Genomic DNA, 72,089 nt, shown 5'->3' on the forward strand with positions numbered 1-72,089 from the left:
ACTTTACATTATTCTCAGAAGAAAAGTTTTAAACTAACAGTTATAAAGATATCCGTAGATATGAGGGAGTTAACAGAGGTAGGAAATTAGCTGAAACTTGGCCTCATACCAATCAGTGGGGCCTAAAATACTTTAAGCACTTTCCAAACACACAGAAAGAGAAATGAACCAGAGGGGCCTCCAGTCACAGAAAAGCCATCTCATTGGAGGCTGACAAACAGCCCTGGGACAGAAATCAAAATGGCTTCCCTGCAGACACAGTGGAGGAGCTGGTGGGGTCTAATAGGTGCCAATTCCAGAGTAGTGAATGGGTGCACTGATGCAAAGCTACCCTGACAGTTTGAAACAACCCAAGCGAACAATACATTATAGATGCAAGAGGAAAACTTTTTATTTATTTCTTGTCTCTCTTTTTTCCCTCTTTCAGTTTTAGCATTGTCTGCCATATTACCCATGGAGTCAAATGGAAAGTGACAACATACTTCAAATTCTTTCAGACAGTGCCGAGTGTGCTGCTGTCCAGGGGAAGAGTGTAGTCAGTATTGACCAGTCCCCTTTCCAGTGTGCTGAATCAAGGGGTCTGGCTCAGGAGAAGAGAAGGAGGGCCTCAATCCTTCATTGTTGCGAGCTGATAAAGAGATTAAGGCACTGTGAAAAGAGGCAGGACTGAATATCCCAGCATCTGAGATGCCTGTATGAAAGGGCCATTGTGGCCCTTGTACACATCCTGCCTTCCCTGAACACTTGACAACCAAAACAGTGGACAAGAGAATTCCTGTGTCAGACAAAACACTCCTTTTCCGCACCAAAGGTTTATCAGCCTCACTTACAAATGTATGCCTTTGTGACCAAATAATTCCCCATTAGCAAAGCTACTAGAAGCAAAACTAAATCAATTATTCACAGATTCGCTGGTCTAATGGTTAAAAAAAGAAATAAAACCGTTTTCAAGACCACACGACTGAGTGCAGAAAAATACGCTGATCAAAAAGTGCCACAGCATCAGTATGAAAACATGTGGTGGCAAGGTTTTTTCCTCTAGCCTTTGTGTGTCACTGTGTTTGACTGGTTTGTGTGGTTAGAATCTGCACGTCAAAAGCAGAAAAAACATTTGAGTGGGCCACCAGATGTTCCATCGCAATGGGATTCACATGCATACAGCCTCTTCCCTCTTCCCTCTTCATTCCCGTACAATTTCCCCTGGAGGAAATTAGAACGTTAGATGTGCAAAATTAAATAAACAAATGTAATCAATGATACTCCATTTCCTATTATAATGACAAAAAAAAAAAAAAAAGAGAAACGGGAGAAAATAATTTGTATACCTATACAATTTTAATGCATCCAGGATGGAAGCGAAGACCACATTATACCAGAGTACATAGCCTGCATCCTTCTTCCACAAGAAGTAAACAAACTACTGATGATCATCCGCGGGGGATATTTTTGTTTCATAATTCATATGAGACAGATTTCGTTCCATGGATAATTCTGAAGCTCAGAAGATCGCTGGAACAAAGCTGTGAATGCCAAAGACCACATAAAGGTTTTCAATGAGTCAACAGACAATGAGTGCATCTGGTCTCCTTGTTTCACCCCAGTATGCTAAGGCGTATAATGCCCTAACAGCTGCTACAGTATGTGTTGACTGCACTTCCCCTTACATGTGTGGAAACTTTCCGATGAATTCAAAAACCTTTGTCTCACCAACTCCCTTTCCTCTGAAATACATGCTCACTCTTGGAACATATGCAGCTAGTCCAAGGTTTACTTCTGTTTTTTTTCTTTTATATCAGTAACACTATATTACATTCTCCAGACAATTCCTAATTGGCCTCTGGTTAGAGCCTTTTATTTCAACTTGTCGAGCTGATCCCTTTGTGTAACCTTCTGCTGACATTGTGACCCCTTCTGAGGCAGAGGGTGACCAAAGGACTGAGACAACTGGGAGCAGACCCTGATTATTCACACTCCATGGAATTGTCTGAAGGCAGAATTGAAAGTATTAGTATACATTGCCAAAGCTTTTAAGACCACATATATCCCAGTTATAGCATGGAGGCCTTAGGGCTCTGTTTTGTCTACTGTTCTCCAGCTGTGACTGATAAGATGACGCCTGGTCAAAGTGATCCTGGATTCCCCAAGGAAGACAGGCCTACATCACACAGACACATTAAATCCAGTATTTTTTTATTACATTTTTTGGTGAAAGGTGCTGAGAGGAGAGCCTGGCTGACTGGCGGGGTGCTAACAGACTGATGAGGGCTAATACCAAGTGAAGGAGCCTCAGCTCAGACAGAAGAGACTGATAGGGCTGCTGCTAAGCTCTGAGAGGAGGGGGAGGCCTGAGATGAAGAGGGAAGGAAAAACAAACAACAAGTGCTCAGCATGTGTGGGAACTCCTTCAAGACTGTTGGAAAAGCATTCCAGGTGAAGCTGGATGAGAGAATGCCAAGCGTGTCCAAAGCTGTCATCAGGACAAATGGTGGCTACTTTGAAGAATATAAAATATATTTTGATTTGTTTAACCCTTTTTTGGTTACTACATGATTCCATATGTGTTATTTCCTAGTTTTGGTGTCTTCACTATTATTCTACAATGTAGAAAAGAGTAACAAATTCAGAAAAACCCTTGAATGGGTAGGTGTGTCCAAACTTTTGACTGGTTCTGTACTCCCCCAGCGTAAGATGAACCATTTTTATGTTTCTGCGTGCAGTTTGAAGGAAGTTGCTAACTAGTGCAATGACTGGAAGTCTATGGTAACTCCAAGCATGCTAGTAGATACCATGTACTTCCAGTCATTGTGCTAATCCTAGTTAGCATTGGCTCGCAAAACTACAGTATCTTTAACTTTCTTCATACTGGAAGCAGAGAAATAAAAATGGTATCCAGGAGTTTATTTGACTCTGGGGAAGTAGACGGCCAAAATCCCAAAGTATCCCTTTAATGGACACCTACCCCTGGGCCACCCACAATGTCAGCCACTTAACCCATGTAGTAATAATGGCTGCCCTGCTGTAAAACTCATCCCAAGAAACAAAGGCCATGGAAAGATTGCCAAACTGCTTTCAATTACCTACAATATAATTGCAAGTCTTTACATTTTTCTCAGAAGAAAAGTTTTAAACTAACAGTTATAAAGAAATCTCTAGAATTCTGACTGAAGTTTGCAGAGAGGTAGAGGTAGTGAGGTAGCAGGTGGACAACACTAAGAAAGGCCAGGCAGCCTGAGATAAATAGGGAGAAGTTTCACAATCCTTTATTACAGACAGTGTGACATTTACAGTCCCTACTCTGAGGGGAGAAGAAGCCGGACACAGCTTTTGGCCTTCACTTAATTACAAGCAGCACCTCCACAATATACACTCACCGGAGACTTTATTAGGTACACCACCCCGTTCACGAAAATGGATCTCTCCTACAGACAGTGAGTCACGTGGCCGCGGCTTGCTATACAGTATAAAGCAGGCAGACAGGCATCGAGGCATTCAGTTACTCTTCGATTTGAAAATTGGAATGGGCAAAACGAGTGACCTAAGTGACTTTGAGAGTGGTATGATCGTCGGTGCCAGGCGTGCAAGGATCCAGTATCTCAGAAACAACCGCCCTCCTGGGTTTTTCATGCAAGACAGTGTCTAGGATTTACAGAGAATGGTGCGACAAACTAAAAACATCCAGGCAGCGGCAGTCCAGTGGGCGAAAACAGCTCGTTGATGAGAGAGGTCGTAGAAGAATGGCAAGAAATGTGCAAGCGGGCTACAAACAGACCAATAACAGCACAGTACAACAGTGGTGTGCAAAAGGGCATCTCGAAACGCACAACTCGTCGGTCCTTGTCACGGATGGACTATTGCAGCTGACGACCACACCACGTTCCACTCCTATCAGCTTTAAAACAAGAAGAAGAGGCTCCAGTGGGCAAGCGATCACCAACACTGGGCTATTGAGGAGTGGAAAAACATTGCCTGGAACATGACAGTGAGTTCGGTTTACTTGAGTGGCCTGCGCAGGACCCAGACCTCGACCCAATAGAGTATCTTTGGGATGAGATGGAACGGGCTGTTTGCAGCATGAATGTAGCGCCATCAAATCTGCAGCAACTGCGTGATGCCATCACGTCAGCATGGACCAACATCCCTGCGGAACGTTTCCGACACCTTGTGGAATGCCAATTCTGGAGGCAAAGGGTGGTCCAGCCCGGTACAATGGGTGTACCTAATAAACAGACACAATGAAGAAAATAAGGACAGTGAAAATGAAAAGGCCTATTGAAATATGTGTTGCCTCTTACAGTCTCGATCTATCAAGCTTCCAATCCAATTTCATACGTTGTATTGCGTTTCCAATGTTACTATCAAAACCCTGCTTTCCCCAGAGAAACACATTATCAATCCTAGCTACAGTACCTCCCACGGAGTAGCCCAAAAAGTTGGTGAAAATAAGACCCTTTTCAAAGTGTCTTCAGACAGTATGGGAGGACTTTTCCAAATATAAGCCAGCATCTCATTCAAAATGACATACAAACGAATGCAAAAGAACCAGACACTGTGAAACACTGTTATTTCCACCTGCCATTCTCTGTTACTTTGCTAAATTCAGCTAATTTCACAGGCTGCTGAAGCAACTGATACACATTCAAAGATGGAATATGCATCCGTGATTAACATGGTCTCTTTTCATATCTACAGACACAACTTTCAAATAGCTACACATCAACAAAAATTTGAACAACAAGCAGGTTGTGATTCTCAGTTCGCTTTCATTCATTCTTTCATAATCCTCCAAGACTTATAATTAGATCATATAACGATGAGTGCACATCTCTGCAAAGTTAAATTGCCCTGAATCTCACACTGCCAATAGGCAGAGCAAAGGATAAAAAAAAGAAAGCTAGAGTAAGCATTAGCTGATTATGCAAATGTCTCACCATATGCCAGCAAATAATGAATGAACCCGGTGCACTTAGCACTCTGATTGCAGACTACGGGTGATTTATAAATCAAAAATATGTTATCTTAGCATTAGAGTACGGGGGAGGATGGGCTGCACAGTTAGTGACTGTGTTACATCTTAGTGGTTCCTTTAAACAGAAACACTTTCCCCTTTGTGCTCTTTTTGTTTAGGTGCTTTCTATAGTTGACTGGGCTGGTGTAGGGGCCACCAACAATTAGGGTTATTGCAGATGTAGAGTGGGTGTAATGGAGCCTGTCATTGCTAATCAATTCCTCCTCCACCCCTTACAAGGCTAAAAAGGAAAGTAAGTGTTGAGGTTGATTACAAGGTGCACCTCCGAGATCCTTAAGATTATTGTTTTCAACCAGGGGTCTGCATTTATACTTCGGTCTTAGGTCAATGCAACAGTGTTTTCTGTATATTTTTACCTGTCAGCATTTCCATAGTAAACCAACACCGTAATGACATACTACATAGCTGTGCTGAATGAATGGAATCCTCTGTGTAATAGTATCTTATTAAAAATGTCAAAAGCACCATTGTTCAGCTAGATCATTTATTTGGCCCTTCCCTCGCTCCCCTCAGCGCCCTTGCTTATTTAACCTACAGTACAATGGCATTAGATGTCAAGTGCAAAGTCCTATCACAATTATGCATGACACGTCTGCTAATGAATTGGAGCAACAGTGCAGAAAAGCGCCATGCAGTGACTGTCAGTTGTCAGTGAAAAACAAACCAACTATACCCAACAAACAGCATATACACTTTTATAATCTTTGAAATGGAAAAGCTATGATAGTCACCTCTGCTCTCAGGAAAGTAAGTAAGAAGGTATCCTAAGGCCTGGGAGAGAACTCAGCCATATTACCATACAGTGTATTGAAGCTAAATCCCGTATGGACTGTGTTTTATTTTTAAAGGTCAGCTTGGCCATGGCTCTTATCAAAGCAGTTTCTTTCCATTATGCCATGAGAAAATAGATTTGGGAATCAAGTTTGAACTGAAAATACAGGATGTATTGCATACATTCATACCTTAGATGTTTTTATTCATGGACTAGTGGTGGGATGCAAGCATAATATATCAGAGAATATTGTCAATGCCTATTGTCTTTTTCTTGGAAGACAAAAAATAGTGGTAGTGACTTCAGCTGTGGTACAGATATGTACATACAGTGCATTCGGAAAGTATTCAGACTCCTTCCCTTTTTCCACATTTTGTTACGTTACAGCCTATTCTAAAATTGATTAAATAAAAAAAATCCTCATCGATCTGCACACAATACGCCATAATGAAAAAGGCTTTTAGATGTTTTTGCACATGAAAAAAAAGAAAAAAAGAAATACCTTATATACAGAACTATTCAGCCCCTTTGCTATGAGACTCAAAATTGAACTCAGGTGCATCCTGTTTCCATTGATCATTCTTGAGATGTTTCTACAACTTGATTGGAGTCCACCTACTGTAAATTCAATTGATTGGACTTGATTTGGAAAGGCACACAACTGTCTATATAAGGTCCCACAGTTGACAGTGCATGTAAGAGCAAAAACCAAGCCATGAGGTCGAAGGAATTGTCCATAGAGCTCCGAGACAAGATTGTGTCGAGGCACAGATCTGGGGAAGGGTACCAAAACATTTCTGCAGTATTGAAGGTCTCAAGAACACAGTGGCCTCCATCATTCTTAAATGGAAGAAGTTTGGAACCACCAAGACTCTTCCTAGAGCTGGCCACCCTCCCAAACTGAGTATTTGGTGGATGGTCACTCTGATAGAGCTCCAGAGTTCCAGAGACGGGAGAACCTTCCAGAGATGGGAGAACCTTCCAGAAATACAACCATCTCTGCAGCACTACAACAATCAGGCCTATACGGTAGAGTGGCCAGATGGAAGCCACTCCTCAGTAAAAGGCACATGACAGTGGAGTTGCAAAGTTAAGACCGGGAATTTGGGGAATTTTACTTACATTCATCAAAAAAGTTAGCTTATAACAGTGAACCTTTTTTTGTGGGATACACATAAGGCAATTCTGGTCTTGTGGCATATTTTGGTTAAACTATGCCCAATTCAATGGAATTGCAACCCTCTGCATGCACAGTGCATTCTTCCATCACATGTGCAGTGCACTCTTCCAGCTGATTCTCAAGATCTTGTGCACACTAATGAGATGCTACTGAGCCCACACTACTACACTGTCTGAGCCAAGGACTACATGCATTCTGGTAAGTTTTGATTACAATACTGGGTGGGCTGAATATATTTTATAGGACATACTGTACATTATTTTTTGTTAACTAGTAAATAGTAGCCTACAGCAAAGTGCATTTAAATAATTTCTAACTTGATAACAATTTCTGCTAATTCGTTTTTGCTACCATTTGGGTTTTAGCTTGCTTGAGCCTGCTAACTGAGGAGTGTTACTTCACCTGTTTCCATTCATGTTTCATTTTAAAACATTTATCTTACAAAGGAGTTGTTTAATCTAACCGCTTAACTATTTATCTGTACATGGAAATGTATTTATTGTTGTTTTTTTTACTCATTTTTTTCTCATCTTTACTGGAAAATGCCACAGGCACTATCTGATCTGTGGAGACATTTCACTGCAGCTAATGTAGAAGGAAAAACTGTGTACATTTGCAAATACTGTGCCAAATCATATGTGAAGAATGCAAAAAAAGATGCAGAATCATCTGGCCAAGTGCATAAAGTTCCTCAGTGCTCACAACAAGCAACATCTGACAAAAGTCCCTCTTTTTCTATTATAGGTGAAAATCATGAATCAGACACCTAATCGATAGCAACAGCTCATGTTCCTCCTGGAATCAGACGTTTTTTTTACTCAATGGAGGAATGTAGTCTGAGAAATGCTGATGAATGTCTTGCTTGAGCAGTGTATGCAACTGGTTTACCTCTGATGCTCACAGGCAATGTGTATTGGAAAAGATTTCTGAATGTTCTTCACCCAACATACACCCCTCCAACCAGATGTGCTTCATCTACTTATTTGCTGGATGCAGAGTTCAACAGAGTTCAAGTAAAGGTCAAGCAAATCATAGAGAAAGCAGACTGTATTGCAATCATCTCTGATGGGTGGTCGAATGTTCGTGGGCAAGGAACACTTAACTACATCTCCACCCCTCAACCAATATTCTACAAGAGCACAGACACAATGGGCAACATACACACCGGTTTCTATATTGCGGATGATCTGAAGGCAGTCATCAATGACCTTGGACCACTGAAGATATTTGCACTGGTGACAGACAATGCTGTGAACATGAAGGCTGCTTGGTCTAAAGTGGAGGAGTCCTACTCTCACATCATACCCATTGGCTGTGCTGCTCATGCATTGAATCTGCTCCTCAAGGACATCATGGCACTGAAATCAATGGATACACTCTACAAGAGAGCCAAGGAAATGGTTACATATGTGAAGCGTCATCAAGTTATAGCAGCAACCTACCTCACCAAGCAAAGTGAGAAGAATAAGAGCACCCCATTGAAGCTGCCCAGCAACACCCATTGGGGTGGTGTTTTATCATGTTTGACAGTCTTCTGGAGGGCAGGAAGTCTCTCCAAGAAATGGCCATATCACAGTCTGCCAATATGGACAGCCCCATCAACAGGATCCTCCTGGATGATGTATTTTGGGAGAGAGTGGTAAGCAGCCTGAAACGACTGAAACCTATAGCAGTAGCCATTGCTCGGATTGAGGGAGACAATGCCATCCTGTCTGATGTTCAGACTCTGCTTGCAGATGTAAGAGAAGAAATCCGTACTGCCCTGCCCACTTCACTGTTGCACCAAGCAGAGGAAACCGCAGTTCTGAAATACATCAAAAAGTGTGAAGACTTCTGCCTGAAGCCCATACACGCATCCTGTCTGGTGCAGAGATCGACAAGGCCTATGGTGTCATCACTACCGTGTCTCACCACCTTGGCCTGGATGAGGCCAAGGTTCTTGGCAGTCTGGCGAAGTACACTTCCAAGAAAAGGCTTTGGGATGGAGATGGGATATGGCAGTCATGCCAACATATCTCATCAGCCACCTGGTGGAAGGGACTGTGGATCTGAGGCTCTTTCCCCTGTTGCCTCCATCATCCTCCAAATCCCACCAACATCAGCCGCCTCAGAGTGCAACTGGTCCTTGTTTGGGAACACACATACCAAAGCACGCAACAGGCTGACCAATACAAGGGTTGAAAAATTGGTGGCCATCCATGGCAAATTTGAGGCTTTTTGAGCCTGACAGGAGCCATCTGGCGGCTCCTGACTGACGGACGGCTCTGGCGGCTCCTGACTGACGGGCGGCTCTAGCGGCTCAGGACAGACGGGCGGCTCAGACGGCGCTGGACAGACGGCGCTGGACAGACGGGCGGCTCAGACAGCGCTGGACAGACGGGCGGCTCAGACGGCGCTGGACAGACGGGTGGCTCAGACGGCGCTGGACAGACGGGAGACTCTGGCGGCGCTGGACAGACAGGCGCACCTGTAGGGAGGAGACGGAGAGACAGCCTGGTGCGTGGGGCTGCCACAGGACCCACCAGACTGGGGAGACCTACAGGAGGCCTGGTGTTTGGAGGAGGCACCGGAAGGACCGGGCTGTGGGGGAGCACTGGAGCTCTGGTGCGCAGCCTTGGCACCACTCCCCCAGGCTGGATAACTACGCTAGCCCGGACCCTCCAGAGTGCAGGCACAGGTTGAACCGGGCTGTGGGTGAGCACTGGAGATCTAGTGCCTACTACGCGCACCTCTCCCTTGGGCTCCACTCCCCCATTCGCCCGGCACGAGCGGAGCGCAGGCATAGGACGCACTGCACCCTCCCAGCGCCCCAGAGACACAGCACGCAGAGCCAGCGCAGGATACCCTGGACCGAAACGGCGTACCGGAGACCAGACACGCTGAGCAGGCACTATACGCCCTGGCTGGATGCCCACATTCGCATGACACTTTCGGGGGGATGCCCTATAGCGCACCGGGCTATGGGCATGTACTGGCAACACCGTGCGCTTAACCGCATAACACGGTGCCTGACCAGTAACGCGCTGCTTATAATAAGCACGAGGAGTGAGCTCAGATCTCCAACCTGACTCTGCCACCCCCCCCAAAAAAATTTGGGGGCTGCCTCTCGTACCTGTCGCGCTGCTGTACTGCCTCCTCATATCGCCGCTGCTCAGCTTTCACTGCCTCCAGCTCTGCCTTGGGGCGGCGATATTCCCCAGCCTGTGCCCAGGGTCCTTTACCATTCAAAATCTCCTCCCATGTCCAGGAGTCCAGAACTCGCTGCTGCCCGATACCACGCTGCTTGGTCCGGTTGTGGTGGGTGATTCTGTCACGCTCGTCGTCCTCCTCATATGAGGAGGAGAAGTTTGAAGGATCGGAGGACCAATATGCAGCGTGGTAAGTGTTCATCTTGAATTTAATAAACACAGAAAACACTTAACGAAACTATACAAAACAATAAACGACGAACGTGAAGCTAATGAATAATAGTGCTGACACAAAACACTACACTTAGACAATCACCCACAACCCACAATGACAAAACAGGCTACCTAAATATGGTTCCCAATCAGAGACAATGACTAACACCTGCCTCTGATTGAGAACCATATCAGGCCAAACACAGAAACAGACAAACTAGACATACAACATAGAATGCCCACTCAGATCACACCCTGACCAAACAAAACATATAAACATACAAAGCAAACTATGGTCAGGGCGTGACAACTTGCCAGTTGGTCAGCGCACGCTCACAGTACACGTCCTGGTAATCCATCTGGCCCTGCAGCCTTGTGAATGTTGACCTGTTTAGTAGAGATCGACCGATTATGATTTTTCAACGCTGATACCGATACCGATTATTGGAGGACCAAAAAAGGCCGATACCGATTAATCGGACAATTTTTTTTTTTTTTTTAATAATGACAATTACAACAATACTGAATGAACACTTATTTTAACTTAATATAATACATCAATGAAATCAATTTAGCCTCAAATAAATAATGAAATGTTCAATTTGGTTTAAATAATGCAAAAACAAAGTGTTGGAGAAGAAAGTAAAAGTGCAATATGTGAGAAGGCTAACGTTTAAGTTCCTTGCTCAGAACATGAGAACATATGAAAGCTGGTGGCTCCTTTTAACATGAGTCTTCAATATTCCCAGGTAAGAAGTTTTAGGTTGTAGTTATTATAGGAATTATAGGACTATTTCTCTCTATACCATTTGTATTTCATTAACCTTTGACTATTGAATGTCCTTATAGGCACTTTAGTATTGCCAGTGTAACAGTATAGCTTCCATCCCTCTCCTCGCTCCTACCTGGGCTCGAACCAGGAACACAACGACAACAGCCACCCTCGAAGCAGCGTTACCCATGCAGAGCAAGGGGAATAACTACTCCAAGTCTCAGAGCGAGTGACGTTTGAAACGCTATTAGCGCGCACCCCGCTAACTAGCTAGCCATTTCACATCGGTTACACCAGCCTAATCTCGGGAGTTGATAGGCTTGAAGCACAGCGAAGAGCTTCTGGCAAAACGCAGGAAAGTGCTGTTTGAATGAATGCTTACGAGCCTGCTGCTGCTTACCACCGCTCAGTCAGACTGCTCTATATAAACATAGACTTAGTTATAACATAATAACACACAGAAATACGAGCCTTAGGTCATTAATATGGTCGAATCCGGAAACTATCGTCTCGAAAACAAGACGTTTATTCTTTCAGTGAAATACGGAACCGTTCCGTATTTTATCTAACGGGTAGCATCCATAAGTCTAAATATTCCTGTTACATTGCACAACCTTCAATGTTATGTCATAATTACGTAAAATTCTGGCAAATTAGGCGGCCCAAACTGTTGCATATACACTGACTCTGCGTGCAATGAATGCAAGAGAAGTGACACAATTTCACCTTGTTAATATTGCCTGCTAACCTGGATTTCTTTTAGCTAAATATGCAGGTTTAAAAATATATACTTCTGTGTATTACATTTTATGAAAGGCATTGATGTTTATGGTTAGGTACACATTGGAGCAACGATACGCACCGCATCGATTATATGCAACGCAGGACACGCTAGATAAACTAGTAATATCATCAACCATGTGTAGTTAACTAGTGATTATGATTGATTGATTGATTGTTTTTTATAAGATAAGTTTAATGCTAGCTAGCCACTTACCTTGGCTTCTACTGCATTCGCGTAACAGGCAGGCTCCTTGTGGAGTGCAATGTAATCAGGTGGTTAGAGCGTTGGACTAGTTAACTGTAAGGTTGCAAGATTGAATCCCCCGAGCTGACAAGGTAAAAATCTGTCGTTCTGCCCCTGAACGAGGCAGTTAACCCACCGTTCCTACGCCGTCATTGAAAATAAGAATGTCTTCTTAACTGACTTGCCTAGTTAAATAAAGATTAAATAAAGGTGAAAAAAATAAATAATAATAACTGGCCAAATCGGTGTCCAGAAATATCGATTTCCAATTGTTATGAAAACTTGAAATCGGCCCTAATTAATCGGCCATTCCGATTAATCGGTCGACCTCTACTGTTTATAGGTCTTACTCACATCGGCTGCGGAGAGCGTGAACACACAGTCTTCTGGAACAGCTTATGCTCTCATGCATGTTTCAGTGTTACTTGCCTCGAAGTGAGCATAGAAGTAATTTTGCTCGTCTGGTAGGCTTGTGTCACTAGGCAGCTCTCGACTGTACTACCCTTTGTAGTCTGTAATAGTTTGCAAGCCCTGCCACATCCGACCTGCATCCGAGCCGGTGTAGTACGATTCGATTTTAGTCCTGTATTGACGCTTTGCCTGTTTGATGGTTCGTCGGAGGGCATAGTGGGATTTCTTATAAGCTTCCGGGTTAGAGTCCCGCTCTTTGAAAGCGGCTGCTCTACCCTTTAGCTCAGTGTGGATGTTGCCTGCTGTGCAGTGACGCTACCCATCCAACCTGACAGAGCTTGAAAGGATCTGCAGAGAAGAATGGGAGAAACTCCTCAAATACAGGTTTGCCAACCTTGTAGCGTCATACCCAAGACTCGAGGCTGTAATCACTGCCAAAGGTGCTTCAACAAAGTGAGGGTCTGAATACTTAAGGGTCTGAATACTTATGTAAATGTGATATTTTTTTATTTTATTTTTATAATTTCTTAAAACCTGTTTTTGCTTTGTCCTTATGGGGTATTGTGTGTAGATTCATGAGGGAAACAACAATTTAATCAATTTTAGAATAAGGCTGTAACGTAACAAATCTTGGAAAAAGTCAAGGGGTCTGAATACTTTCCAAATGCACTGTATATCCATCCCATTACAGTTTCTCCATGAGCAGGCTCATTCTTATGCAACAAAGAGCCTGCCCTGAATTCACATTAATTGTGTCCTTACATGAAAGAAGGAAGATAGATGAAGCTTCAAAGAATGTTGAAAGAATGCAGATATGTTGTGCAGCAAAAGCTGATTGCAATAGAGTTATATGTTAGTAGCCTTAGCCTACCAACCGATAGGATGTTAAAGATATATACTGTCTCCACTATGTATATTAAGATGAATGCACTAACTGTAAGTCGCTCTGGATAAAATAGTCTTCTAAATGACAAGAATGCAAATGTAATAGGAAAGTCTGTTATTAGGTTTTCGAAAGTCAGGGAGAAATTCAGCCAAAACCTCTCATGACAAAAAGCTTTCCAGTTCACAAAAGATACTCAGAGCAAATGTACAGTACAAAACTTGCCATTCTCAAAAAATTATGGAATTGTATAATTTTGTGTGACTTTTACCCCCTTTTCCCAAGTGCATGTGATCCAAAAATGTATAGACACAGAAGTTATGAGGGGACATTTGTTAGAACATCATGACAAGCATCAAGCTTAAAGAAAAGCAATATGATAATATGTCATTTGATCAAAGTGTGAATGGTACATCAGAGAAAGACTATGCATGCTTCTGCCAGACATTAAATCCAGTTCAGCCAACATGTCCCCTCCGGGAAACAGGAAGGCTAATAAAGGCATTAGAATGTTCCTGAGAGGCCAGTTTTAATGAGTGGATCATTCAGACTGCAACACTGGTAGTGTAAATGAGGCCCTACCTAAATCAACCCCATAATCAGTTAAGCTTGCATGCAGCTTTTGGCATGTTGGCCTTCAGTATGTTAAGCTTGTGCTTTTGACACGCATATGGACACAGTTTGAGCATGTGTCCACATATCCACACTCACATAGATGCTGATGCTCATATCATACACACAGCTTGTGCACAGCTTGAGAGTTGATCACCAGCAATAAGGTATGACCCGTGCACTTTCAAAGCTACCCTTCTATACACAAGCTCTAGAGAGTATTATAAACTGGGTGGTTTGAGCCCTGAATTCTGATTGGCTGGTATGACAAAAAGTTTAGTTTTACTGCTCTAATTATGTTAGAGCAGTAAATTATCTAATTACGGACTTAATAAAGGTATCACTAGTCATTTTAAATAACGCCACTTTAATAATGTTTACATAGAGGTATCACTTGTTTATGTGATCATGTTTACATATCCTACATTACTCATCTCATATGTATATACTGTATTCTACACCATCTACTGCATCTTGCCTATGCCGCACACCATCGCTCATCCATATGTTTATTTGTACATATTCTTATTCATCCCTTTACATGTGTGTGTACTTGTGTGTATATAAGGTAGTTGTTGTGAATTTGTTAGATTACTTGTTAGATTTTACTGCGTAGTCGGAACTAGAAGCACAAGCATTTCGCTACACTCGCATTAACATCTGCTAACCATGTGTATGTGACCAATAGAATGTGATTTGATTTGGTAACCAGTTTATAATAGCAATAAGGCTCCTCAGGGGTTTGTGATATATGGCCAATATACCACGGCTAAGGGCTGTGTCCAGGCACTCTGCGTTGCATCGTGCTTAAGAACAGCGTATATTGGTATATTGGCCATATTCCCCACCTCCTCGGGCCTTATTGCTTAATTAGAACTCCTCCAGTATGTTAATCAGAAGCATTGCATTAAAATACAATGTTAGAAAGCAAAACATATTTCTACACAAGTTACTGTCATGAAAAGGCACCCCAAGGAGAAGGTGGCTATATGGCCTCCATGTTGACACCCTTGAAATAGACATTGGCTCACACATAGCCTTGCACTTAAGGGTGAAGATAGAAACAAAATACTTGATATGGCCTTACGAAGAGTCCTTTCAGATTACAATGTTGTACACTAAAGGTGGCATGGAAGGAACATGGTGTTCTGGTCTTGTAGTAAGTATCTTTACACACTCAGGGTCAAGTCTACCAGCCCAAGTGCTCCTGTTTCTCTTGTATAAAGGTGTCGTTTTCAGACTGAAGAAAAGGCATGTAATTTACTTGGACATTCCTACATGTGTTATGATTGTCTTATTCAGCAACACAACAAGTATGTTAATATCGCTTGAACATGAAATCATTATCAATGATGCTCTTGAGGGTAAGTGACAGTGTCCTGTGTGCCCACATAGTGATTTACCCAGCAATATGCGGAGTGCAACGACAAGGGCAGCTTTGAATAAACTTAGGTCCTACTTTCATCAGTGTCAAGCAATATTAGTACTGCATAATTCTGTAACTATTAATTCAATCTCTAATTTGTCCACCCACTATCAATGCTGTAATTAGTTAACGAAAATAGATATAAACACTATTCAAGATTATTTTTGTCCAGAATGCTTCATTAAATGAGACTTGGTGGTTATTCTATTACTTGACTATTACCATCTTAATTCGTCCTCAAAGTCACCGTAAATATCCATCTAAAAAAAGGCCAAGGCTAATGTTCAACCAGCAATGCTGTAATACCTTGCTTTCATGTCCCGTTGCTTGTGCGATAGATGGCGTGGGCATCTCACGACTGCCTAAGAGCCACGTGGCCTGACCTTAATGTCTGTCACATGACCTGAATGACATGTAAACAACAGAAACGCACAGGGAATGAAAAGAAGCCCAGTAGACACCGGATATCTACTGTCTTGGATGGTGAAATGGTGGGGTACCCTAATCTAGGTCCCACGACATGAGGATAATGATTCAATCCATTCTGTCACCCTACTAGCTGCTGATGGAGGGACACAGACGTCCCGTATTAGCATACTATTGAACAGTAACGGGGAAGCAGGGTTAAGAAGAAGTGTCACATATTCAGATACCTTGATGTCGTAATTAGGCTGCCATGCACCCCCAGGAGGTACAAGGTCTAGGTGACATCCACTAATAATTATCCAGGTACTGTGTGTTTAAAAATTGTCATATTGTCATGTCAAGTAATTTGTAGACTACCTTGTGATTAGAATCCATACTAAAAGACACATGGCCAAACAAGACTTTGTGCTTTACTGCCAAAATATATGACAATATTCAAATATTTTTTCAGCTCAAGGTTGGCAAACTGAGAGCTGTTTATTTCTATTTAGCTGATGGCTGTGCATGGAGTCTACATTTTAAAAAGGGCAAGCTTTTGAGTCTTTCCTTTTTTTTTTCGAAGTAGAAAAATAACTCATTGAAAAGCTCCAGTTGGCAGTCAAAATAACAAATGCCTTTATTTGTTGAAAATGATGGAGTCTCTTCCTCTATCGACCCACAGTAATGTGGAATTGGAATAGCACGGCGTGGAGCAGAGCAGGAAACCGGTGCCTCATTTTTCTCCCCTCCCCAGAACTCCAAGGTGGTAACGTGACACCGAAGGTAACAGAAGCCACTGACTAGAAAGATGTTAATCCTGACAAAGTGCCACAGCATTAGCCAGAGCCTCTGTTAGATTGAATTCACCGTCCCCTGGGACCATGGGCAACACCGGCAATGGCGCTCCATCTTTTTGAGTGGCCCTCAGAGACTAGTGCCGAGGTACTGTAAGCAAACCGGGCCAGCTGTCCACAGAACAACAGCACCCTCTATTGATTCCTTGAAAACATTTATTTTCTTCTTCTGGAGGTTTCAAGACTGTTGCCTGTACCTGTAGTTATAGAGGTCTATTCAGTTTTGTCATTCAACTATTTAAGTCTGGTTAGTCAGAAACTAAACCGATCATTCAGAGAATTGTACAGTTAACAGGTAGGCTAACTATGATTCTGAAATGTTTTTTTGTTGTTGTTGTTGTTCAAAACTGATTTTAAAACGTTTTAGTGAATTTGAAATAGGCTATAGAATAAGCGATGAAGCAATCTATGCGATTCTTTGGTTCTATGTATATCTCAACTATTTTCAGCAGTCATGTCACACACCATTGCCTCTGAGTTGTGATTGGAGCTAAGCCTCCTCTGATGTGACTCGTTCACTTCTGGTTGTGCTGCTCAAAAGATTTCACCATCAAGCATATTATTACACTTTAATTTTGAATTAATTCATTATTGTTTCATCAAATTAAGCATTGGGAATTTGTTTGAGGGGTAAAATCACCATTAAATACGATGAATGAAATTATAAACCCTATGATGTGCGTTCTTTCTTTTCAATGCCTTGTTAGGGCGTAACACAGATCAATAATATCAGTAAAAGCATGTTCAATAAGGAGAACGTTAAATTAGTATGGTTCCTACAGGAGCACATGAAGGGAAGCAGAGCAGACATTTCGCTGAGCAACAGTGCGGTGGGGGTATAGAGGGGTAGCGGGTGGAGGGGAGATTATTTTCATCTTGAAAGCAGCAATCTTGAGCTGTGGACATGAATACTGAGGGTTCTGTGAATACATTCAGTCGATGCAATGGACCAGCTACGCACGCTGTTTTCTTTAGGCTACCTTCTCCCTATGAATAAAACATATTGAAAATATTTTAGAATGCCTGTGAATTCTGAAATTCACATGAATTGCTGAGTAGTTGAGCCTAATAAGATGTCCACGATCAATGCAACAAAAATGTGCACTAGGCTATATCGCCTTGGTTAGAGACGCAACAAGGGGAAAATAGTTTTTGCCCCATTCAGTTTGTATTCAGTTGTAAATTATACACCAACCTGTTATCACTGTAAAACTGTGACTCAGAAGTAGGCTGAACTAAAGATTCAAACGACTGCTATCAAATGGCAATAAATACAAAAAATACCCAATTTAAGAAATTCAACTGACTTTAAAATATAACTTAATAAATTACGAAAAACAAAAACCGTATTATGAATGGAGGCAGGAGAGAAAGTGGAATATCGTCCCGCATTACAATGAATAGAATAGAAATTATATTTGGCTATCCATCCAATTCAGGTTAATTAGCTATTTAACTACAAACTCTTGATAGGAAATGTATCCCCGTATACCCTACACTTCCAGAGAAAGTTACCGTGTACGCTATTCGTCACAAAAACCTGAAAATGGATTTGTGGGGCGCAAATATGTACCGGTGTCAAACTAGCCGTGAATAGTCAATGTGTCATTGGACCGACAGGTTTCCGATTAGAAACGGAGGATATATGAAAAAGTGAACGACATGAGATAATTCGATATAGGCTATGTTTACAGTCCTGATGAAAATCAAAATACTCCCCAAAATAAATCGCCTATAACCCTAATTTACTGCATTTAAAGTGCCGGACATACAATGGACACAGTCCACTCAGATTACGTATTAAATGTATAAAAATGTCGCATCTGAGGGGTAGGTTTTATAATTTGGAAAAGCAATTTCGGTCCAATCGCAGGACTATCACAATTTCCAGTTGAAATGACTCCAGAAATTCCACAACACAACTGTACTAAAATACATGGATAGCGCGAAAACTATGGGCTAAATCCCTTACCTTGCTTGGAGTGAAACCAGACTCAATGTTGTCAGTCCACTGCTTGTCCCATTAGCAGCTCCAGACTATGACCACTTCTTTATGGCTATGAACATCCAACTCGACCCGTCCTTGCGTTATCACTCCTGGTCCAAGCGCCTCTCCTCTAGTGAGTTCCGCTGGATAAGAGAAATACCGTGGACCATTTGAGAAGACAGTGGAACTAGACGCCTAGGGCGAGTATAGTATCAAGAGAAAAGGAATAAAACCGTAGCATCCCCAACGAACAATCCGGTGCAGCCGCTTAGGAACGCACGTCCTCTCCAGCTTTCTAGTGAAACGAAATGAAGCTCGCAGATCTTAGTAGCAATGCAAGCAGGATGTCTTGCCGTAGATTAAGTAGATTCACCCCTCTTTTCCACTTCCTTGCGATACCAGATGGAAGCAGTTTCGCATCTGTCGCAAGTTTCCAGACCCAAACAGTGCAAGAGAACAGCGAGAATGGTTACACTAGGTTAAGAAATCTTCGTCCAATCAAAACAGGCGGATGGAAGTAAAGCCCTCCCTGGGAACCGAGAACACTCAAGGGAGATGGAGAGAAAACTCATCTTCAAAATAAATGTACATCAAATGAAAATAAAAACTTTCCGGATGAATAAAGTGAAATAGTTACAATGCAAAACAGTTTTGCTTCCAATTACAGGTTAGCTTCCCTTCATTATTACCCCTACTAACCTTAACAGTCTACTGTACTACGGCCTATGTTGCAATGGTTGAGCCACTGTTTAATTAGGCTGTAGGGAAATAAAACATTTTTTAAGGAAAACCTACAGCTGTAGCTTATGGTAGCACATAACATTACGTTGCTATTAGTTAATAAAACTGTAAGCAGATACCATTTTAGTATTAGCTTTATAACTGCATAGAAACATTGGGAGCTGTGGTAAGGTAGCTAACATGGTGTCTCACGGCCAAGAGAGGCGGTATGTATGCGCTGGACAAGTCTTTCAGGTGAAGTCAGGTGTTTTACTTAAAGCCAGGTGATCTGTGTTTAGCAGTCAAATTGAATATATACAAATGGATCCAGAAAATATTTGTAAAAAATTTGCTGTCTACCTCCTAACTCTAACCCTAAGGTCTGAAACAGACTGTCATAAATAGGCTGCCAGTTGACAACCCTTGTAACTGGATTCGGTCATACCGACTCACTTCTCAAGAGAGGTGATGTAACATGTAACTCTCTAAAATCAAATGAAATCAAATTGTATTTGTCACATGCTTCGGAGACAACAGGTGTAGACTAACAGTGAAATGCTGGGTCCTTTTACAACAATGCAAAGTTAAAAAGGTAATATAAGAAAAATAAAATACAATTTTGAAATAGTGACACGAAAGACATCACAGTAGACCTATTACACTCATAACCATGGCATGACATTCCTAGATGAATCAGCATAGAACAAATTGTGTATACATCAAAGCAGAAATAATGAAGAGCTCATACATTTATATTCTCAGAATAACAAAAAGGGAGAAATTAAACCCCCGCTGGAAACATTGTAACAACTGGTAGAAACATTGGTAAAGTGAGTAATATATTACTTTTACTTACTGCAAAATGTATAATAATTAGCGTACCATGTACACTAAGTGCTGACTATGTTTCATAAACCGAATGCTTGTCTGAAAGTTGGCCAAGGTCTGGCTACCACCGAAACAAGGTGAATGAAGCTGTGCATATCTCCAACCACAATAGGCCTATGACTGAAAGTGGTTAGAATGACTTTAATTGTGTTGCAAATAGCTACTGGCATAGCTGTGGGAAGTAGAGGTGCTGAGGGTTGTGCAGCACCCCCTGTAAAATAAAAAATGAATACATATTAATACTAAGTGACTTTCAACGTGGCACCATCATAGGATGCCACCTTTCCAACAAGTCAGTTCGTCAAATGTATGCCCTGTTCGAGCTGCCCTGGTCAACTGTAAGTGCTCTTATTGTGAAGTGGAAATGTCTAGGAGCAACAATGACTCAGCCGCGAAGTGATATGCCACACAAGCTCACAGAATGGGACCGCCGAGTGCTGAAGATCATCTGTCCTCAGTTGCAACACTCAACGGATTTGGGTTTCCATGGCTGAGCAGCCACATACAAGCCTAAGATCACCATGTGCAATGCCAAGTGTTGGCTGAAACGGTGTAAAGCTCGCTGTCATTGGACTCTGGGGCAGTGGAAACTCGTTCTCTGGAGTGATGAATCACGCTTCACCATCTGGCAGTCCGAACGTTATCTGCCAGAATGCATAGTGTCAACTGTAAAGTTTGTTAGAGGAGGAATAATGGTCTGGGGCAGTTTTTCATAGTTTGGCTCCTTAGTTCCACTGAAGGGAAATCTTAATGCTACAGCATACAGTCGTGGCCAAAAGTTTTGAGAATGACACAAATATTAATTTTCACAAAGTCTGCTGCCTCAGTTTGTATGATGGCAATTTGCATATACTCCAGAATGTTATGAAGAGTGATCAGATGAATTGCAATTAATTGCAAAGTCCCTCTTTGCCATGCAAATTAACTGAATCCCCAAAAAACATGTCCACTGCATTTCAGCCCTGCCACAAAAGGACCAGTTGACATCATGTCAGTGATTCTCTCGTTAACACAGGTGTGAGTGTTGACGAGGACAAGGCTGGAGATCACTCTGTCATGCTGATTGAGTTCGAATAACAGACTGGAAGCTTCAAAAGGAGGGTGGTGCTTGGAATCATTGTTCTTCCTCTGTCAAACATGGTTACCTGCAAGGAAACATGTGCCGTCAGCATTGCTTTGCACAAAAAGGGCTTCACAGGCAAGGCTATTGCTGCCAGTAAGATTGCACCTAAATCAACCATTTATCATATCATCAAGAACTTCAAGGAGAGTGGTTCAATTGTTGTGAAGAAGGCTTCAGGGCACCCAAGAAAGTCCAGCAAGCGCCAGGACCTTCTCCTAAAGTTGATTCAGCTGCGGGATCAGGGCACCACCAGTACAGAGCTTGCTCAGGAATGGCAGCAGGCAGATGTGAGTGCATATGCATGCACAGTGAGGCAAAGATTTTGGAGGATGGCCTGGTGTCAAGAAGGGCAGCAAAGAAGCCACTTCCCTTCAGGAAAAACATCAGGGACAGACTGATATTCTGCAAAAGGTACAGGGATTGGACTGCTGAGGACTGGGGTAAGGTCATTTTCTCTGATGAATCCCCTTTCCGATTGTTTGGGGCATCCGGAAAAAAAGCTTGTCCGGAGAAGACAAGGTGAGCGCTACCATCAGTCCTGTGTCATGCCAACAGTAAAGCATCCTGAGACCATTCATGTGTGGGGTTGCTTCTCAGCCAAGGAAGTGGGCTCACTCACAATTTTACCTAAGAACACAGCCATGAATAAAGAATGGTACCAACACATCCTCCGAGAGCATCTTCTCCCAACCATCCAGGAACAGTTCGGTGACGAACATTGCCTTTTCCAGCATGATGGAGAACCTTGCCATAAGGCAAAAGTGATAACTAAGTGGCCCGGGGAACAAAACATCGATATTTTGGGTCCATGGCCAGGAAACTCCCCAGACCATAATCCCATTGAGAACTTGTGGTCAAACCTCAAGAGGTGGGTGGACAAACAAAAACCCACAAATTCTGACAAACTCCAAGCATTGATTATGCAAGAATGGGCTGCCATCAGTCAGGATGTGGCCCAGAAGTTAATTGACAGCATGCCAGGGCGGATTGCAGAGGTCTTGAAAAAGAAGGGTCAACACTGCAAATATTGACTCTTTGCATCAACTTCATGTAATTGTCAATAAAAGCCTTTGACATTTATGAAATGCTTGTAATTATACTTCAGTATTCCATAGTAACATCTGACAAAAATATCTAAAGACACTGAAGCAGCAAACTTTGTGGAAAATAATATTTGTGTCATTCTCAAAACTTTTGTCCACGACTGTACAACGACATTCTAGGATGATTCTGTTCTTCCAACTTTGAGGCAACAGTTTGGGGAATGCCCTATTCTGTTTCAGCTTGATAATGCCCCCTTGCACAAAGCGAGGTCCATACAGAAATGGTTTGTCGAGATCGGTGTGAAAGAGATTGACTGGCTTGCACAGAGCAAGTATCCACATACTAATATATAGTTTTAGTATGTACTATTAGTACTAATATATATATTAATATGTGTACACTTGCTTGACGAACATCTCATTCCAAAATCATGGGCATTAATATGGAGTTGATCCCCCCCTGTGCAGCAACGCTCCCCATCCAACCTGACAGAGCTTGAGAGGATCTGCAGAGAAGAATAGGATAAACTCCTCAAGTACAGGAGTGCCAAGCTTGTAGCGTCATACCCAAGACGACTTGAGGCTGTAATCGCTACATAAAGGTGCTTCAATAAAGTACTGAGTAAAGGGTCTGAATACTTATGTAAATGTGATATTTCTAAAAAACAGTTTTTACTTTGTCATTATGTATTGTGTGTAGATTGATGAGGAAACAAAATAATTTAATACATTTTAGAATAAGGATGTAACGTAACAAAATGTGGAAAAAATCAAGGGGTCTGCATACTTTCTGAATGCACCGTACATATATGATATGTTTCTTCATTTGTAGCATTATGTTGTGATTTCCATCTATCCACGTTGAGATTAGCACAGCTGGGCCGTCGGCAAACGTGTGGGGAGCTTGCATTTGTCTCAACACCTTTGATTCGGTGTAATACAAATATTGACACAAAAGCGTTGAAAAGAGGCTCAAAGTATAGTTCTTTAGACTGACTTTCGTCATGACTTGTCAACTCGTGTAGCCTACTGATTACAACCACAGCTGCAGGTAGCCTAAAGAAGCCTATGCACTCTGATCCCCTCTGGGCAGGGGAAACGAGGCGGTAACGTCATGCATTTATAGGTTAAGCTATATATTTATAGCCTAAAATAGGCCTATTTATTTGTGTTAAGCAAAAATGTGAATGTGATCTAATTTGGTATACAGTACCATTCAAAAGATTGGACACACCTACTCATTCCAAGGTTTTTCTTTATATTTACTTTTTTCTACATTGTAGAATTATAGTGAAGACATCAAAACTATGAAATAACACATATGAAATCATGTAGCAACCAAAAAAGTGTTAAACAAATCAAAATAGATTTTATGTTTGAGATTCTTGAAGCCACCCTTTGCCTAGATGACAGCTTTGCACACTCTTGGCATTCTCTCAACCAACTTCATCCAGGCTGTATCACAACCGGCCGTGATTGGGAGTCCCATAGGGTGGCGCACAATTGGCCCAGTGTCGTCCAGTTTTGGCCGGAGTTGGCAGTCATTGTAAATAAGAATTTGTTCTTAACTGACTTGCTTAGTTAAATAAAGGTTACAGTTGTCACCTGGAATGCAAGTCAATTAACATGTGTGCCTTGCTAAAAGTTAATTTGTGGAATATCTTTCCTTCTTAATGCGTTTGAGCCAATCGGTTGTGTAGTGACAAGGTATGGGTGGTCTACAAAAGATAGCCCTATTTGGTAAAAGACCAAGTCCATATTATGGTAAGAACAGCTCAAATAAGCAGGTAGGCTAGTTGAGAACAAGTTCTCATTTACAACTGTGACCTGGCCAAGAATAAAGTAAAGCAGTTTGACACATACAACAACACAGAGTTACACATGGAATAAACAAACATACAGTAAATAATACAGTAGAAAAAAGTCTATATACAGTGGGTGCAAATGAGGTAAGATAAGGGAGGTAAGGCAATAAATAGGCCATGGTGGCGAAGTAATTACAATATACCAATTAAACACTAGAGTGAATGATGTGCAGAAGATGAATGTGCAAGTAGAGATACTGGGGTGCAAAGGAGCACGATAAATAAATAAATAAATACAGTATGGGGATGAGGTAGTTGGGTGGACTATTTACAGATGGGCTATGTACAGGTACAGTGATCTGTGAGCTGCTCTGACAGCTGGTGCGTAAAGCTAGTGAGGGAGATATGAGTCTCCAGCTTCAGTATTGAAGGCTATTTTGTAAATGACATCTTCGAAGTCGAGGATCGGTAGGATGGTCAGTTTTACGAGGGTATGTGTGGCAGCATGAGTGAAGGATGCTTTGTTGTGAAATAGGAAGCAGATTCTAGATTTAATTTTGGATTGGAGATGCTTAATGTGAGTCTGGAAGGAGAGTTTACAGTCTAACCAGACACCTAGGTATTTGTAGTTGTCCACATTCTCAGTCAGAACCGTCCAGAGTAGTGATGCTGGACGGGCGGGCAGGTGCGGACAGCGATCGGTTGAAGAGCATGCATTTAGTTTTACTTGCATTTAAGAGCGGTTGGAGGCAACGGAAGGAGAGTTGTATGGCATTGAAGCTCGTCTGGAGGTTAGTTAACACAGAAGTCCAAAGAAGGGCCAGAAGTATACAGAATGGTGTCGTCTGCGTAGAGGTGGATCAGAGAATCACCAGCAGCAAGAGCAATATCATTGATGTATACAGAGAAGAGAGTCGGCCCGAGAATTGAACCCTGTGGCACCACCATAGAGACTGCCAGAGGTCCAGACAACAGGCCCTCCGATTTGACACACTGAACTCTATCAGAGAAGTAGTTGGTGAACCAGGCAAGGCAGTCATTTTAAAAACCAAGGCTGTTTAGTCTGCCGATAAGAATGTGGTTATTGACAGAGTCGAAAGCCTTGGCCAGGTCGATGAATACGGCTGCACAGTAATGTCTCTTATCGATGGCGGTTATGATATCGTTTAGGACCTTGAGCGTGGCTGAGGTGCACCCATGACCAGCTCTGAAACCAGATTGCATAGCAGAGAAGGTACGGTGGAATTCGAAATGGTCGGTAATCTGTTTGTTAACTTGGCTTTCGAGGACCTTTGATAGGCAGGGTAGGATATATGTAGGTCTGTAGCAGTTTGGGTCTAGAGTGTCTCCCCCTTTGAAGAGGGGGATGATCATGGCAGCTCTCCAATCTTTGGGAATCTCAGGCAATACGAAAGAGAGGTTGAACAGGCTAGTAATAGGGGTTGCAGGTGGAAAGCATGGCCAGCTGTAGAAAAATGCTTATTGAAATTCTCAATTATAGTGGATTTATCGGTGGTGACAGTGTTTCCTAGCCTCAGTGTAGTGAGCAGCTGGGAGGAGGTGCTCTTATTCTCCATGGACTTTACAGTGTCCCAGAACTTTTTTGAGTTTGTGCTACAGGATGCAAATTTCTGTTTGAAAAAGCTAGCCTTAGCTTTCCTAACTGCCTATGTATATTGGTTCCTAACTTCCCTGAAAAGTAGCATATCACTGGGCTATTCGATGCTAATGCAGTACGCCACAGGATGTTTTTGTGCTGGTCAAGGGCAGTCAGGTCTGGACTGAACCAAGGGATATATCTGTTCCTGGTTCTACATTTTTTGAATGGAGCATGCTTTTTTAAGATGGTGAGGAAGGCACTTTTAAAGAATAACCAGGCATCCTCTACTGACGGGATGAGGCCAATATCATTCCAGGATACCTGGACGATACCAGGTCGATTAGAAAGGCCTGCTCACTGAAGTGTTTTAGGGAGCGTTTGACAGTGATGAGGGGTGGTTGTTTGACCGCAAACCCATTACGAATGCAGGCAATGAGGCAGTGATCGCTGAGTTCTTGGTTGAAAACAGCAGAGGTGTATTTGGAGGGCAAGTTGGTTAGGATGATATCTATGAGGGTGCCCGTGTTTTCGGATTTGGGGTTGTACCTGGTAGATTCATTGATAATTTGTGTGAGATTGAGGGCATCAAGGATAGATTGTAGGATGGCCGGGGTGTTAAGCATGTCCCAGTTTAGGTCACCTAGCAGCACAAGCTGTGAAGATAGATGGGGGGCAATCAATTCACATATGGTGTCCAGGGCACAGCTGGGGGCAGAGGGTGGTCTCTAGCAAGCGGGAATGGTGATAGACTTGTTTCTGGAAAGGTGGATTTTTAAAAGTAGAAGCTTGAATTGTTTGGGTACAGACCTGGATAGTAAGACAGAACTCTGCAGGCTATCTCTGCAGTAGATTGCAGCTCTTCCCCCTTTGGCAGTTCTATCTTGGCGGAAAATGTTACAGTTAGGGATGGAAATTTCAGGGATTTAGGTGGTCTTCCAAAGCCAGGATTCAGACACGGCTAAGACATCCGGGGTTGGCAGAGTGTGCTAAACCAGTGAATAAAACAAATTAGGGAGGAGGCTTCTTATGTTAACATGCATGAAACCAAGGCTTTCATTACTTTACTTTAAGACATGAAGGTCAGTCAATACGGAACATTTCAAGAACTTTGAAAGTTTCTTCAAGAGCAGTCGCAAAAACCATCAAGCGCTCTGATGAAACTGGCTCTCAGGAGGACCGTCACAGGAAAGGAAGACCCAGACTCTGCTGCAGAGGAAAAGTTCATTAGAGTTACCAGCCTCAGAAATTGCAGCCCAAATAAATTCTTCACAGAGTTCAAGTAACAGACACATCTAAGCATCAACTGTTCAGAGGAGACTGTGTGAATCAGGCCTTCGTGGTCGAATTGCTGCAAAGGACACCAATAAGAAGAAGAGACTTGCTTGGGCCAAGAAACACGAGCAATGGACATTAGACCTGGAGGAAATCTGTCCTTGGTCTGATGAATCCAAATGTGAGATTATTGGATCCAACCGCTGTGTACTTTGTGAGACGCAGAGTAGGTGAACGGATGATCTCTGCATGTGTGGTTCCCACCGTGAAGCATGGATGACTGAAGTGGATTTAGCAAGTGAAATCAATAAGGGATCATACATTTCACCTGGATTCACCTGATCAGTCTATATCATGGAAGAGCAGGTGTTCCTAACGTTTTGTACACTTTAGTGTAACTCCCCAGTTTTGTATTGGGGAAAAAAACTACAGTATCTGCGAGTTTGTACGAACATGTTGATCATGTCTTTTGTGTACAACATGTAAAAAGATGCATGTAGCCTAACTCGCCTCCTGAAAAAAAGAACACGAAATCAAGCTTATGCTTAATGACCTGCTGAGGCATGGAATGCAGTAGTTGGAACATGTCGATCAAGTCCTTTGTGTACAACATGAAGATTGTAGGCTACAGCAGACAAAGGCGTTCATCGCTGATCAAGAAATCTCAGGTTTTGATCAAGAAAATCAGGTTTCCAGATAATCCGGAACTGTAGCCACCCCGTTTAAAAAAAAAAACTTGTGACCTGATTAGAAAAAATCTGGTCCCATCATAGCCCACATAACACAGTTTTACAGCTGATTTATTACTTTGTCATACCCTACGACTAGGATCCTGAGTTTTACCTGGTTAGTTTAGCCTACCAGATCAGGAAAAACTCTGGGCTCCCATTGGTGGCGGGAATGGACTTCCATAGTAACAAATATATTTTCTGCATGCATATATTGACCAATCATGTAAAGCAAAGACTCAGATAAAAAAAATGCTACATTGGACATGCAATGTAATAAACATAGCCTAATCAAACAATGTGCTTGATTATCAGTCTTCCATTTTCTCTGATTACAAATTAAACAGTGGCCCCTCCACTCTGGGCGGTGAAAGCTCATTTTCAGCCACAGAGTCCTATTCCTATCCTACAACAAAGAATATCAAACATGATCCTTCCTGCATTGGCCATTTGGCTGGGAATATAGTGAACGATCAATTCCGTTAGATTATTAGTCCATCTAATAATTGAATGTGGCTGTCGCTGGGGTAATGGATTCACTGTTCACACAGCCGCATTTAGCAGGCTAAAGCAGGGAGAGGGAAGGAAAAACAGATACCATGTCTGAGGTGACACTGGTGGATGGCATAGCAATCAGCAAGTGTGGCAGGTTTTAATCAGTTCTCTAAAAGCACAAATTAGTCATTGGGTGAGAACAACACCTTCCTTCTCTCCTTTTATTGGCTGTGTTGTGAACCACCATTTTGTTTCTCTTTTGAGTCTGGTGGGAACTGGGCCAGTGATCTAAGTAAAATAATACACATCAGACAATGCTCTATATATAGAACCAATTATAATTTCAACAAATAAGGTATGGGGCAAATAACTTTGCACTAACACATATGCTGTATGACAAAACATGTCCTTTATTTTCAGTCATACATTAGTATGATTCCTTGAGGAGTAGTGAATGGCTTATGTAGGCTAACCATCTTTGTGACTCTTAGAGATCAGGAATCAAAATGTCGAACCAAATCGGCCTACAATCCGAATTCTGAAGAAAATAGCTATGTATTACGGCAATGAATATAGCTTCTGAAGAATATAGCTACACCATGTGGCCTTTTGTATGATGTAAACATGGTGTTTAGTTCTGTCTGGTCCTATTTAAAAGTCTCCACCCAAAAAGATTTCTGCTGCAAAATCTGAGGCATATACAGGCAGCGCACGGAGCATGTTAAAAAGGATGATTCTAATGTTTTGATGCTGTGCGACTTCAGATTAAACAAAAACAGAGCAGCTCCCATCATGGAGAGCAAGATATCTGACACCTTATCAGTCGGTGGGCATTGGAGCACGGACTGTTTTTCCTTGCAGAGAGAGAGAAAGAGAGAGAGAGAGAGAGAGAGAGGAGAGAGAGAGAGAGAAAGAGAGAAAGAGAGAGAGAGAGAGAGAGAGAGAGAGAGAGAGAGAGAGAGAGAGAGAGAGAGAGAGAGAGAGAGAGAGAGAGGAGAGAGAGAGAGAGAGAGAGGTGATGGACAAGTCAGGGTACCCCACTGTGCTTAGAGACAGTAAAAACACAAACTGTACTGCATCATTGACCTAATCACACCAGGATGTAATTGCTAAAGAAAAAAGAGGGATTTCACAGGCAGAGTAGAGTAGGCAAAGAAGATGAGCAGAATGTGGTTTATTAAAAAGCCAACCAATATGACTTTCTTCTCACATTATTTTGTAACTAAGGCCATTTGAGTTTTTCCTGGTTAGGTCACATGGCCAGAAAAACAACTGTTGTTCTTGGTTATGACCGCTTTGTTCATTTTGAAGTTATTAAACAATTATTCACAGAGCAATGCCTCTCCACGGGAACACCAATAAATGTTAGACTCTGAAACAGTTTCTCTGTGAAGGAGTGTACAATATACAGGGTATATGAATAATTAAATGCAAACATTAAAAGCAGAGCTGAGGGCTGATCATGTTGGTGTCTATGATGTTCTTGCTCTGATGATGTCAGCCTCTTTTGATCAAATTTAGGCTAATTTGTGTCTGAGTTGTTAAATCGATGCAGTGTTTGACAGATGTATCAGGACAGGCTCTTTTTAGATATTGTCATTGGAAGAAAGACATTGCATTTCTGAACATATGAATGTTTATTTTCATTTATTTATTTGTACCTTTATTTAACTAGGCAAGTCAGTTAAGAACAAATTATTATTTTCAATGACGGCCTGGGAACAGTGGGTTAACTGCCTTGTTCAGGGGCAGAACGACAGATTTTTTACCTTGTCAGCTCGGGGATTCAATCTTGCAACCTTTCGGTTATTAGTCCAACACTCTAACCACTAGGCTACCCTGCCAAGGAATACTTCAATTCAAGTTAATGCTAGCATCCTTAAAATAAAAAGTAGACTAATTTTGTATTCAAAGAAGTCCACATACACAAAAAAGATTTGATTTAATCTGATGTTTTGTTTAGTATAACGATTGACACTCGTTGAAAGAAGAATCATGTTTGATCCTAATGACTAGGGCAGCGTCAATGTTAAACTTGAATAAATAGAAAGTATTGGTTGTAAGAGTGCCTTTGTCTCTTGTCCTCGCTTCTCTTTATTCTTATAGGTGACAGATCCTAAATTTGAATGGGGATACTCAGCGGTGCCGTGGACAGTTGGCGTGATAAGGCAGCGGCGATGGATGGTCTGGCTGGCGGTGCAATGCTGGGGAGCAGGGGAGCCATTGGCACGTACAGCGGATGTAATTGAATCAACGTGGGCCTGTGCCGCGCCAGCTAATGGAAAGGAAACAAGCTGCTGGACAGAAATGAGAATCTCACAGACCAAACAGAGGGTGTGGGCCAGGCGGGCGGCGGGGGCTGCTGCGTTGGTGATATCCAGTACATAGGATAGAGCCTTGCAGGGATCTGCCTGCTGGATCAGGGGCAGTGGGCAGGACCCTTAGATGGACCTTTTAGAGGGAAACCCATTCCAGTCTATCTCCCATCTATCTATTATCTCCTCCTCCTTTTGACATGTGTGGCCTGCTAATCTGATCTCCTGTGGTGTGATAGCCCAAACATAACCTCCATCTATTGACAAAGGATGGACGGTCACTGAAATACATGCAGTACTGTATTTGTTATTTATTAATTATTACGACTTGGCTCATATGATATGCACACTGTAAAAAAAAGTTGGATATGTCAGTAAGCTGTCTATCGATACTGCACTCTTGTGTATTAACACATGCAGACTATTATAAAACCAGAATCATTTGCATTCTCACCTCTTTCTGAACCCCATGATAGGAGACAAACATTCCCCCACTTCAGTAAACAAAGTTTTGAAGCATCTCTACACAAGGGACAAACAAAGCTACACACATGATTTGTTTTAGTCAGTGACAGATCTTATTTAGGTTGATGAAATCCAGACCTAGACGTGCAGCTTAAACACAACGAAACCATACGGAAAGCTGTTCCAAACCTCTCCCACCAAGAGTTTTATCACTATTTCCCAAGGTCACATTCATTAATTCTTCACAGATGCCTGATAGGTGGTGGTGGGCTTCCTGCCACAAAATGGACACAGTCGCAGTTACATCACCCAGGAGTCTGTTACATTATATAGTGGATGAGGTCAGTTCCCCCTTGGCAAAGTGCTATATAAATCCTATCTGTTTAAAATCTGCCACTTTAGTAGTTATGTAAGAAGTGACTAAAGGAGCTTTCAGTCGTTGATATGCTAAGTAAAACAAAGAAACGATCATTCCCTGTTTTTTTCAACGTATTACAACCTTAGAGAATCATTTTCTCACTCTGCTGGAAGCCATCTTAATCAGCCCAAACACCACCTGAGCCATATCTGTCAATAACTGGCCCTGTGTTTAGCTAGAGAGGCAGAGACGTTATCCTGCCCAGTTGGGGACCCTGGACTGGACCACATTAGGCCCTGGCATTGCCCCTCACCCCACCCCATCCGTCACACTCACAATAATGTGCCACACATATTGCAACATGATAAATCCTCCACATTGTTACAAGAAGAAATCCTACTCCAGGCAGACAGCAGCCTTTGTCTTTCTCTTTCATATCCAATGTGGCCAAGTAATCTGACACACCCATCATGACCTCTGCAGCTCTGTTTAATACAAACCTCACTGGAGACAGTGTCCAAGCCCCATGCATCATTAAGGTCTCTATAAATATTTACACTGCGATTTCTCAAGACTTTTCACAATGGATTCCCTACAGCGTTGAAATGGGCTCTTGTTTAGGGATTTGAAGGGGTTTTATGGGGTATGACCATAGTTTCCTTTTTCTTTATTTTACTGCCTTTAATTATTCTTAGTTAACCATAACAGATCCTTGTCTGTTGGTTGAGTACACTGAAATCCCAACGTAGTGGACTGTCTCCTGACAGCTGGCTTACTCTGAAGCTTGTCTTTGCTGCCAACAAGGGGCCAGAACTTCTCACCAGCAACAATACATGGCCTCCATGGCAAAGCATCGTGCCATATTGGATTAATACCAGCTAAAGAGTTAATCATGAGACTTGTTGGGTTTTTTTACCCAGAAAATGCTTTTTAGACACCTGTGCTCCAGGCCCCCTGGAATGAACGCGACTCCCAAGTGGTGCAGCAGTCTAAGGCACTGCATCTCAGTGCAAGAGGCAATGCTACAGTCCCTGGTTTGAATCCAGGCTGAATCAAATCCAGCCGTGATTGGGAGTTCCATAGGCCGCGCACAATTGGCCCAGCGTCGTCCGGGGTACGCCGTCATTGTAAATAAGAATTTGTTCTTAACTGACTTACCTAGTTAAATAAAGGATAAATAAAAAATGAATTTACACCCATCTAATGACTCAGAATTCTGTATCAGTTTTGCAGAATAATCTGAACTCTCTTCATATCAAATTAAGCAAGGCTATTCAGAGAATTCTTCCCACTTTACCTCTACACAATATTTTTATAAGGAATTTATAAGAGGAATTTATAAGAGGTGTTTGTGCTGTAATGTGAAATGGCATTAAGAGTAGATAATGGTTTAGGGTGATTTGAGACATGAGACATGAGCCTGTGCAACAACAATGCTGGATTTGCACATATCACTTCTCTTTGGTGTGATAGGGACGAGGTGGGGATGGAAGCTTTCAAATGTCAAGCCCAACGAGATTAAATAGCTCATGAACAGGGACCACACTCCACTCTGCACTGCATGTTAATATAGATGTCGTAGGATTTCGTCAACCAGAAACAAAAAAAAAATGAATTAATTCCAGATAACATTTGCTTGGAAATAAATTTGCAATTTATTGTTATGCATTAAATATTTCCCTCACTTATCAAGAATGGTGGAATATATAAAAATACATATACAAACTGTTTAACCCTTCCTATTAGCTAACAAGGGAATAAAACTACAAAATAATACAAAAGAATTGCAACAGATTTCGAAATGTGGACAATTGCCAAACTCACCTTACTTCAGTGCACATAAGCAGGACAATCATTTAAAAATTCATAGATGAATATCATTGCCTGGGAGCTATGAGCCAGATACAGGAAGTTTGTTTCACTGGGTCGTACTAAAATAATTTGAGGAACACTATTTGGCGGATGACAAACTTTATTTTGCTTTTATTTGTAACCACATTTTGAGGGATAGCCATTTCATGGATTAGACTTGAGAAACAGTCTCCAAGAAGTGTTAGTCATATCCTTCTGTCTCCCCAACACACCCCTTTAGTCACTGACTAAGTTTGAAAGGACTGATGTTCTATATTTAGGGTTAGAGTACGTAATGATTTTTTATGTGCATCATTCAAACAGAGAAGGAAATCTCATATATTTTATCCCATTGCTCCTTCTCAGTTCTCCTTTGTGATATTTGTAACACCTGTATAATGCTCTTAACTTCCACTGCCGGCGGCATTAGTGGAAAAAGCATGCCACTGAGCTACGCTTTTAATGGTGGCAGCTTAAGACATACAGTGCCTTCAGAATGAATTCAGACCCCTTGACTTTTTCCACATTTTTTTAGGTCACAACCTTATTCTAAAATACAATACCCCATAATGACAAAGCAAAATCAGGGTTTTCGAAATTTTTGAAAAACTGAAATTTCACATTTACATAAGTATTCAGATGCTTTACTCAGTGCTGTGTTGAAGCACCTTTGGCAGCGACTACAGCCTCGAGTCTTCTTGGGTATGACGCTATAAGCTTGTCACACCTGTATTCGGCGAGTTTCCCCATTCTTCTCTGCAGAACCTCTCAAGCTCTGTCAGGTTGGATGGGGAGCTTTGCTGCACAGCTATTTTCAGGTCTCTCCAGAGATGTTCGATCAGGTTCAAGTCTGGGCTCTGGCTGGGCCACTCAAGGACATTCAGAGACTTGTCCCGAAAGCCACTCCTGCATTGTCTTGGCTGTGTGCTTAGGGTCATTGTCCTGTTGGAAGGTGAACCTTCACTCCAGTCTGAGGTCCTGAGCGCTCTGGAGCAGATTTTCACCAAGGATCTCTGTACTTTGTTCCGTTCATCTTTGCCTCAGTCCTGACTAGTCTCTCAGTCCCTGTCGCTGAAAAACATCCCCACAGCTGCCACCACCATGCTTCACCATAAGGATGGCGCCAGGTTCGCTATAGAAGGGATGCTTGGCATTCAAGCCAAAGAGTTCACTCTTGGTTTCATCAGACCAGAGAATCTTGTTTCTCACGGTCTGAGAGTCTTTAGGTGCCTTTTGGCAAACTCCAAGCGGGCTGTCATGTGCATTTTATTGAGGAGTGGCTTCCATCTGGCCACTCTACCATAAACGCCTGATTGGTAGAGTGCTGCAGAGATGGTTGTCCTTCTGGAAGGTTCTCCCATCTCCACAGAGGAACTCTAAAGCTCTGTCAGAGTGACCATTGGATTCTTGGTCACCTCCCTGACAAAGGCCCTTCTCCCCCAATTGCTCAGTTTGGCCGGGCGGCAAGCTCCAGGAAGAGTCTTTGTGGTTCCAAACTTCTTCCATTTAGGAATGATGGAGGCCACTGTTGTAAAGGTTTTCTTCCAGGGGTAAAGGAGAGGACCAAAATGCAGCGTAGCCAGTGCTCAACATGTTTAATTAAACAATAACCATGAACACTTAACAAATAACAAAATAACAAACCGTGAAAACCGAGACAGTCCTATCTGGTGCAGAACAAACACAGAGACAGGAAACAAACACCCACAAAATCCCAACACAAAACAAGCCTCCTATATATGAGTCTCAATCAGAGACAACGACTACCATCTGTCTCTGATTGAGAACCCACACTAGGCTGACATAGAAACAGACAAACTAGACACACAACATAGAATTCCCACCCAGCTCACGTCCTGACCAACTAAACACATACAAAACAACAGAAAACAGGTCAGGAACGTGACAGAACCCCCCCTTCAAGGTGCGAACTCCGGGCGCACCCCTAACAACTCAAGGGGAGGGTCTGGGTGGGCATCTGTCCGCGGTGGCGGCTCCGGCGGTGGACGAGGGCACCACTCCACCATTGTCTTTGTCCACCTCCTTAGCGTCCCTTGAGTGGCGACCCTCGCCCCCGACCATGGTCCAGGAACCTTCACCAACTCCCCTCTACAATAGAGGAGACAACTCAGGACAGAGAGGTAGTTCAGGACAAAGAGGTAGCTCAGGACAGAGAGGTAGCCCAGGACAGAGAGGTAGCTCAGGACAGAGAGGTAGCTCAGGACAGAGGGACAACTCTGTACTAATGGCAGCTCCGGACTGGGTGGCAGCTCCGGACTGGGTGGCAGCTCCGGACTGGGTGGCAGCTCATGACTGGGTGGCAGCTCATGACTGGGTGGCAGCTCATGACTGGGTGGCAGCTCATGACTGGGTGGCAGCTCATGACTGGAGGGCAGCTCATGACTGGAGGGCAGCTCATGACTGGAGGGCAGCTCATGACTGGAGGGCAGCTCATGACTGGAGAGCAGCTCATGACTGGAGGGCAGCTCATGACTGGAGGGCAGCTCATGACTGTAGGGCAGCTCATGACTGTAGGGCAGCTCATGACTGGAGGGCAGCTCATGACTGTAGGGCAGCTCATGACTGTAGGGCAGCTCATGACTGTAGGGCAGCTCATGACTGTAGGGCAGCTCATGACTGTAGGGCAGCTCATGACTGTAAGGCAGCTCATGACCGTAGGGCAGCTCATGACTGTAGGGCAGCTCATGACCGTAGGGCAGCTCATGACCGTAGGGCAGCTCATGACCGTAGGGCAGCTCATGACCGTAAGGCAGCTCATGACTGTAAGGCAGCTCATGCAGCTCCTGACTGGCTGGCGGCTCTGGTTGCTCCTGACTGGCTGGCGTCTCTGGCAGCTCCTGACTGGCTGGCGTCTCTGGCAGCTCCTGACTGGCTGGCGTCTCTGGCAGCTCCTGACTGGCTGGCGGCTCTGGCAGCTCCTGACTGACGGACGGCTCTAGCGGCTCCTGACTGACGGACGGCTCTAATGGCTCGGGACAGACGGGCGGCTCTAATGGCTCGTGGCAGACGGATGACTCAGATGGCGCTGGGCAGACAGATGGCTCAGACGGCGCTGGGCAGACGGATGGCTCAGATGGCGCTGGGCAGACGGACGGCTCAGACGGCGCTGGGCAGACGGACGGCTCAGACGGCGCTGGGCAGACGGACGGGTCAGACGGCGCTGGGCAGACGGACAGTTCAGACGGCGTTGGGCAGACGGGCAGTTCAGGCGCCGCTGGGCAGACGGGCAGTTCAGGCACCGCTGGGCAGACGGCAGACTCTGGCCGGCTGAGACGCACTATAGGCCTGATGCGTGGTGCCGGAACTGGAGGTACCGGGCTGAGGGCACGCACCTCAGGGCGAGTGCGGGGAGGAGGAACAGGGCTCTGGCGATGCACTGGAAGCCTGGTGCGTGGTGTAGGCACTGGTGGTACTGGGCTGGGGCGGGAAGGTGTTGCCGGATATACCGGACCGTGAAGGAGGACACGCGCTCTTGAGCACCGAGCCTCTCCAACCTTACCAGGTTGAATGGTCCCCGTAGCCCTGCCAGTGCGGCGAGGTGGAACAACCCGCACTGGGCTATGCAGGCGAACCGGGGACACCACCTGTAAGGCTGGTGCCATGTACGCCGGCCCGAGGAGACGTACTGGAGGCCAGATACGTTGGGCCGGCTTCATGACATCCAGCTCGATGCCCAACCTAGCCCTCCCAGTGCGGCAAGGTGGAATAGCCCGCACTGGGCTAAGCACGCGTACTGGGGACACCGTGCGCTTTACCGCATAACACGGTGTCTGACCAGTACGACGCCCTCTCACTCCACGGTAAGCCCGGGGAGTTGGCTCAGGTATCCAACCTGGCTTCGCCACACTCCCCTTTAGCCCCCCCCCCCCCCCCAAGAAATTTTTGGGTGAGCCTCTCGGGTTTCCAGCCACTCTGCCTTGCAAGCGCCTCATAATGCCGCCTCTCTGCTTTTGATGCCTCCAGCTCCGCTTTGGGACGACGACACTCCTCTGGCTCTGCCCAGGGTCCTTCTCCGTCCAGAATCTCCTCCCATGTCCATTCCTCCTTGTACTGCTGCTGCTGTTGCTGCTGCCCGTTGCCACGCTGCTTGGTCCGGGTTTGGTGGGTGTTTCTGTAAAGGTTTTCTTCCAGGGGTAAAGGAGAGGACCAAAATGCAGCGTAGCCAGTGCTCAACATGTTTAATTAAACAATAACCATGAACACTTAACAAATAACAAAATAACAAACCGTGAAAACCGAGACAGTCCTATCTGGTGCAGAACAAACACAGAGACAGGAAACAAACACCCACAAAATCCCAACACAAAACAAGCCTCCTATATATGAGTCTCAATCAGAGACAACGACTACCATCTGTCTCTGATTGAGAACCCACACTAGGCTGACATAGAAACAGACAAACTAGACACACAACATAGAATTCCCACCCAGCTCACGTCCTGACCAACTAAACACATACAAAACAACAGAAAACAGGTCAGGAACGTGACAACTGTGTTCTTGGGGACTTTCAATGCTGCAGACATTTTTTGGTACCCTTTCCAGATCTGTGCCTCAACACATTCCTGTCTTGAAGCTCTACGGACAATTCCTTCGACCTCATGGCTTGGTTTTTGCTATGACATACACTGTCAACTGTTGGACCCATGTACAGTGGAAGTCAGAAGTTTACATACACTTAGGTTGGAGTCGTTAAAACTCGTTTTTCAACCATTCCACAAATGTCTTGTTAACAAACTATAGTTTTGGCAATTTGTTAGGACATCTACTTTGTGCATGACACAAGTAATTTTTCCAACAATTGTTTACAGACAGATTATTTCACTTATAATTCAATATATCACAATTCCAGTGGGTCAGAAGTTTACATACACTTGGAAAATTCCAGAAAATTATGTCATGGCTTTAGAAGCTTCTGATAGGCTAATTGACATCATTTGAGTCAATTGGAGGTTTACCTGTGGATGTATTTCAAGGCCTACCTTCAAACTCAGTGCCTCTTTACTTGACATCATGGGAAAATCAAAAGAAATCAGCCAAGACCTCAGAAAAAGAATTGGAGACCTCCACAACTCTGGTTCATGCTTGGGAGAAATTTTCAAATGCCTGAAGGTACCACGTTCATCTGTACAATCAATAGTACGCAAGTATAAACAGAATAGGACCACGCAGCCATCATACCGCTCAGGAAGGAGATGCGTTCTGTCTCCTAGAGATGAATGTACTTTGGTGCGAAAAGTGCAAATCAATCCCAGAACAACGGCAAAGGACCTTGTGAAGATGCTGGAGGAAACAGGTACAAAAGTATCTATATCCACAGTAAAACGAGTCCTATATCGACATAACCTGAAAGGCCACTCAGCAAGGAAGAAGCCACTGCTCCAAAACCGCCATAAAAAAGCCAGACTTCGGTTTGCAACTGCACATGGGGACAAAGATTGTACTTTTTGTAGAAATGTCCTCTGGTCTGATGAAACAAAAATACAACTGTTTGGCCATAATGACAATCGTTATGTTTGGAGGATAAAGGGGAAGTCTTGCAAGCCAAAGAACACCATTCCAACCGTGAAGCACGGGGGTGGCAGCATCATGTTGTGGGGGTGCATTGCTGCTGGACGGACTGGTGCATTTCACAAAATAGATGGCATCATGAGGGAGGAAAATTATGTGGTTATATGGAAGCAACATCTCAAGACATCAGTCAGGAAGTTAAAGCTTGGTCGCAAATGGGTCTTCCAAATGGACAATCACCCTAAGCATACTTCCAAAGTTGTGGCAAAATGGCTTAAGGACAACAAAGTTAAGGTATTGGAGTGGCCATCACAAAGCCCTGACCTCAATCCCATAGAAAATTTGTGGGCAGAACTGAAAAAGTGTGTGCGAGCAAGGAGGCCTACAATCCTGACTCAGTTACACCAGCTCTGTCAGGAGGTATGGGACAAAATTCACCCAACTTATTGTGGGAAGCTTGTGGAAGGCTACCCGAAACATTTGACCCAAGTTTAACAATTTAAAGGCATTGCTACCAAATACTAATTGAGTGTATATAAACTTCTGACCCACTGGGAATGTGATGAAAGAAATACAAGCTGAAATAAATAATTCTCGCTACTATTATTCTGACATTTCACATTCTTAAAATAAAGTGGTGATCCTAACTGACCTAAGACAAGGAATTTTTACTAGGATTAAATGTCAGGAAATGTGAAACTGAGTTGAAATGTATTTGGTTAAGGTGTATGTAAACTTCCGACTTCAACTGTAAATTATGTAAATATATATATTTTTTTATACATTTGCAAAAATGTATAAAAACCTGTTTTCACTTTGTCATTATGGTGTAGTGTGTGTAGATTGTTGAGGATTTTATTTATTTAATCCATTTTATAATAAGGCTTTAACCTAACTAAATGTGAAAAAGTCAAGAGGTCTGAATTCTTTCCGAAGGCACTGTATGGTATAAATGAATGCCATGCTCCAGCAAAATGGCATATGTGGAGTGAAACAGACCGGAAATTCTAACAGTGTATCAAAGCTTCAACTGTGTAATTGTTCACTGGTGTGTGTGACTGTTCATGTGTCGTGAGAATACTGTAGTTGTTTCATCTGTGCTCGAGTTGGTTGTGTTTATGTTGCTGCCAAGTTTGTTGTTTGATCAGTGTGCATTTTTTGAAAGAGCATCTTGATCTCTTCTGGTCACCTGCTTCCCTAATCACTCAATCACTATAATTAGGGGTCAAAGACTCAGAAGTCGACTTTTGATTGCTGACAGGCAATTATTGCTACAACAGATGTGTGTAAGTGGGGCTTTGAATTGTGCATGGCTTTCCACTAGAAAATGTGCATTAAGATTCTAAACCAGGGATGGGCAACTTTGATGGGGGTGGGGGCCACCAAAAATTATGCGGGGGCCGCAGCATCTTGCATACCCACATCCATACCAACACATGCAGTCAGAGCAGGCCCTAGCCTAAGCGAAATGTTGTTGCCATAGGGTGGAGAGAAATGTTTTCAGTTTTCAATATAATACCTGAGTGACTAACAAAATCAATGGGGCCCGCCCAGTGGGTAATTGGACCATGATTACTACAAGTTAAGATAGCTGGCTGCTAGACTAATTGACCAATCCCCCAGAATTTGCTGACATGGGCTAATTGAGTGACTGTCAGTGACTGACATAACAAGAGAAAAACTGCTGATGCACAACCACATTTCAAAACTGCGCCTTGTGTATTCTACGATTCTGAGATCCAAATTTGGAAATTGATCCGCAGGCCTACAAAAGGGGATCATTCAGCCCGCGGCCCGCTAGTTGTCCATCCCTGTTCTAAACAAACCCAAATAATGTTAATGTTGCCAATGATTACAAATTATAAGTCTGAATATGCCAAACACGCTATATGGCAACTTATATCTAGAAAACTCTGGCAAGTAGTGTGATATAATGTAGGTTCTACAGTATTTCACATCTTGCAGCAGTGAGTGAGAAAGCCACTGTGTCCTTCTGGCTTGTAGCTACAGCACAAAAAGGAAGTCTCTGAAGAGCCCTTTCAAAAATAAATATGTTCAACTCCTTTCAATATGTCCAATGGCAGGTCCAGAGATACACAGTGCCCCAGGGACTGTGGTCATCTGAGTGGAGAGAGGACACTAATGTCACAGATGTCTGCCTGTTTGTTTGAGGCAAGTTGACTCTAATGGCATTGCAGAGAGAAAGGGCTCTGTCTCCACTGTGCTCTCTGGAGGGCTTCTATCAGCCTTCACTGCCGGGGAAGGGTCAAGTAGATGATTTCTTCACACAGAAGATCATACCAGAGACAGAGAGGAAGAGCTCAGAGATTTTCTTGTCGTAGATTGTTTGTCACATTTGAGAACTTTTTGCATTTGACTCCAAAGGGGTTTGGGTTTATGTTCTAAAATGTGTTAACCACATATGTGCCTCAAATGTTTTGCTACCCTGAGGCTGCAGTTTAGTTTTCCTTTAATCAGGTTCCAAAACAAAACAATTGGATATGTGAATTACTTTCAGGGACACTCAAATCATTCCAATCTATCAAGGTCTCAGGACCTTGTTAACTGGTCTTTGTGTTTAATTCTGTTTTACTGGATTGACAGGTGACTTGAGATGCACATGGTTAAGTGACACAAAAACACAATTTTCAGGCTCCTGCAATGCATGCATGCAGCAAGTCCAGTGTATTCTGAACACTACCCTTATAACAAAGGTATACAAGCAATTTTAAGAAATTAGATGTAGAAAAATAACTGCTATTTTTAAGAGAGCTTTTAACCATGTGTATGTGACAAATACAATTTGATTTGATTTGATTTAAGAATTATTGTGCAAATGTTGACAGGAAGTCCAATGAGGGGAGACAGAAATGGGCTACACCAGCGGAGAGGGAGGAGTTCTGATCCTGAAATCTGCTGACTAAGGTTGATTTAGCACTTTTCAATCCCCCAAACTGTCATGACTATATAGCAGAAAACCTTAAATGCAGAGCTGTTTACAATATACACTGACTTATTCAGCCTGCTGTCTGTACACACTGGCATGAATGACATTCCCACTGTCTCAAAAAGGCTGAAGACAGCATCAGTACATATAACAATTATGATGATTCCTACCATCTGGGTTTAGGTGAAGCAGCAGATTCTCAATCAGAGTTGCTGCCTGGTCCAAATATTAAAGCCTGGTTTGCCTGGGGCCCTATCCTGTAGGAACAAATCTGATCATAGGGTCTATCTTCTGGGAGATACCACAGCTACAAACACGAAGCTCTGAAGTCCCATTCACTTATCCATGGCTCTCTGGTCTTAATCAAATTCAAATGATCCTTTTCCATTTGCCCCCCTCTTCTGCTATGCTTTGGTAAATGGATGTCTCTGTAATAATTCTGACTGTCTACACACCAGGCATAGGGATCTTGTTAGTGGGGCAGGAACTGAGGGCTTCTTGCTATTATAAGGACATTGTATTTTAGGGATAGAACAGAGAAACAGATAGCATTACAAAAAACGATTGCAACCTGATAGTCTACTACAGTATGGCTACCATCTTGTTGTGGCTACCATTACATTGACTTTTACTACAACTACCACCATAAGTGCTCCTGATACAACCACCAGTATAACCACCATCTTTGAGATTGATGTGACACAGACACCTTCTTTATAATGACATTTTGAAATCAATTCGAAATCTAAACGGACGCTACTCTGGCAGGTGATGATGTCACCCAATCCCAAAGCATGAGAGGGTTAGAGAGTGAGTCATATTTCATATTGGCTATGCCTAACAGATAATATAAATTGCTAAGCTATGTCTCAGACAGCAGGACACCAGTCTAGGAGATTGGTATCAGACGGGGAGGTTGACATGTTGTATTTCCAGTGGACATTTACAAGACAGACTAAACAAATTGTGCATAAGGTTGGCCTTTAATTTCATGTTAGAGACAAGGCTATTGACGGGATTATTTTTTTTCTCTCCTCCAGCCCCCTAACTAAGCCTCCCTCATTCTTATTTAAGAGGAAAAGGCAAAACACCACTTGTGGCCCACAGCACTTTGAAGTGAATGGATGGCTCATAACAAATGAGAGAATGTCAGTGTGTGAAATAGGCTGGCAGAGATGATTAGTGTTCTACTTCAGTCTGGTAAGGTTTGACCTTTCAGGGCTACCATAATAATTCCCTGCCCAAGTCATAGTGAGTGAAGATAGCTAGTTGAGAACAAAACAATGAAATACACAATACACCCAAATCCCAGTAGATAACACACAATTCTGTTGTTTAGGTAGTTTAGGTAGGGTAATATTCCCATTCAAGGACTAGACATCAGAAGACACTGTTAGGTATATCAGACGTATGGTACACCAGTATACATGTTTGTTTCACAGTGTCCACTTTATGAATAAGGATAACCCATATGATAATTAGAGGATTCATTCATTTGAGATTCTGATTGTAGTCTTTATTGTAGTTGGATTAGGCCTATTTGTCAAATCCACAACATGGTAAGCAATTGTATAGTAACATGGATAGAGAGGTTGCTTTAGGCCAAGAATCATCAACTAGATTTTTTTTCTTGAGAGGATGATCGGGGGGCCGGAACATAATTACAAATAATTTGTAGACTGCAAATTGACTGCAAGAAACCCAAACAGATATATTTGACTAAAACATAATTTAATATCTTGCTTACATTTGTATACGATCACGTGTCTCTCTATTACGCGTGTGCATTCTTGGGAACAGATTTCCTAAATTTAAATCACTTGGAGCCGATTTCCTGGTGTCTTTCACAGTATGTCCAACAATGAAAAGGCTAAAAAATAAATACAATTTGCTCACAAAACCACCTGCGTGCCACAATCGCCCCCGCAACCCTGTTTTTAGAGCATGCCAAGTATGCTAGTATGCAAAGTATGCTTGTATGCTGAAACAAACAGAAACATGTGAGGCATGTCTGTTATCATGGTGGCTCTGATAAACACAGGCCCCTTGCCAGCATCAATTTACTGAGCCTGGTAACGTGGGCTCTAATATTACTCATTCGTTGCCTCGCGGCCAGCTGCGAGCGCTGGGATAACAGAGATTCTCCTGTGACACAAACAGCAGTACACTCAGTGGAAGATGGACGCTACATGCCTCGGCCTTTGCCAGCGTTAATTGCTTTAAATTATTAAATTGCATCCGACGCCGACGAAGGCACAGGGCACTTCTCTAGTGTGCGCTTGCTGGGCACACAGCTGCTAAGGAGATGTCACGTGCATGCGTGGCCCCCATTCACATTCAAAGACCGACCACACTCTTCATTACACTATGAAGTGGCTTAATGTGAGTGGGCAGCATGGCTGATCTGGTTAAATCCCACAGTAAGAACAAGCATCACTAAAACACGTGAAGGTCTGTCATAATACATTCAAGCCATCATAAGTCTTAGGTTAGTGATTTGCTCTGCTCATGTGTTTGTCCTTGATGCTCTCTCTCTCATAGATTACATTTCACATATCACAAACCCATTTGTGTGAAGGAACATGTATTGCATCGTCCGATACCACAAACTACTAGGGATGTCTAGGGATAAAAGGATGCAAGATGCAGCATCTCTCAACACCTTTTGCAATGTTTTCACCCTGCAACCTAGAGGCACAATAATGTATTCTTACGAGAATGTCATATTACATAAACAGTCAGGTCTTTCAGGGCAGACACACACACACGCACACGCACACACACAAAGAGCACTTAAGAAACTCTTCAAATGTAATATCTGGATCTAAAGCCCTCTTTCACTCTCAAACACAGAGGACTTTAGTGGGATAAAGGCACAGGCGCTTTATAATAACAATTGTATGTACAGTATTGTAAGCACATTTAAAATGTATGTGTGGTATTTTTTCCAGCAGTATAAATACGGTAAGAGAAATAGGGAAATGTTTTATCACTCGTCCCATTATGTGAGTATGCTAGGAGATACAAACTGAATCATACATGATTAATTGGATGGGTTTGGGACTGAGTGTTGGGGCTGTGTTGGCCCATTGTGTATGATGACTTCCTCTGTTCTCGGAACATCAGACGGCCTCCTTTGATGCTTTAATGCCATGGAAGCTGGAGTCTTCCCCTGACAGGCTTCCAGGACACAGCGAAAACAGCTCCAGACAGGCTGCATCTCCAAACCAGCATGGAAACTGGAGGGAAGAAAAATAGAGGGGAAGATAGTAATGGGTTAGGCTGGGTTGGAGTGGTGAGCTGAGGTGATCCAGATGGTAGCTGTGACAGGGGTGATATGACTGTTGATTACCATAGTAAAACCTTTATCAGAAGTTTAAAGAAATACTTGGCCTCCTTGCACAGATTTCACATTCTGTTGCCTTAGAGCCTGTTATTTTGATGCATTCAAGGAGAATTTTATTTCACAGCTTGTGACAATTGCACATTTGACGGCTGAATCAGAGGTAGTGTAGAGTACAGCCAACCTTTCAGGCTGCCCATTTCAGTGCTGCTCCCTCGCATTTAAGAGTCTGTTATGCAGCAGTTCACCAAGGCCCTAACTTTCAGGAATAGCACTGCTTGTTTCGATGTCACATCTCTCCTCGTCTCCTCATCTGTTTTTTTCCCCCTAGGCAGCTGAGTGGAAGGGGGAGGTGGGGTGTCCTCCGATGAGACCACAGGCACCCTGTCCAGTGTGAAGTCCCCACCTCTTCACCAGGAAAAAGCTTTTTTGCGACCTGTCACCAGATATGTCACAGCTTTCCTTTCACATGTTGTATTTGTTCTTAAAAGAAACAACTCTCCCACTATCGAGCATCAACATGTCATGGCTGATGGGAGCTCTCCCGCCCTCTCTCCATAATATCATTGAACGTATATTTACTCAAGTGACATGATGAATGTAATATATACTGTGCTGTATTTTGTACATGTGTACCTGAGGTACTACTTTTTTCTACGTCATATTATCGGTATAGAAATCCATACAGAGCCAATGAATAACTCAACTAGCAGGAGACTGAATGATAACTGTCAGCTTAAGTTGAGTCTTTTGGGTTGATATGGCTTTTCTGGCGTCTTGTATTGGGAGTGCCACTGTCTGCCAGCATGATGAAACGGGTTACAGACAGGAAACAGGAAGCCAAAGACGTATCCAACAGAAGCCTGGCAATCCTACAACAAGGTATTCGTCACTCACCAGGGACTATTTGTCATGCGTCTGAAAGTGAGAGGATACCTCTGGATAAGCTATGGTGGCACATCAATTTGAGTAAAATAAATAGTGACAGTCAGGTATATCCAGAAAGTCACTTGAAAACGTCTGATCTGATTCTATCAAGCTGGAGCACTTACCCTCAGAGTGGGGTTAGCACCAGCTGATCTCCTTCCTAACTGCAGAAGACAATTATGATTTTCTCACTCCTCTAAAGACTCCTCTAATAGACAAACAACTGTAAATTCCCAACAGGCCGCAGAATTATTCGGATTGTTGTCTCTGTCTCTGCCACACAGTTAAAAGAAGAGCCAGATTCATGCAACACATGAACTAAACAGGAAGAATATTTCGAAACCAAACAGACCGAAAGGTTTTGAATGTAGGAACAAAACTGCTTTTTTTCTAACATTTTACAATTACGAGCTAGTTGGTCAATGATACCCCTCCCCCAAGCACACACACATACACACATATAGTGGCTTGCGAAAGTATTCACCCCCCGTGGCATTTTTCCTATTTTGTTGCCTTACAAACTGGAATTACAATGGATTTTTTGGGGGTTTGTAAAATTTGATTACACAACATGCCTACCACTTTGAAGATGCAAAATATGTTTCATTGTGAAACAAACAACTTGAGCGTGCATAACTATTCTCCCCCCCCAAAGTCAATACTTTGTAGAGCCACCTTTTGCAGCAATTTAAGCCTCAGTCTCTTGGGGTATGTCTGTATAAGCTTGGCACATCTAGCCACTGGGATTTCTGGCCATTCTTCAAGGCAAAACTGCTCCGCTTCAAGTTGGATGGGTTCCGCTGGTGTACAGCAATCTTTAAGACATACCACAGATTCTAGGCCATTCCAAGACATTTAAATGTTTCCCCTTAAACCACTTGAGTGTTGCTTTAGCAGTATGCTTAGTCTCATTGTCCTGCTGGAAGGTGAACCTCAGTCCCTGTCTCAAATTTCTGGAAGACTAAAACAGGTTTCCCTCAAGAATTTCCGTGTTTTTAGCACCATCCATCATTCCTTCAGTTCTGACCAGTTTCCCAGTCCCTGCCGATGAAAAATATCCCCACAGCATGATGCTGCCACCACCATGCTTCACTTGTGGTATTCTCGGGGTGATGAGAAGTGTTGGATTTGCACCAGACGTAGCATTTTCATTGATGGCCAAAAAGCTCAATTTTAGTCTCACCTGACCAGAGTACCTTCTGGGGAGTCTCCGACATGCCTTTTGGCGAACAACAAACGTGTTTGCTTATTTTTTTCTTTAAGCAGTGGCTTTTTTTCTGTCCACTCTTCTGTAAAGCCCAGCTCTGTGGAGTGTACGGCTTAAAGTGGTCCTATGGACAGATACTCCAATCTCCACTGTGGAGATTTGCAGCTCCTTCAGGGTTATCTTTGGTCTCTTTGTTGCCTCTCTGATTAATGCCCTCCTTGCCTGGTCCATGAGTTTTGGTGGTTGGCCCTCTCTTGACAGGTTTGTTGTGGTGCCATATTCTATACATTTTTTAATAATGGATTTAATGGTGCTCTGTGGGATGTTCAAAGTTTCTGATATTTTCTTTATAACCCAACCCTGATCTGTACTTCTCCACAACTTTGTCCCTGACCTGTTTCGAGTGCTCCTTGGTCTTCATGGTGCCCCTTGCTCAGTGGTGTAGCAGACTCTGGCCTTTCAAAACAGGTGTATATATACTGAGATCATGTGACAGATCATGTGACACATAGATTGCACACAGGTGGACTTTCTTTAACTAATTATGTGTACTTTTTTTCATTTCACTTCACCAATTTGGACTATTTTGTGTATGCCCATTACATGAAATCCAATGAAAATCTATTTAAATTACAGTTTGTAATGTAACAAAATAGGAAAAACGTCAAGGGGGATGAATACTTTTTCAAGGCACTGTACACACACACACACAGCGAGAGAGAGATAGACAGAGAGACACACAAACACATAGCATATTATGTTCTCTAAACATCTCTCTCCACATAATTGTTCATCTTTATCACCATCTGTGTCTGGCAGATTTTGAGGCAACACTGTGGGGCCATTCACTACCAAACAACATGTTAATTAGAAACAATCATGTTTAGTTACTTTATCCCAGATGCATTACTCAAGCTTTCAGAAATCAAATTTTAAGTCAAAAGTGTATAGTGTTATGAATATGATGGTTGATAATAAAGTGTTCTCCATTGAAATCTCCAGTAGACTCACGTCAGATGAATTTTGATCATAATGGCTTAATCAAGAATGTTTTGGTCTGGTCGATATGCACTATATATTTCCAAAGTATATGGACACCCCTTCAAATCAGTGGATTTGGCTATTTCAGCCACACCTGTTGCTGACAGGTATATAAAATTGAGCACAAAGCCATGCAATCTCAATAGCCAAACATTGGCAGTAAAATGGCCTTACTGAAGAGCTCAGTGACTTTCAACGTGGCACTGTCATAGGATGCCACCTTTCCAACAAGTCAGTTCGTCAAATTTCTGCCCTGCTAGAGCTGCCCCGGCGTAGCATGTAAAAAAAATAATTAATCCTCAGTTGCAACACTCACTACCTAAACTCAGCAAAAAATGAAACGGCCCTTTTTCAGGACCCTGTCTTTCAAAGATAATTCGTAAAAATCCAAATAACTTCACAGATCTTCATTGTAAAGGGTTTAAACACTGTTTCCCATGCTTGTTCAATGAACCATAAACAATTAATGAACATGCTCCTGTGGAACGGTCGTTAAGACACTAACAGCTTACAGACAGTAGGCAATTAAGGTCAAAGTTATGAAAACTTAGGACACTAAAGAGGTCTTTCTACTGACTCTGAAAAACACCAAAAGAAAGATGTTCGGGGTCCCTACTCATCTGCATGAACGTGCCTTAGGCTTGCTGCAAGGAGGCATGAGGACTGCAGATGTGGCCAGAGAAATAAATTGCAATGTCCGTACTGTGAGATGCCTAAGACAGCGCTACAGGGAGACAGGACGGACAGCTGATCATCCTCGCAGTGGCAGACCATGTGTAACAACACCTGCACAGGATCGGTACATCCGAACATCACACCTGCCTGACAGGTACAGGATGGCAACAACAACTGCCCGAGTTACACCAGGAACACACAATCCCTCCATCAGTGCTCAGACTGAGATAGGCTGAGAGAGGCTGGACAGAGGGCTTGTAGGCCTCACCAAACATCACCGGCGTCAACGTCTCCTATGGGCACAAACCCACCGTCGATGGATCAGACAGGATTGGCAAAAATGGCTCTTCACTGACGAGTCGCGGTTTTGTCTCAACAGGGGTGATGGTTGGATTCACGTTTATCGTCAAAGGAATGAGCATTACACCGAGGCCTGTACTCTGTAGCGGGATCGATTTGGATGTGGATGGTCTGTCATGATCTGGGGCGGTGTGTCACAGCATCATCGGACTGAGCTTGTCATTGCAGGCAATCTCAATGCTGTGCGTTACAGGGAAGACATCCTCCTCCCTCATGTGGTACCCTTCCTGCAGGCTCATCCTGACATGACCCTCCAGCATGACAATGGCACCAGCCATACTGCTCGTTCTGTGCGTGATTTCCTGCAAGACAGGAATGTCAGTGTCCTGCCTTGGCCAGCGAAGAGCCTGGATCTCAATCCCATTGAGCACGCCTGGGACCTGTTGGATCAGAGGGTGAGGGCTAGGGCCATTCCCCCCAGAAATGTCCAGGAATTTGCAGGCGCTTTGGTGGAAGAGTGGGGTAACATCTCACAGCAAGAACTGGCAAATATGGTACAGTCCATGAGGAGGAGGATGCACTGCAGTACTTAATGCAGCTGGTGGCCACACCAGATACTGACTGTTACTTTTGATTTTGACCCCCTTTTGTTCAGGGACACATTATTCAATTTCTGTTCGTCACATGTCTGTGCGACTTGTTCAGTTTATGTCTCAATTGTTGAATCTTGTTATGTTCATACAAATATTTACACATGTTAAGTTTGCTGAAAATAAATGCAGTTGACAGTGAGAGGACGTTTCTTTTTTTTCTGAGTTTAGTTCCAAACTGCCTCCAACATCAGCACAAGAACTGTTCGTCGGGAGATTCATAAATTGGTTTCCATGGCCGAGCAGCCTCGCACAAGCCTAAGATCACCATGCGCAATGCCAAGCGTCAGCTGGATTGGTGTCAAGCTCACCGCCATTGGACACTGGAGCAGTGGACACGCGTTCTCTGGAGTGATGAATCACACTTCACCATCTGGCAGTCCTACGGACGAATCTGGGTTTGGCGGATGCCAGGAGAATGCTACCTGCCCCAATGCATAGTGCCAACTGTAAAGTTTGGTGTGAGGAGGAATAATGGTCTGGGGCTGTTTTTCAAGTCAAATTCAAATAAAATGTTATTGGTCACATACACGTGATTAGCAGATGTTATTGCGGGTGTAGTAAAATGCTTGTGCTTCTAGCTCCGACAGTAATATTTAACAAGTAATATCTAACTACTTACACAACATATACCCAATACATACAAATCAAAGTAAGAATGAATTAAGACCATATACATATGGATGAGCGATGTCAGAGCGGAACGGACTAAGATACAGTAGATTAGTATAGAATACAGTATATACATTTGAGATGAGTAATGCAAGATATGTAAACATTATTAAGTGACTAAGATAACGTAGAATAGTATAGAATACAGTATATACATATGAGATGAGTTATGGCAGATATGTAAACATTATTGAAGTTACTAGTGTACCATTCCTTAAAGTGAACAGAGATTTCTTGTCTATGCCTATAGGCAGCAACCTCTAATGTGCTAGTGATGGCTGTTTAACAGTCTGATGGCCTTGAGATAGAAGCTGTTTTTCAGTGACATCGGGTGCTGTAGGTGTCCAGGAGGGCAGGTAGTTTGCCCCCGGTGATGCATTGTGCAGACCACACCACCCTCTGGAGAGCCTTGTGGTTGCAGGCGGTGCGGTTTCTGTACCAGGCTGTGATACAGCCTAACAGGATGCTTTCAATTGTCCATCTGTAAAAGTTTGTGAGGGTTTTCAGTGACAAGCCAAATTTCTTTAGCCTCCTGAGGTTGAAGAGGCTATGTTGCGCCTTCTTCACCACACTGTCTGTGTGGGTGGTCCTTTTCAGTTTGTCCGTGATGTGTACACCAAGGAACTGGAAGCTTTCCATCTTCTCAACTGCGGTCCCATCAATGTAGATAGGGGGTTGCTCCCTCTGCTGTTTCCTGAAGTCCACCATCATCTCCTTTGTTTTGTTGATGTTGGGTGAGAGGTTGTTTTCCAGGCAGCACACTCCCAGAGCCCTCACTTCCTCCCTGTAGGCTGTCTCGTCATCGATGGTAATCAAGCCTACTATTGTTTTGTCGTCTGCAAACATGATGATTGAGTTGGAGGCGTGCTTGGCCATGCAGTCATGGGTGAACAGGGAGTACAGGAGGGGGCTGAGCACGCACCCTTGTGGGGCCCCGGTGTTGAGGATCAGCGGAGTGGAGGTGATGTTTCCTACCTTCACCACCTGGGGGCAGCCCGGCAGGAAGTCCAAGACCCAGGGCCTCGAGCTTAATGATGAGCTTGGAGGGTATTAGCATATGTTGAATGCTGAGCTATAGTCAATAAACAGCATTGTTACATAGGTATTCCTTTAGTCCAGATGGGATAGGGCAGTGTGCAGAGTGATGGCGATTGCATTGTCTGTGGATCTATTGGGCGGTAAACAAATTGAAGTGGGTCTAGGGTGGCAGGTAAGGTAGAGGTGATATGATCCTTGACTAGTTTCTCAAAGCACTTCATGATGACCGAGGTGAGTGCTACGGGAGATAGTCATTAAGTTCAGTTACCTTTACTTTCTTGGGTACAGGAACAATGCTGGCCATCTTGAAGCATGTGGGGACAGCAGACTGGGATAGGGAGAGATTGAATATGCCCGTAAACACACACCGGCCAGCTGGTCTGCGCATGCTCTGAGGACGCAGCTAGGGATACCGTTTGAGTTGAAACGTTTAAATGTTTTACTCTCGTCGGCCACGGAGAGGGAGAGCCCACAGTCCGTGGTAGCGGGTCCCGTCGGTGGCACTGTGTTATCCTCAAAGCGTGCAAAGAATGGGTTTAGCCTGTCCGGAAGTAAGGCATCGGTTCTCGGCGACGTGGCTGGTTTTCCTTTGGTAGTCCGTGATTGTCTGTAGTCCCTGCCACATACGTCTCGTGTCTGAGCCGTTGAATTGCGACTCCAAAAAATTGTTAGTTGCAACACTCACTACTTAGTTCCAAACTGCTTCTGGAAGCAATGTCAGCACAATAAATTTTCGTCGGGAGCTTCATGAAATGGGTTTCCATGGCCGAGCAGCCGCACATGGTTCGGGATAGACCCCTTAGTTCCAGCGAAGGGAAATCTTAACGCTACAGCTTTCAATGACATTCTAGACAATTTTGTGCTCCCAATTTTGTGGCAACAGTTTGGGGAAGGCCCTTTCCTGTTTCAGCATGACAATGCCCCGTGCACAAAGCGAGGTCCATACAGAAATGGTTTGTTGAAATCGGTGTGGAAGAACTTGACTGGCCTGCACAGAGCCCTGACCTTAACCCTATCGATCACCTTTGGGATGAATTGGAACGCTGACTGTGAGCCAGGCCTAATAGCCTTCCCAGAAGAGTGGAGGCTGTTCTAACAGCAAAGGGGGGACCAACTTCATATTAATGCCCATGATTTTGGAATTAAATCTTCGACAAGCAGGTGTCCGCATACTTTTGGTCATGTAATGTATCTTGTGATTACTGTTATTGTTAAAGTAATCCAACCATTCTACCAATACCATAATCCATCAGTGATCAGAATCACCAATTCTCCTTTTAAATGTACATGTCCTCTTCCCACTCCTCACCCTACCAATGGGGCCCTGTGGCTGAGTAATCTTGGGCTCATCTATCGATTTAAGTTCTCCAATGTAAAGGGAACCAGTGGGTTGACCATGGGCCGCAGTTTTGATTCACTATGTCTGGTATTGAAACCTAGGCGCTGGTGTCCTATATGAATTACATCTATAGGGAACCATCAACCATGTTTGAAGCCTATTCTGCTGAGGCTAAGAAAACACTCCGTAATCTCATCCACTATTGCCTACCTTTGCGATGGTCTCAGGCTTTGCATTTGAAACCTGTGCATAAGGATATTTAATAATTTATAGTCTGGACACTGTTACTGCCCTATGTAACACAGCACACTTACTTGTGCATTCAAATAATCTCTTTGAGAAGAAGATCAGGGTGCTAACACCACTAGCCATCACACCCACTCTGCCTTCCGTGGTGGGTGCATGACCATGGGTGAGGGGTGTAGGGGTAAGTGATGAGAGGCAGACAGAGATGTCATGAAGCACAGCAGCAGGCTAGCAGGCCAGGGGGAGCCAGGGGTAGAGCAGAGCAGCATATCCCTCCTGGGCTCAGGGGATCAGCAGCAGGGGACAGGAGACAAATGGAGAGGTGCCCAGGTGGAACTACCGCGAGGTGATCAATGGCCACGCTCGAAAGATTCACCAGTGATGCCAAGGCAATCACGACTGGAATACTAAGAGCCTGAGACAAAGACAACGTTTAGAAGTGAAACATATTTACCTACTGTGTTTGTCACGTTCTGTGCCACATGTTCATGTCTCACTGTCATGTAAGAAAACAGCAAAATGAGCTTTGGGTAATTGCATAGGGAAAAACTGTATTGAAATGACATGACGGTAGTGTAAGTAAAGTTTATGACCCATAAGAAGTGATATAATAGTTATTAGTTATGTAATAGGTAGGTGATATGTTATACATGTCCATCGTACATGTCCTTAATCAAACACGTATCAGAAGAACAGTATTTAACTGACGTCGTTGTTGCAGTAAGTTATTGTCCAGTGTCATTTTTTTTCTCCACTTGAGGTTGAGTGTTTTAGATAGGAACACACTTGAGTATAGGAATGGTCTTGACCATGCAATCCTAACACCCTGAAGTCCCTTGGGCTCTATTGCCATTTGCCTTTAATCTTAACTGAAATAAAATATACATAATCTACAGCCCCAGAGCAAGAAGGGATAGAAAAAGAGGGATGAAGGGCTATGCACTTGGGAACTTAAGCAGTTTTGAAACACAATGATGTAGAGCCATTTGCTTTTACCTGCAGGGGCTGGCTGGCTATCGTCGACGGTCGAAATTGTAGCTACTGTAGGATGTCCACATATCTTTTTTGTAAGACAGAAGAATCCAAGGCAAGATACTAGTTTACAAATATGTTATTGTCAAGAGTGAAATTGTGATTTTGTAGGCGGTGGAAATGTGTCCAAAACGGATTGTTTTGCCATGGTCATTTAACAGCAATCTGTTTAATTCCCTCTGTAACGTATGCTGCCTAACAACAGCTTCATCGTTTGAAATGGGATCCTTTTTATGAGGCTGTCAAGCTTCTGAGGGAGGACCTTGCCACGCAATTTCAACAATTAGTGTGCCATGATTGAAATACGTTTCATCATGTAGCCAGGCCTTTGGCAAAGAGAGAGAGAGGAATGAGCTCTAGGGGCATAAAAATCAAAACAAGCGTATAATCGGAAGATGTCTACCAAGGGAAGGCTTCCTTTCAACTGCCCCATGCTGCTCCTTCTGCAGCCTTGTCCACGAATGGCTGTGCACACTTGGAAAAATAAACAGAGATAGAAGGAGGTGGACTTATTCTGCACTCATCTTCTCTTGTTGGTCTTCCACTTTGAAAGCAAATATCACTTTTAAAGGATCAGATTTAATGGACCACAGGCTCCCTCGTGTCCAGATAGGAAGAGGAATCGTCTTGCCATTTTATTCTGGCGTATAAAAAATGCATGGTGAAATCTGATACGATGCATATGTCACGTATACAGCGTTGAATTAATAATCTGTTTGTAGACCACTCACAAAAGTCAATGGCTATGCGGAAAAAAATATGTTTTATAGTATTTGAAATGTAGTATGTTTTAAATGCCAAGATATCGTACTCATTTCAGGTTTTCATCTAGTAGAATTCGCTATAGACTAATGAGGAAGAGAATAATCTTTCGAGAACCTTGTGTGTTTGGACGCACTGTACCAAAATGAATGAATGGGGGGAATCAACTTAATTGTGCATTATATGACGCATTCTCAGTAGGATGGACCTAGTATGCTGATATTTGTTGGTTACTGCTTTCGTTTTTACTAAACACTAGTTTCTAAATAGTATGTAGTACGATAAGTACACAGTATGCAGTTTAATACTGTAAGTAAGTAGTATGCAAGCCAGATTTCAGACACGGCCAATAATATAACATACAACATTCATCATTGATCATTGTTCAACACAGTAGTCATTGTATTCTGAGTAGATTCGTTGCTTTTCAATAGGATATGAATGGCTCCCTTTTTTATCCAGTTGTTATTCAATGCCATGCTGTGTAATGACTCAACAATAACCTGCAAGAGATATCGTTGCGATGTATGGTACAATCTTTATTCATTTTCTTTCTTAGTTGCTTGTTGAAAATACAATCTACACAAATCAAATCAAATGTTATAAGTCACACGCGCCGAATACAACAGAATACAACCTTACAGTGAAATGCTTACTTAAGAGCCCCTAACCACCAATGCAGTTAAAAAAAAAATCTGAATAAGAAATAAAAGTAACAAGTAATTAAAGAGCAGCAGTAAAATAACAGTAGCGAGAATATATACAGTGGTGTACCGGTACAGAGTCAATGTGTGGGGGCACCGGTTTGTAGAGGTAACATGTACATGTAGGTACAGTTATTAAAGTGACTATGTGGCTATTTGATTAGATGTTAAGGAGTCTTATGGTTTGGGGGTAGAAGCTGTTTAGAAGCCTCTTGGACCTAGACTTGGCACTCTGGTACCACTTGCCGTGCGGTAGTAGAGAGAACAGTCTATGACTAGGGTGGCTGGAGTCTTCGATAATTTTTAGGGCCTTCCTCTGACAACGCCTGGTATAGAGGTCCTGGATGGCAGGAAGCTTGGCCCCATGATGATGTACTGGGCCGCACACACTACCTCTGCCTTGCCCTCTGCCTTGCGGTCGGAGGCCAAGCAGTTGCCATACCAGTCAGTGATGCAACCAGACAGGATGCACTAGGAGGGGGCTGCTGCAGAACCTTTTGAGGTTCTGAGGACCCATGCCAAATATTTTCTTTCTCCTGAGGGGGAATAGGTTTTGCCGTGCCCTCTTCACGACTGTCTTGGTGTGCTTGGACAATGTTAGTTTGTTAGTGATGTGGACACCAAGGAACTTGAAGCTCTCAACCTGCTCCACTACAGCCCTGTCGATGAGAATGGAGGCGTGCTCGTTCCTCTTTTTCCTGCAGGCAACAATCATCTCCTTTGTCTTGATCACGTTGAGGGAGAGGTTGTTGTCCTGGCACCACACAGCCAGGTCGCTGACCTCCTCCCTATAGGCTGTCTCGTCGTTGTTGGTGATCAGGCCTACCACTGCTGTGTCATCGGCAAACTTAATGATGGTGTTGGAGTCGTGCCTGGCCGTACAGTCATGAGTGAACAGGGATTACAGGAGGGGACTGAGCATATATCCATGAGGGGCCCCTGTGTTGAGGATCAGTGTTGCGGATGTGTTGTTATCTACCCTTACCACCTGGGGTCATTGTTTAAAGTGACTAGTGATCCATTTCTTAAAGTGGCCAGTGATTTGGTCTCAATGTAGGCAGCAGCCTCTCTGAGTTAGTGATTGCTGTTTAGCAGTCTGTTGGCCTTGATATAGAAGCTGCTTTTTCAATCTCTCGGGCCCAGCTTTGATGCATCTGTACTGACCTCGCCATCTGGATGGTAGCGGTGTGAACAGGCAGTGGTTGTTGGTGGTTGTTGTCCTTGATGATATTTTTGGCCTTCCTGTGACATCGGGTGCTGTAGGTGTCCAGGAGGGCAGGTAGTTTGCCCCCGGTGATGCATTGTGCAGACCACACCACCCTCTGGAGAGCCTTGTGGTTGCAGGCGGTGCGGTTTATGTACCAGGCTGTGATACAGCCCGACAGGATGCTCTCGATTGCGCGTCTGTAAAGGTTTGTCAGGGTTTTTGGGAACAAGACAAATTTCTTTAGCCTCCTGAGGTTGGGCTGTATCATTGTCTGTGTGGGTGGACCATTTCAATTTGTCTGTGATGTGTATGCCAAGGAACTGGAAACTTTCCACCTTCTCCACTGCTGTCCCTTCGATGTGGATAGGGGGTTGCTCCCTCTGCTGTTTCCTGAAGTCCACGATCACCTCCTTTGTTTTGTTGACGTTGAGTGAGAGGTTGTTTTCCTGACACCACACTCTGAGTGCCCTCACCTCCTCCCTGTAGGATTTCTCGTCATTGTTGGTAATCAAGCCCACTGCTGTTGTGTCATATGCAAACTTGATGATTTAGTTGGAGGTGTGCATGGCCACGCAGTCATGGGTGAACAGAGAGTACAGGAGAGGGCTAAGCACGCACCTTTGTGGAGCCCCAGTGTTGAGGGTCAGCGAAGTGGAGATGTTGATTCCTACCTTCACCACCTGGGGGGCGGCTTGTCAGGCAGTCCAGGACCCAATTGGCATCAGTCTGTGGTGGTAGGTAGACAGCTATGAAAAATACAGATGAAAACTCTCTAGGTAGATAGTGTGGTCTGCAGCTTATCATGAGATATCGTGCACTAGCTGTTATTTACAAAAATACATAGTCCGCCGCCCCTTGTCTTACCAGACGCCGCTGTTCAATCCTGCCAATGCAGCGTATAACCAGCCAGTTGTATGTTGATAAAGTCGTCGTTCAGCCACGATTCCGTGCAGCATAAGATATTACAGTTTTGAATGTCCCATTGGTAGTTTAATCTTCTGCGTGGGTCATAGATTTTATTTTCCAAAGATTGCACGATTGCTAGCAGATTAGAAGGAAGTGGGGTTTATTCGATCACCTGCGAGTTTTCAGAAGGCAGCCCACCCTCTGGCCCCTTTTTCCACCTTCTCTTCAGGCAAATTACGGGGATCTGGGCCTGTTCCCAGGAAAGCAGTATATAATTCACGTCGGACTCGTGGGACTCGTTAAAGGAAAAAAAGGATTCTGCCAGTCCGTGGTGAGTAATCGCAGTTCTGATGTCCAGAAGTTATTTTCGGTCATAAGAGACGGTAGCAGCAACACTATGTATAAAATAAGTCAAAACATTTGTTACAAACAACGCAAAGAAACAAACAAAAACACAATTGGTTAGGAATACGTAAAACGTCAGCCTTGTTCTCCGGCGCCATCTTGTCCTTCTAATCAGCAGATTTTGCATGGGTGGACTTTTGGCTTGCCTGATGACATCACTGGGCTGTATAAGTTAATAGACCAATAACAAAGAGAGTTCCAAACCTAACTGCCAATAAACAGCTAGTTTTCAGGTTACATATACCTCCCATTGGGCCCCTTCACTCCGGTGATTAACTATGGTTAATGCACTTCTTTGATTCTTTTCGACCATTTTAATGGAAAAATACTACAGTCAGTTACTTAATTGTTACCCACAAATGATTTGATATTGAGGTAAAAACAACTGCACTGGGCCTTTAAGACAGACCACAGAAAATACGCTTAAAAGTTAGTCCCCTTTCTAGACAAATGCATATTTCAGAATTAATCACTGGGAAAAGTGTTTTCTACCTGTACTCACTTACATAACTGTGAGGTGAAATAATAGCAAGTTTGTCCATGCACTCTCACAGACCCAACTTGGGGAAATATATTTATTGTTGTTCAGAAGTCACATAAATCCACCGTCTTGAATAATTCACCACAGTGGAGCAGTGATTTAATACACCCTTCCTAGCTTTAAGTGTTATCTCTGTGACCAACTGAGTTTGAAAGAATCACTCTGCGCTTAGAATATCAAAAGAGTGTATAGGTGATCACAACGAACAGTGGCCTTGTAAATAAGCAGCAAACTTTGACGTGACAATTAAGTTTAGGTCTGGATGTTCCCTTGCCTGGCATGACCTACATCAATTTATCAATGCAGAGATTTCATAATCAAGTAACTAGTTAACTCAATGTTGCCACTTGCCAGTGTTGAACAACTTGCCCCTATAATACTGGGTCACTCAGACAAAGCAGAAAAAGTCATGATCAATAATAAAGGCAATTCCTTAGAGGTGCTATCTTGTGCACTTTCATTATTTACCTACAGCAGTTTAGTCAAAAGATGTGTGAACAACCAAAGTGGACAAAAGTGTTTTCTAGGGATGGACAATTTGCTCGTCGTTAAAGGGCCTAACCCAGCCTCACAGTTGAGCTGGAGCGCTTGCCGACGTACCGCTCTACAGTACTTTCTCATTGTAGGAACTTCTATCTTTGGAGTGTTTAAAAAAAAAAATCTGTGACGTTTCTACCTTTTAATCACTGATTCCTGCTTGCACTGTGGTAATCACCTGTACTTTCAATAGAAAAAATATCCTGGTCTGTAGTTTTCAAAGAGCATGTTGGATAAACTGTATGACAGTATGAAGATTGACCTTTGTGATGTGATTGATGATGTATAAATGCAACATGGACAGACACATGAGTCAAAGATGGTGAAAGTGATTGTATGCTAATATAATCTAGTTGGGTCTGCCTTGAATACTGCCTGCAGCCTCTAAAAATGTGAGATTGGCACAGACCAGTGAATCATCATGAGTTCTATTTAGGGCAGCCAGTTGGAGACACAGGCCATGTTATCCAATCAGAACACTTGAAAGGCTCATTTTTTCACACTTGGCTGCGTGAAGTTGTCTCCCAGAACCCAAACCCTACTCGTGTTTTTCCTCTAGATCCTGTATCTTGCCATGTTGCATTAACCCCAGCAACTAATGTATTCTATTCAATGGAATTCCTTAATAGAAAACATAGTAAAAGTGAAAGTCACCCAGTAAAATACTACTTGAGTAAAAGTCTAAAAGTATCAGGTTTTAAATGTACTTAAGTATAGTTGTGTAAAAAGTATTACATTGTCATACTTGAGTAAAAGTACATTTGAATTTGACCATTTTGCTGTCCTGCCTGAGCATTAGAAATGTAACAAGTACTTTTGGGTGTCAGGGAAAATGTATGGAGTAAGAAGTACATTTTTTATTTCGGAACGTAGTGGAGCAAAAGTATAAGTTGTCAAAAATACCAATAGTAAAGTAAAGTATAGAGTACTTTAAAGTATTCTTACTTATGTACTTGACACCACTGTCTGAATCTAACATAAAACACCCTAAATTATATAGGCCTAGACATCTAAAATCAAGATTCATAGGCTACAAAAATATAGATAACCTGCGGCACTGTTAGGGACATAAAAGGGAAATGCATTTACACTGAAACATCAGGTCAGTGATACTGATAAACCTGATAGAAACAGATGGTTTGGTCTCTGATCCATTCCTCACATTATATATTATCTCTGTAATCTGTGGCTGTGACATGTACAGATAGTTCCTGGTCTCATGACAAAGTTATCTGTTACTTAACATGGTCCATGGATAAAATCCTTACAAACCTGTACATTCCTGAGAAATGTAGAACCATTTCAGGCCAATCCATATAATATGATATATGTTGTATACATCTCTGAGCGTCCTCTCCAACTTCCTCATAGTAAGAGCTCTTTCTGAGAAATTACTCCTCTACCATGTCATCCTTTCGAGTGGGTGGCATGGCAACATTTATCACTCAGATCAGTGTGACATCTGCCATGACTGATAAAGTGAGAGCGAGAGGGAGTACACTTCTCACAAAAGTCTCTTCTTGTCTATACTTTGGTGAATAATGTCAGTAAAACAAGAAATGAATACCTAAGGGTGAAGTCAAGTTGTATAGTAATTGAACTTGTATGCAAGTCACATACTATGTAACGAACACAAATCAAGCGCACAAACAACTGTTGTCTTTAAAAAAGGGTTTTTAATGTCCTACGCTTGCTGGTTCACATAGCAGACGAGGTGACGTCACACAAATGTTATGTTTAGTCAGCCTCTATGTCTCGGGTTAGCATTGATTACAGTTGTAAAATGTGTATATTTTATATTTAGACATTCTGTAGTTGACTGTCCAAACGTCTCTGATTTGTAGGCCTTAAATCCCTGGCAGGGATGTTTTTTTGTGGTTGCAGGACAGGATCTGTAGCTCAGGTGCAGTCTCCCAATCAGCAGGGGAAACCAACTGAAAGCTTTCTGAGCCATGGCCATCAATAAGTCTCAGGGACTGGGCTCAGAATGGAGGGGGGTGGCTGAACATCCGCGTATGGAGCGATTAAAACTGTGTTGTGAAAAACTTCCATTAATAAGATATGTACATTATGGACAAGAGCATCCGCTCTGCTTGAAATCAAAAATTCATACCGAGGAGAGAAAGTCTGCAGAAAAGCGCCTCCTGAAATAAAACATAGGCCCTTGGAGGCACATTAGCGGTATCAATAAATCAGGAAATAAAAGGCAAGTTTCAAATGATAAAAATGGCAGTTCCCTTGCTTATCCCCTGCAGGTACAGTAGAAAAAGTATGAAAATGTATGCACTCAATACTGAGTGTCTGCTAAATGACTAAAATGTATATTTAAAAATGTTGATGTACTCTGAGATTTTCAATTAAATCCGATAGACACTTTTTTTTCTGTACACCCTGTCTCAGGAGACAACTGGATGTATATATTTGACTTCCTACTCAGACGCAAACTTTGTTTCTCTTTAGTTTTAGGTACATTATGCTAGATGAACTCATCCAACGACAAGGATTTCTTCCATAAATTATGCAATAGGTATTTAATATCAAACAGAAAACACTTTAAAGACTAACACTTATGAAACTGCTCTCAGCTACTGCTATTATGTGCTAGACAGCACTAAATGATTTACCAAGTGCATAGTATTTGCAGAGAACATTATAATCTCTGAGCAATTATGCTTTAGAATAATTAAGACACTCATAATTGTGCATTGATTGCAAAGTAATCAATACTTATTATTGCTATTGTCAATTTTCATGTGCTTATATTACTAATATGCAAAATAGCTGACTCCGAAATCATTTACAGAAATCAGTGAATGAAAAAAGGCAATTCAAAGGATAAATTGTCCAAGCCAAAGTATGTCTGGAGGGTATCACTACAGCTAAGAGTTATAAACAACAATAGAGAAGTAAGGGAGCTCCTAATGGCACTGCAGGGCCGTGCCGGGCCTTGAATATCAGGGTTCCTGTTTCATTTCCAATTGCCCGTGGCCCACTTGATTCCTGGAACCAAGCAGGATACTGACCTTAAACCAAGTAGGGCGGTGGGTGGGGTTACAAATGGCCGTACTCAATGACTGGTCTCACGCAATAATGCAACAATGTATGTTGTTAATAGGTACGGTACAAAAACGGTACAGCCACAGATATAACTTTGTACAGCTACACGAACGAATAACTCTAAAGCTAAAACGGAATAATGGAAGCAGCAAATTGGTCAGTTGTAGATGTCCACACGCTTTTGATCACCCGGGCAACTGGATTCTTCCACCAGGAATGAAAAGGTCTTCAGAAATCTCAAACGAGAATATAAAAAGATAAAAGACTGCCCAACAGCAAAGGTGTATCAGAAAGCGATATTTGAAGCCACGATGACGGCGAGCAGCGATGATCAGCACGGTAATACATTGTTTTTAGCCAAATGATTATCTAGTTAGCTACCAATTTCTTCAGCATACAGCAGCTAGCTGTAGCGTGTGAGAGTGAGCACTGCGAGAGACGTGAACCAGGTTTGACAGCTTGTCATAAACATCCATGGAAGGACAACGCCGTGGACCTAGCTACATGTTTGACGTTAGCCGGTGTATCCAACTTTACAATATACAAACATACTTATACTTTTCAGAGGACATTCCAGAACATAAGGACTCAGAGGAAGCTGCCTGCTCGAATAGTGAAGCCACAACCTCAAAGCCCTGCACCACCAGACACTCAGGGTCCATCGACACAATCAATGCTCCTGCACCCCCTGAGCCCTGCACCCCCATGCGCCAGGGGTCCATTCTTGGTTGGTAAACAGTTCACTGTCAATTGATTGTCATGTTCACTTGTTTAGCCCTAATCACACCATTTAGCTGTCTTCAACAGGGGTGGGCAATCTCATCCACGGAGGGCTTTTGTCATGACAGCTTTATGTTCCTAAACATTATTCAAGGAGACTGTGTGGATATAGGAATTTACATATAAAACTGTCATACTGATTCAATTAATCATATTCTGACTAATGACCTTTATTATTTGCGTCAGTGGTGTATCTGGTTGGTAGATCTGTTTGGCCCCACACTGGCCTTTGATGAATAATATTTAATAATCAATATAAGGAGAAAATACATGTTTGGAGAACAAACTGCCCTCATATTGGCTGCCCTCAAGTTTACTACCTTGTCATTCCTGTACTGTACATGCCAACCTCTGCCTATATCTTTTCCCTGTACCTTGTCATTCCTGTACTGTACATGCCATTACATCTGCCTATATCTTTTCCCTGTACCTTGTCATTCCTGTACTGTACATGCCAACCTCTGCCTATATCTTTTCCCTGTACCTTGTCATTCCTGTACTGTACATGCCAACCTCTGCCTATATCTTTTCCCTGTACCTTGTCATTCCTGTACTGTACATGCCATTACATCTGCCTATATCTTTTCCCAGTACCTTGTCATTCCTGTACTGTACATGCCAACCTCTGCCTATATCTTTTCCCTGTACCTTGTCATTCCTATACTGTACATGCCATTACATCTGCCTCTATCTTTTCCCTGTACCTTGTCATTCCTGTACTGTACATGCCATTACATCTGCCTATATCTTTTCCTAAGGAAGAGAAAACACACTGCAAGCACAACCAGCAAATACCTGAATTTCATGAGGGAGGCCGAGACCTCACACCTGGAGACACTTGAGGCCCAGCGTCAGCAGCAGGATCAGCACTTCAATCAGCTGCGTGAAGATGAGGCAGCAGACAGCGCAGCAGACAGGACAGCCAGGATGGCTGCGATGGCACAGACAGCGTCGTTTAACAACAGCTTCATAGCTGTATTTGGAAAGTTTGTCCAAACCATAAAAGGACATCAGACACCAAGCAGCAGACATGATACTAGACTAAACTGGCTGAAGTTCATATTTAAAAAACACATTTTTATTCACTTAAATTTGCACTACACCAAAAGCATTTTGAATGTGGCTTTCAATTATTGTTAATTTAATTTAGCCTACTGTTAAACAATGAAAATGATGTACATTTTTGATAAACATGCTTACTTGTAAAGATCATATTATAAGATATATATAATCATATTATAAGATATAATATGATTTACACACTTTTACTAAACAGCAATCAAACATTAGTTGAAGATAGAATATTCAATTGTGTAGTAGGGTATTCACAGGGGGTAAGAAATGAAACTTCTAAGAACATACAGTACCAGTCAAAAGTTTGGACACACCTACTCATTCCAGAGTTTTTCTTTATTTTTACTATTTTCTACATTGTGGAATAATAGTGAAGACATCAAACTGTGAAATGACACATATGGATTTATGTGGTAACCAAAAAAGTGTTAAACAAATCAAAATATATTTGAGATTTGAGATTCTTCAAAGTAGCCACCCTTTGCCTTGATGACAGCTTTGCACACTCTTGGCATTCTCTCAACCACCTTTATGAGGTAGTCACCTGGAATGCATTTCAATTAACAGGTGTGCCTTGTTAAAAGCTAAATAGTGGAATGTCTTTCCTTTTAAATGTGTTTGAGCCAATCAGTTGTGTTGTGACATGGTAGGGGTGGTATATAGAGATAGCCCTATTTGGTAAAAGACCAAGTCCATATTATGGCAAGAACAGCTCAAATAAGCAAAGAGAAACAACAGTCCAGCATTACTTTAAGACATGTAGGTCAGTCAATCCGGAACATTTCTGCTGCAGAGGATAAGTTCATTAGAATTAGCAGCCTCAGAAATTGCAGACCAAATAAATGCTTCACAGAGTTCAAGTAACAGACACATCTCATCATATCAACTGTTCAGAGGAGACTGCGTGAATCAGACCTTCATGGTTGAATTGCTGCAAATAAACCACTACTAAAGGACACCAATAAGAAGAAGAGACTTGCTTGGGCCAAGAGACACGAGCAATGGACATTAGACCGGTGGACATCTGTCCTTTGGTCTGATGAGTCCAAATTTGTGATTTTTGGTTCCAACCACTGTGGTTCCAACCATTGTAAGACACAGAGTATGTGAACAGATGATCTCCGCATGTGTGGTTCCCACCATGAAGCATGGAGGAGGTGTGATGTGAGGTGCTTTACTGGTGACACTGTCTGTGATTTATTTAGAATTCAAGGCACACTTAATTAAACAGCATGGCTACCACAGCATTCTGCAGCAACATGCCATCCCATCTGGTTTGCGGTTAGTGGGACTATCATTTGTTTTTCAACAGGAGAATGACCCAAAGCACACCTCCAGGCTGTGTAAAGGCTATTTGACCAAGAAGGAGAATGATGGAGAGCTGCATCAGGTGACCTGGCTTCCACAATCACCCAACCTCAACCCAATTGAGACGGTTTGGGATGAGTTGGACTGCAGAGTGAAGGAAAAGCAGCCAACAAGTGTTGAGCATATGTGGGATCTCCTTCAAGACTGTTGGAAAAGCATTCCAGGTGAAGCTGGTTGAGAGAATGCCAAGAGTGTGCAAAGCTGTCATCAAGGCAAAGAGTGGTTACCGTACTTTGAAGAATCTAAAACGTAAAATATACTTTTTTGGTTACTACATGATTCCACATGTGTTATTTCATAGTTTTCAATGTAGAAAATAGTTTAAAAAAAAGAAGAAAAAAAAGAAGAACCCTTGAATGAGTAGGTGTGTCCAAACTGTTGACTGGTACTGTATGTCACAGGACTTGTCTGAAGGTAACCCACACAAACAAATGGAAGTATGGAGGTGCCAACAAAAATAAGGCATTAAATACGTGTCAAATTTTGTTATATATATTTCCTAAGTTTGGTAGCAGGCTTGGTCTGTCATGCTAGTAGTTCTGTTGTTGGTCCAGGCGTTATCCATAGGCTGTTGGTTGAGTTTGGTGCCTGTGAAAGTGAGAAAATCACAAAGCAAGAAAAAAGAGAAGATCTGTTATTAAACATTGTGTTTTGTTTGTCAAAGGGACACACATCAACACCATAGCATAGGTATAGATGATATAGTTGATTGTGTTGATTAATTATCATCTGATGTAGGTCAGGAAGGGTTTCTCATAAGAGTGTTCTGCTAAATGACTCTTGCAGTATCGCATGAGGACATCTAGCTATTACACCTGCAATAAAGTGCAGCCCTGCAATATTACTCTTGCAGTATGCCGTGTATGATGTAGGCCTACAGTAGGTACAGTATGTACAATGTGTACACTATATATACAAATTAGTGGATTCGGCTATATCAGCCACACCCGTTGCTGACAGGTGCATAAAATCAAGCACACAGCCATGCAATCTCCATAGACAAACATTGGCAGTGGAATGATCTTACTGAAAAGCTCAGTGAATTCCAACGTGGCACCGTCATAGGATGCCACCTTTCCAACAAGTCAGTTCGTCAAATGTCTGCCCTGCTGTTATTGTGAAGTGGAAACATCTAGGAGCAATAATGGCTCAGCTGGGAAGTGGTAGGCCACACAAGCTCACAGAATGGGGCCGCCAAGTGCTGAAGCGTGCAACGCGTAAAACATGTCTGTCCTTGGTTGCAACACTCACTCCTGAGTTCCAAACTGCCTCTGGAAGCAACGTCAGCACAAGAACTGTTCGTCGGGAGCGTCATGAAATGGGTTTCCATGGCCGAGCAGCCACACACAAGCCTAAAATGATCACTGGCAATGCCAAGCGTCGGCTGGAATGGTGTAAAGTTCACCGCCATTAGGGCCTGAAGCACTGGAAATGTGTTCTCTGGAGTGATGATTCAAGCTTCACCATCTGGCACTCCGATGGACGAATCTGGGTTTGGCGGATGCCAGGAGAACGCTACCTGCCCCAATGCATAGTGCCAACTGTAAAGTTTGTTGGAGGAAGAATGATGGTCTGTGGCTATTTTTCATGGTTTGTTCCAGTGAAGGGAAATCTTAACGCTACAGCATACAATGACATTCTAGAAAATTCTGTGCTTCCAACTTTGTGGCAACAGTTTGGGGAAGGCCCTTTCCCGTTTCAGCATGACAATGCTCCAGTGCACAACACGAGATTGGTGTGGAAGAACACGACTGGCCTGCACAGAGCCCTGACCTCAACCCCATCGAACACCTTTGGGATGAATTGGAACGCTGACTGCGAGCAAGGCCTAATCGCACAACATCAGTGCCCAATCTCACTAATGCTCTTGTGGCTGAATGGAAGTGGCTCAATTCCCAGCAGCAATGTTTCAACTTCTAGTGGAAAGCCTTCCCAGAAGAGTGGAAGTTGTTATAGCAGCAAAGGGGGGACCAACTCCATATTAATGCCCATGATTTTGAAATGAGATGTTCGACGAGCAGGTGTCCACATACCTTTGTGTAGCTAGCTCGCTAAACAAAACAAAGGTGCTGATCGTGGACTTCAGGAAAAAGTGGAGGGAGCACCCCCCTCCATCCACATCGAGGGGACAGTAGTTGAGAAGGTGGAAAGTTTTAAGTTCCTCGGCGTACACATCGCAGACAAACTGAAATGGTCCACCCACACAGACAGCGTGGTGAAGAAGGCGCAACAGCGATGCGCAACAGAGGCGCAACAGCGCCTCTTCAACCTCAGGAGGCGGAAGAAATTTTACCCTGAAGAAATTTTGCTTTGCACCTAAAACACTCACAAACTTTTACAGATCGTGTACTCCTGTCGGGCTGTATCACCGCCTGGTACGGCAACTGCTCCGCCTACAACCGCAAGGCTCTCCAGAGGGTAGTGTAGTCTGCACATCGCATCACTCCTACCTGCCCTCACAAACGACCTGCCCACCAGGACACCTACAGCACTCGATGTCACAGGAAGGCCAAAAATAAGTGTTTCCAGAAGGCAAGGTCAGTACAGGTGCATCAAAGCTGGGACAGAGACTGAAAAACAGCTTCTATCTCCAGGCCATCAGACTGTTAAACAGCCATCACTAACATAGGGTGGCTGCTGCCAATTTACAGACTCAAATTTCTGGCCACTTTAATAAACGTAATAATGGACTTGATAAAGTATCACTAGTCACTTTAAATGACGGCACTTTAATAATGTCTACATATCCTACATTACTTATCTCGTATGTATATACAGTATTCTATACCATCTACTGTATCTTGCCTATGCCTATACGGCCATCGCTCATCCATAGATTTATATGTACATATTCTTATTTATCCCTTTACATTTGTGTGTATGAGGTAGTCGTTGTGAATTTGTTAGGTTACTTGTTAGATATTAATGCACTGTTGGAACTAGAAGCACAAGCATTTCGCTACGCTCGCATTATTAACATCTGCTAACCATGTGTATGTGACCAATAAAATTTGATTTGATTTTGCATACCTCCTAGGGGCCTATCGCACAGCTTATTGCAAGAGTAATACCGTATTTGCAGAACTTTACCTTATGGAAAGAAACTGTAATACTGTAGCTGTCCTCATTCCAAATAAGTTTTGAACAATTCACAACGACAGATACACAACAGCGAGCTAAACAGATCAACATATCTCTCCTGAGCATTTCTTTCGACGCATAAGCTGGTCTTTCAACTGGCGGAAGTGATCCTCTCCTCACATGATGATACATTGTGTCTTTTCAGCTGCCTCCTCTTGTTTCCTGCCCACAAACAAAAATGAATAGGATGGCACAAAATAGCCAGGCTAACTCCACAGTCTAGTCCTAAATCTAGTCCTGTTTCCAGTTCCACTCCAAATGGAAAACAACCAAGAACCAAAGAGGCTAGTTAGTGCTGGTTCCAGCACGGCCCAGCACGGTTTGGTTCCTCTAGTGGAATTGCGCCATAAGTTGCAGGGTAATATTCTAGTCATCACTATCAGGTGATTATTGCAGAGCCCCATCTCAAGCCAGGTATACTGGCCCTCCTGTGGTTATTTATGGTGGTCTATCTCAACTTACCTAGCTGGGGGTGAGATGCATCAATGCACCAGTGAGCTTTGAAAATCTCTCTTCTCCTTCATACTACATCCCACCAAATTCTCCATGGGTTTTCTCAGCGGGGTTTGGCAGACACTATGCCTCCTGCCAATAGTTGGCTGTAGGCTCAATAGCAGCTGAGCTGAGCTGGGGAGCGGTAGGGATAATTCTAAAGTGTGGGGACAACTTGAGAGTGTTGACCAAAGTGATGACCAGAGATGTCCCATTGTCATATTTACATGGGCCCTGATATTCATTAAGTTTTCCCTTTTGTCCCTTCCCTCCTTGGTGCTCTTGAGATTATGTGACAGGCCTGTCTTTGATCCCGGAGCACGGAGAAAGTCCAGCCGTCGATGTGTCACTCAGAGCAGAGCCAAACAGGCAGCCAGCCAGGTGCTTCAGAGACATTCCTTGGCAGAGCCACCTCATGTCATCCGACATGCTAAAGTCTCTCCCAGCATGTAATTACTGATGCAGCCTGGGATATCATTTCATTTCCCCTCAGAGTGTATAATTTCCCTTTACACTCTTTTACATGGATCCCCTCACTGGGCCACCATCACAGGGTGGCTGTTATTCACGACTCATGAAAAAAAAAATCCAGTTCATAGTCGTAGAAAAATGTTATGTTATCGTCAGTTTCTAAATTACATAGAAGGTCTCAATGGACCCCATACTAAACATGCAATCAAGGCGTAGTACAATTCAAGACTCACAGCAATTATGCAGAAGAAGCCATTTATGTCCCAGTGGTTCCAATAGTACTATTTACAGGCTTCTTTGAAATTGCTTCTTACAGATGCACATACAAATCAAACTCTTGTTTTTGTCTCATGCACATAACTGCAGGTTCAGCTACCTCTCACAATGTCAATAGCAGCTAATACACTAAGTACACATGCAGTATGTCACAGTAGTGGTTTCCTAGGGCATCCTATCTTTCTCCCCTTCTATGACAATACTGTGTAGGTTCCTACTGTATCTCAACCACAGACATATAATCAATGTACATTATTGTCACTTAAGTGTTGGTTGAAATGTGTTAGGCAATTAACTTTATTGAAAAATCAACCGTTTACACAGTACAGTGATACTGCAACCATATATCTGGGGTTTGGGCTTAGCTATGAGTCCAGTGTCATCATCCAGGTCATTCATAGTAAAGATATGTTACCAGTATTGCTGCTGCTTCCAATTGGCTCAGTCATCCCCGCTCCTCTCCCCTGTAACTATTCCCCAGGTGATTGCTATAAATGATCATGTGTTCTCACTCAACTTACCTGGTAAAATAACGATAAAATAAAATTTTTAAGATAAATCATTCTCAGCCTTATTCTGACCTTTGGGTGGTTTACCTTTTTTTTCAGCCACTGATTTAGTTACAATTTCCAAGAAAAGCTATAGATACTCATCTGGCCCTCCCTGCGGCATGTGATGTGTTAGTGGACAGGGTTAAGAGCTAAGTAGTGTGCTAGAATGTCCTCATTCACCTCCTCCATCTACTCCTTCAACTGAGTTATATGCTTGTTAAAGTTAAGCTTTGTTCTTTATATTTCAAGAACACAGAGTAAACAGATATTTTACTAACAGTCCAACGTATATGGCAAGCTGGCGCAGATTCACTAGAGGAGAGTAAAGACTGAATGAAAATGAAAGACTGTTATATATAAAAAAGTAAATGTCTCGCATGGGGTAATTACTATTTAAAGCTCTGTGGTGACAGCACTTTTATGAAATAACTTGTATTATATTATGTGCTCCCATCTTCAAGGAACATCTAGATACGTGCCAGTACTTCAGAACATACTGGGTTTTGGGCGAATTATAAAATTTCATCTGACAAGATCTGTAATCTCTGAAATTGCAGTTCAGTCAGCTGTATGGGAAATAGAGCATTTTTTGGGGGGGGGGGATTATTCCCCTGATAACCTTGCAAGAGGCAAGGTACATTTGAATAAAGCTCGCCTGTTTGAGTGTGTGTGATGCCTTACCACACCTCTCCCTACTGCAATACCTGATTTCACACCAAAATAGTGTTCTCATAGTGTACTCCTGACTGTCTCCTGTCCGCTTCACCGTGGCACTCCCAAACATGTGTCTTAGAAATCGTCTAACTCAGTGTTTTCATAAACACTGTTCTTTCTATGCATAGTGCACTCTCAGTACAGCCGATGTGAGTTCAAGAGCTATTGACAGTAGGACACTGAAATAAACAAGAGCTGAAACATATCATGGGCACACGTTACAGTCATAGTAAAATGTTGACAGGTTCACTGCAGCGAGACAGGAGCTGACATATAAAATATGCTTATTTGGGTAGGGTTATAACAACGAGAGGCCCAGAAGGCTCTGTTATGCATACAGAGTGTCATATCACTCAAATGAAGAGGTATCTTAGCACACTATGGAATTAAAAAAATATACCTCTTTCCTCTGACAAAGGCTTTGCTTTGCTTCACTGCAGGCACAGGGCTATACAAACCAGCATTAATGTCTGCCAGTGTGTTAAAGCAAGATCAGAGCTGCCACTGTAGAACATCATCTGCAGACAACAAACTTCTCTTCTTCCTTTTCCCTTCTTTCACAGAGTGATAGAACCTAGACCTAAGACAGAAAAGGTTGTCTGATTGCATTATGGGTCACGTAATGAGCCAGTGTTATAGATCCACGGTTCTGCTGGCACCAGTTGCCTTTAGTAATGCAGTAACACAAAGTCATTACCTGTGTCATTTAGTTTAATGTCCCACATTTCAGTGCTC

Source organism: Salvelinus namaycush, chromosome 30 (assembly GCF_016432855.1).
Source record: "Salvelinus namaycush isolate Seneca chromosome 30, SaNama_1.0, whole genome shotgun sequence".
NCBI classification, from domain to species: Eukaryota; Metazoa; Chordata; class Actinopteri; order Salmoniformes; family Salmonidae; genus Salvelinus; species Salvelinus namaycush.